The following is a 72,089-nucleotide window of genomic DNA, read 5'->3' on the forward strand; positions in this document are numbered from 1 at the left end:
GGCGCAAGGTAACTTCGTCGTCGGTTGCATCCTCCTCCACCGCCTCTGTTGACCTCCTCGAGTGCCTGACTGGGGGTTGACAGTAGGTGGGATCTAGAACGTCATCATCAATTGTTGTGTTTGCACTCCCCTCCCCCTCAGACCGAGCCTCTTCTTGCCCTGACCGAATATTTAAGTTGTCATCCCAATCGGGTATCTGCGTCTCATCTTCATCAGTATGTTCCTCCTTGTCTATAACCACAGGTGTTACAGTTTGTGACAAAGGGTCAACATTATGCTCAGAAACTTGTTTCTCACGGCCTGAATCAGAGTCACAAAGGTTCTGGGCATCACTGCAGACCATTTCCTGTTCTGTACTCACTGTAGCTTGGGAGCAGACCTCTGATTCCCAGGCTATAGTGTGACTGAACAGCTCTGCAGACTCAGCCATCTCAGTTCCACCATACTGTGCAGGGCTGATGGAGACTTCAGAGCTGGGAGAAATCAAGTGTGATTGGGATGACAACTCAGAGGACTGGTGTTTTTTGGATGCGGTACTTGAAGTGGCTGAGAGGGCACTTGTTGGACCACTTGAGATCCATTCAAGCATTTTCCTTTTTTGCCCATCATCTACCTTTGTTCCTCTTGTTCGTGTCCGTAAAAAAGGGAGCACATCGGATTGTCCACAATAAGTAGTAGACATCTTACTTTTGCTAGTATATGGTCTATCTGCAGCAGATGATAATGGAGCTTTGCCACCTTCCCCACTGACAAAACCTTTTTTGCCTTTTCCACCACGCCTCTTCCCCTTTCCACCAGCATCTGTCATTTTGCCACTCATGTTGATTGCGACAAGATTGTGGACTGAAAATGTGGTAGTAAAAATTGAGAGGTGGTGAAGATTGCAGTGGTGGTCTAGCTTTATTAACAGCAGAATAATAAAGAATAAATATCCCTGACAATGTAACTTAGTTATAATTAGTTGGAGTGTGCAACGCAGGCAGACGTGCTGCAAATGTCTTGGCACTAGTGGGACTAAAGCAAAGTCCAATAGCCACGTATAGGATGCCACTAGGTACACTGAGTGTTTGCTAGTATAATGGCTTAGTTATAATTAGTTGGAGTGTGCAACGCAGGCAGATGCGCTCTGCAAATGTCTTGGCACTAGTGGGACTATAGCAAAGTCCAATAGCCACGTATAGGATGCCACTAGGTACACTAAGTGTTTGCTAGTATAATGGCTTAGTTATAATTAGTTGGAGTGTGCAACGCAGGCAGATGCGCTCTGCAAATGTCTTGGCACTAGTGGGACTATAGCAAAGTCCAATAGCCACGTATAGGATGCCACTAGGTACACTGAGTGTGTGCTAGTATAATGGCTTAGTTATAATTAGTTGGAGTGTGCAACGCAGGCAGATGCGCTCTGCAAATGTCTTGGCACTAGTGGGACTATAGCAAAGTCCAATAGCCACGTATAGGATGCCACTAGGTACACTGAGTGTGTGCTAGTATAATGGCTTAGTTATAATTAGTTGGAGTGTGCAACGCAGGCAGATGCGCTCTGCAAATGTCTTGGCACTAGTGGGACTATAGCAAAGTCCAATAGCCACGTATAGGATGCCACTAGGTACACTGAGTGTGTGCTAGTATAATGGCTTAGTTATAATTAGTTGGAGTGTGCAACGCAGGCAGATGCGTTCTGCAAATGTCTTGGCACTAGTGGGAGTAAAGCAAAGTCCAATAGCCACGTATAGGATGCCACTAGGTACACTAAGTGTTTGCTAGTATAATGGCTTAGTTATAATTAGTTGGAGTGTGCAACGCAGGCAGATGCGCTCTGCAAATGTCTTGGCACTAGTGGGACTATAGCAAAGTCCAATAGCCACGTATAGGATGCCACTAGGTACACTGAGTGTGTGCTAGTATAATGGCTTAGTTATAATTAGTTGGAGTTTGCAACGCAGGCAGATGCGTTCTGCAAATGTCTTGGCACTAGTGGGACAAAAGCAAAGTCCAATAGCCACGTATAGGATGCCACTAGGTACACTAAGTGTTTGCTAGTATAATGGCTTAGTTATAATTAGTTGGAGTGTGCAACGCAGGCAGATGCGCTCTGCAAATGTCTTGGCACTAGTGGGACTATAGCAAAGTCCAATAGCCACGTATAGGATGCCACTAGGTACACTGAGTGTGTGCTAGTATAATGGCTTAGTTATAATTAGTTGGAGTGTGCAACGCAGGCAGATGCGTTCTGCAAATGTCTTGGCACTAGTGGGACTAAAGCAAAGTCCAATAGCCACGTATAGGATGCCACTAGGTACACTAAGTGTTTGCTAGTATAATGGCTTAGTTATAATTAGTTGGAGTGTGCAACGCAGGCAGATGCGCTCTGCAAATGTCTTGGCACTAGTGGGACTATAGCAAAGTCCAATAGCCACGTATAGGATGCCACTAGGTACACTGAGTGTTTGCTAGTATAATGGCTTAGTTATAATTAGTTGGAGTGTGCAACGCAGGCAGATGCGCTCTGCAAATGTCTTGGCACTAGTGGGACTATAGCAAAGTCCAATAGCCACGTATAGGATGCCACTAGGTACACTAAGTGTTTGCTAGTATAATGGCTTAGTTATAATTAGTTGGAGTGTGCAACGCAGGCAGATGCGCTCTGCAAATGTCTTGGCACTAGTGGGACTATAGCAAAGTCCAATAGCCACGTATAGGATGCCACTAGGTACACTGAGTGTGTGCTAGTATAATGGCTTAGTTATAATTAGTTGGAGTGTGCAACGCAGGCAGATGCGCTCTGCAAATGTCTTGGCACTAGTGGGACTATAGCAAAGTCCAATAGCCACGTATAGGATGCCACTAGGTACACTGAGTGTGTGCTAGTATAATGGCTTAGTTATAATTAGTTGGAGTGTGCAACGCAGGCAGATGCGTTCTGCAAATGTCTTGGCACTAGTGGGACTAAAGCAAAGTCCAATAGCCACGTATAGGATGCCACTAGGTACACTAAGTGTTTGCTAGTATAATGGCTTAGTTATAATTAGTTGGAGTGTGCAACGCAGGCAGATGCGCTCTGCAAATGTCTTGGCACTAGTGGGACTATAGCAAAGTCCAATAGCCACGTATAGGATGCCACTAGGTACACTGAGTGTGTGCTAGTATAATGGCTTAGTTATAATTAGTTGGAGTGTGCAACGCAGGCAGATGCGTTCTGCAAATGTCTTGGCACTAGTGGGACTAAAGCAAAGTCCAATAGCCACGTATAGGATGCCACTAGGTACACTAAGTGTTTGCTAGTATAATGGCTTAGTTATAATTAGTTGGAGTGTGCAACGCAGGCAGATGCGCTCTGCAAATGTCTTGGCACTAGTGGGACTATAGCAAAGTCCAATAGCCACGTATAGGATGACACTAGGTACACTGAGTGTGTGCTAGTATAATGGCTTAGTTATAATTAGTTGGAGTGTGCAACGCAGGCAGATGCGTTCTGCAAATGTCTTGGCACTAGTGGGAGTAAAGCAAAGTCCAATAGCCACGTATAGGATGCCACTAGGTACACTAAGTGTTTGCTAGTATAATGGCTTAGTTATAATTAGTTGGAGTGTGCAACGCAGGCAGATGCGCTCTGCAAATGTCTTGGCACTAGTGGGACTATAGCAAAGTCCAATAGCCACGTATAGGATGCCACTAGGTACACTGAGTGTGTGCTAGTATAATGGCTTAGTTATAATTAGTTGGAGTTTGCAACGCAGGCAGATGCGTTCTGCAAATGTCTTGGCACTAGTGGGACAAAAGCAAAGTCCAATAGCCACGTATAGGATGCCACTAGGTACACTAAGTGTTTGCTAGTATAATGGCTTAGTTATAATTAGTTGGAGTGTGCAACGCAGGCAGATGCGCTCTGCAAATGTCTTGGCACTAGTGGGACTATAGCAAAGTCCAATAGCCACGTATAGGATGCCACTAGGTACACTGAGTGTGTGCTAGTATAATGGCTTAGTTATAATTAGTTGGAGTGTGCAACGCAGGCAGATGCGTTCTGCAAATGTCTTGGCACTAGTGGGACTAAAGCAAAGTCCAATAGCCACGTATAGGATGCCACTAGGTACACTAAGTGTTTGCTAGTATAATGGCTTAGTTATAATTAGTTGGAGTGTGCAACGCAGGCAGATGCGCTCTGCAAATGTCTTGGCACTAGTGGGACTATAGCAAAGTCCAATAGCCACGTATAGGATGCCACTAGGTACACTGAGTGTTTGCTAGTATAATGGCTTAGTTATAATTAGTTGGAGTGTGCAACGCAGGCAGATGCGCTCTGCAAATGTCTTGGCACTAGTGGGACTATAGCAAAGTCCAATAGCCACGTATAGGATGCCACTAGGTACACTAAGTGTTTGCTAGTATAATGGCTTAGTTATAATTAGTTGGAGTGTGCAACGCAGGCAGATGCGCTCTGCAAATGTCTTGGCACTAGTGGGACTATAGCAAAGTCCAATAGCCACGTATAGGATGCCACTAGGTACACTGAGTGTGTGCTAGTATAATGGCTTAGTTATAATTAGTTGGAGTGTGCAACGCAGGCAGATGCGCTCTGCAAATGTCTTGGCACTAGTGGGACTATAGCAAAGTCCAATAGCCACGTATAGGATGCCACTAGGTACACTGAGTGTGTGCTAGTATAATGGCTTAGTTATAATTAGTTGGAGTGTGCAACGCAGGCAGATGCGTTCTGCAAATGTCTTGGCACTAGTGGGACTAAAGCAAAGTCCAATAGCCACGTATAGGATGCCACTAGGTACACTAAGTGTTTGCTAGTATAATGGCTTAGTTATAATTAGTTGGAGTGTGCAACGCAGGCAGATGCGCTCTGCAAATGTCTTGGCACTAGTGGGACTATAGCAAAGTCCAATAGCCACGTATAGGATGACACTAGGTACACTGAGTGTGTGCTAGTATAATGGCTTAGTTATAATTAGTTGGAGTGTGCAACGCAGGCAGATGCGTTCTGCAAATGTCTTGGCACTAGTGGGACTAAAGCAAAGTCCAATAGCCACGTATAGGATGCCACTAGGTACACTAAGTGTTTGCTAGTATAATGGCTTAGTTATAATTAGTTGGAGTGTGCAACGCAGGCAGATGCGCTCTGCAAATGTCTTGGCACTAGTGGGACTATAGCAAAGTCCAATAGCCACGTATAGGATGCCACTAGGTACACTGAGTGTTTGCTAGTATAATGGCTTAGTTATAATTAGTTGGAGTGTGCAACGCAGGCAGATGCGCTCTGCAAATGTCTTGGCACTAGTGGGACTATAGCAAAGTCCAATAGCCACGTATAGGATGCCACTAGGTACACTAAGTGTTTGCTAGTATAATGGCTTAGTTATAATTAGTTGGAGTGTGCAACGCAGGCAGATGCGCTCTGCAAATGTCTTGGCACTAGTGGGACTATAGCAAAGTCCAATAGCCACGTATAGGATGCCACTAGGTACACTGAGTGTGTGCTAGTATAATGGCTTAGTTATAATTAGTTGGAGTGTGCAACGCAGGCAGATGCGCTCTGCAAATGTCTTGGCACTAGTGGGACTATAGCAAAGTCCAATAGCCACGTATAGGATGCCACTAGGTACACTGAGTGTGTGCTAGTATAATGGCTTAGTTATAATTAGTTGGAGTGTGCAACGCAGGCAGATGCGCTCTGCAAATGTCTTGGCACTAGTGGGACTATAGCAAAGTCCAATAGCCATGTATAGGATGCCACTAGGTACACTGAGTGTGTGCTAGTATAATGGCTTAGTTATAATTAGTTGGAGTGTGCAACGCAGGCAGATGCGTTCTGCAAATGTCTTGGCACTAGTGGGACTAAAGCAAAGTCCAATAGCCACGTATAGGATGCCACTAGGTACACTAAGTGTTTGCTAGTATAATGGCTTAGTTATAATTAGTTGGAGTGTGCAACGCAGGCAGATGCGCTCTGCAAATGTCTTGGCACTAGTGGGACTATAGCAAAGTCCAATAGCCACGTATAGGATGCCACTAGGTACACTGAGTGTTTGCTAGTATAATGGCTTAGTTATAATTAGTTGGAGTGTGCAACGCAGGCAGATGCGCTCTGCAAATGTCTTGGCACTAGTGGGACTATAGCATAGTCCAATAGCCACGTATAGGATGCCACTAGGTACACTGAGTGTTTGCTAGAATAATGGCTTAGTTATAATTAGTTGGAGTGTGCAACGCAGGCAGATGCGCTCTGCAAATGTCTTGGCACTAGTGGGACTATAGCAAAGTCCAATAGCCACGTATAGGATGCCACTAGGTACACTGAGTGTTTGCTAGTATAATGGCTTAGTTATAATTAGTTGGAGTGTGCAACGCAGGCAGATGCGCTCTGCAAATGTCTTTGCACTAGTGGGACTATAGCAAAGTCCAATAGCCACAGATAGGATGCCACTAGGTACACTGAGTGTTTGCTAGTATAATGGCTTAGTTATGAGTTGGAGTGTGCAGAGGACAAGAGGGTACAGTGGCAGGATTGTGGTGCTCTGGGTAGAGGAATGGAAGCCTGCCTTTCTATTCCCTCCTAATGGTGAAATGCAGGGAGGAAATCCCTGACCTTGGCTGCACAGACGCTGGCGCTGTTTTCAGGACCTGTCACCTTAACTCTGACCCTGCCGGTTTGAGCCCTTAAAAGGACTGCTATAAAGTGCTCTCCCTATGCTGTCTAACGCTGTGTATGCAGCGCATACAGCTGTATCAGCGATAGGACTTAAGACGGAGCTGCGACAGTGATGTCTGACACCAAAGACGCAGAAGGCAGATAATGGCGTCCGTGAAGAAAATGTCCGGTTTTATAATGCAGGGACATGTGACATGCAGATCCTATCACACATGCCGTTGCTTCTCTGGCTCAAAGTCCACTTAGCTGTGTGTGTGTCTGTGATTGGCTGACATGCTGGCCCGCCCCACAAGACGCGCGCGCTTAGGGAAGGAAGACAAGAAAAAAAAAAAAAAATGGCGATCGCCATTATAGAAACAGCAGTGATCTGAAGGCGCTGTTCACGCACACTATACACTGAAATGTGATAATAGTTTGATTCACAGAGTGACTTACACTATTACAGCAGAAACCAAGCTATGATTTAGCTGTTTTTTGGCTGCTAGAACCGTTCTCGAACGTTTCTAGAACTATCGAGCTTTTGCAAAAAGCTCGAGTTCTAGTTCGATCTAGAACATGCCCCAAAATCACTCGAGCCTAGAACTGGAGAACCACGAACCACGAACCGCGCTCAACTCTACTCAAGACGTCGGAACAGAATAAGTACCCTGTTTTTCCGACGTCTTGAGACGTTAGGCCGTCGCTATGGGGATATATACATAGATTGCAATGTTGGTGTATGGCAATACATTATATCAGTGATCAGAACCATAAAAGTTAGATGTCCCATCTAGGGACTAAGTAAAAAAGTAAAAAAAAGTTTAAAAAAATTGTAAAAATATTTTTAAAAAATCTGAAAAAAAAAAAGAAGTCAAATGGTGCTCCTTCCCTTTCGGGTCCTATCATGTTGCCAAACGGTACTGTACAATCACATGTGGGGTAATGCTATGTTCACGAGAAATTGTGCTACACATTATGCAGCATTTTATACCTAATCCCATTGTAAAAATTGGAAATCTAAGGTTAAAACAACATTTTAGTGGTAAAAATATAATTATTTTTTCTTGACTGCCCAATAGGATAACATTTTGTGACACACCTTATAGTGTAAATATGCTCACTGCACTCCTAGATAAATTCAGTGAGGGATGCAATTTGTAAACTGGGTCACCTGTTGGGTATTTCTGCTGTTCTAGCACATCAGGGCTCTGCAAATGTGACATAGCACCCGCAAGTCATTCCAACTGAAACAATAATATGGCTCTCCTTCCCTTCTTCACATTGTACTGTGCCTTAAAAGTAGTTGCAACTACATATGGGGTATACAGTAGGTGAACTCAGGAGAAATAAGAAAGATGATGAGATTTTTGTAGCAAAAAGTTAATGCATGAAATAAGATAAATGTTGGTTAATAAAGTTGCAGTTTTTCCCCAAACCTGGCAGGGACAGCTTTTTGGGTACAATAAGTAATGGTAGACTATGTAAAACTAGGTATCATCCGTTGAGCTTGAGCACACGCAATTCTTTTTCAATAGGCAATACAGTTCTGGGCTGGGCTGTTAATTTATGACTGGGCTGTTAATTTACAGGGTTATAGCCTATTCAGGAATGACCGTACAAATAAGCGAGGGGGAGGTGTGTGTCTATATGTAAAATCATCCTTAAAACCCATCCTGCGTGACAACATATGTGAGGGTACTGAGAATGTAGAGTCCCTATGGGTGGAGATAAGGGGGGGGAGAATGAATAATAAAATACTGATAGGGGTGTGTTATAAGACGCCGAATATTAAGGAAGAGGTAGAGAATCTCCTCATAAAGCAAATTGATAAAGCAGCGAGTCTCGGAGAGGTAATTATTATGGGGGACTTTAACTATCCTGATATAAATTGGGGAACAGAAACTTGCAGTTCCAGCAAAGGAAATAGATTTTTGATAACAATGAAAGATAATTACCTTTCACAAATGGTACAGGACCCCACAAGAGGGGGAGCACTACTAGACCTTGTACTAACCAATAGGCCAGACCGCATATCAAATATACAAGTTGGGGGTTACTTGGGGAATAGTGATCACAAAATAATAAGTTTTCATGTATTCTTTAGTAAGATGTCTAGTAGAGGGGCTACAAGGACACTAAACTTCAGGAAAGCAAATTTCAAACGGTTGAGAGATGATCTTAGTGCAATAAACTGGGATGATGTACTAAGTAATAAAAGTACACAAAGCAAATGGGAGACTTTTATGAGCATCCTGAATAGGGCTTGTGCAGAAAATATACCCTATGGGAACAAACATGCTAGAAATAGGAGGAAACCCCTATGGCTAAATAGAGCTGTAAGGGAAGCAATAAAAGAAAAACAGAAAGCCTTAAAAGAATTAAAGAGGGTAGGTAGTGATGAGGCATTATATAATTATAGAAAATTAAATAAAATATGTAAAAAGCAAATTAAGTTAGCTAAGTTTGAGACAGAGAGACTCATTGCGAGAGAAAGTAAAAATAATCCTAAAATATTCTTTAACTACATAAACAGTAAAAAACTGAAAAGCGATAGTGTTGGCCCCCTTAAAAATAGTCTTGGTGAAATGGTGGAAGGGGATGAGGGTAAAGCCAACCTGCTGAATGACTTTTTTTCTACGGTTTTTATACAAGAAAATGCCATGGCAGATGACATGACCAGTGATACCATAAATTCATCCTTGAATATTACCTGTTTAACCCAGCAGGAAGTACGCCGCCGCCTCGAAATCACTAAGGTTGACAAATCTCCGGGCCCGGATGGCATACACCCCAGAGTACTACAGGAATTGAGTTCTGTGATAGATAGACCATTATTTTTAATCTTCCCAGATTCCTTAATAACAGGGTCAGTACCGCAGGACTGGCGCATAGCAAATGTGGTGCCAATATTCAAAAAGGGGACAAAAACTGAGCCGGGAAATTATAGGCCGGTAAGTTTAACCTCTACGGTTGGTAAAATCCTTGAGGGTTTCTTGAGAGATGCTATACTGGAGTATCTCAAGAAAAATAACCTTATGACAGAGTATCAACATGGGTTTATGAGGGATCAATCCTGTCAAACTAATTTGATCAGCTTCTATGAAGAGGTAAGTTCAAGCCTGGACCAGGGAAATGCAGTGGATGTTGTGTATATGGACTTTTCAAAAGCTTTTGATACGGTGCCACACAAAAGGTTGGTACATAAAATGAGAATAATGGGGATAGGGGAAAATATCTGTAACTGGGTTAAAAACTGGCTCAGTGATAGGAAACAAAGGGTGGTTATTAATGGTACGTACTCGGACTGGGTCTCAGTTCATAGTGGGGTACCACAGGGGTCAGTATTGGGCCCGCTTCTTTTCAACATATTTATAAATGACCTTGTTGGGGGCATGCAGAGTAGAATTTCAATATTTGCAGATGATACTAAACTCTGCAGGGTAATCAATACAGAGGAGGATAATTTTATATTACAGGGAGATTTATGTAAATTGGAGGATTGGGCTGAGAAGTGGCAATTGAAGTTTAATGTAGATAAATGTAAGGTCATGCACTTGGGTAGAGGAAATAACATTTATGATTATGTACTTAATTGTAGAACACTGGGTAAAACAGACACAGAAAAAGACTTGGGTGTATGGGTGGATGGTAAACTTCACTTTAGTGGACAGTGTCAGGCAACTGCTGCCAGGGCTAATAAAATAATGGGATGTATTAAAAGAGGTATAAGTGTTCATGAAAAAAATATAGTTCTACTTCTGTACAAGTCACTAGTGCGACCGCACTTAGAATACTGTGTACAATTCTGGTCACCGATATATAAGAAGGACATAGCTGAACTGGAGAGGGTGCAGAGAAGAGCCACCAAGATTATTAGAGGAATGGGTGGGCTGCAATACCAAGACAGGTTATTAAACTTGGGGTTATTTAGTTTGGAAAAACGAAGGCTTAGGGGGGATCTAATCACAATGTATAAATATATGAGGGGACAGTACAGAGACCTTTCCAAAGATCTTTTTACACCTAGGCCTGCGACTGGAACATGGGGGCATCCGCTACGTCTTGAGGAAAGAAGGTTTAATCATAATCACAGACGAGGATTCTTTACTGTACGAGCAGTGAGACTATGGAACTCTCTGCCGCATGATGTTGTAATGAGTGATTCACTACTAACATTTAAGCAGAGCCTGGATGCCTTTCTTGAAAAATTTAATATTACCAGTTATGTATATTAGATTTTATGACAGGGTATTGATCCAGGGAACTAGTCTGATTGCCGGATGTGGAGTCAGGAAGGAAATTTTTTCCCCATTGGAACTTGTTTGCCACATTGGGGTTTTTTTTGCCTTCCTCTGGATCAACATGTTAGGCTACGGGTTGAACTAGATGGACTTAGAGTCTCCCTTCAACCTTAAAAACTATGATACTATGATACTATGAGTTCAGGTGGTCTGGCATCAATTGTAGTAAATTTGGATACAATGGAGTACAATTTGCAAAATTGAATACATGTTACATGGCAACACAAAATGAAAACTGAAAATGCTATGGAGGTAGAGAAGGAAGTATGGAAAAAGAGTGAGGATGATGATAACAAGAATGCACTACTTGCAGGTGCAAATTGGTTACCAGGAAAATGATCACAAGAGGATAGCTTCAGTGTTGTACATCTTGATGAGCAGTAAAACATATATCCATTACGCACCCTGCTTCCTTGCTGCTAATATGATTGCCAGTGAATGCCAGGGAGGCAAATTGTTACTTGCATTTGGCACTAGCAAGCCAGGACAGTTTCTGCCACAACTACTTGAAGTATTGCAGCTGCTAGCAGCAACCTGTTATGATGAGAGATGAGCGAGTACCGTAATATTCGTAATCGCTACACTCATAATGAGTACTTTGTAATATGGATTCGTTACAAATGGCAAGTACAATGCAAGTCAATGGGAAAGCAATTTTCTGCTGGACCCCATAGAGAGGTCTGGGGGCCTGAGGAAAATGCTGACATGGATAGGAAAGTGATGAAACTGAATGGGAAGAGCCTGGAGAATATGACTACATGCATTTAAGAGCTCACATATGGTTTCTGGGAATAAGAATGTCACAGTATTATGCCACTTATTCTCTCTCTCTCTCTCTGTCTCTCTGTCAAGTTCATACTCACCGATCATGGCACGGCGCGGCTGTCACACTGCTCCCAAGGCCTATCTTCTTCCCTACCTGCTCATTAGCCTCATCACATATTCATTGAACCCTCTCATTAGCCTCATTACATATTCACTTCTTCTTCCTGTGATTGGTTACAGTCAGATCCGACCCAAGCTGAGTGACATCTCTCTCACTGCAACCAATCACAGGCACCGGTGGGGGAGTCTATATTGTACAGTAAAATAAATAATTAAAAAAAACGTTGTGCGGCTGTTTCACCCCAGGGCTATGGGGTGCTTGGGGTCTTGGGCGATGTATTGCTTGGGAGATGTTACTGGGTTGCCATTGCCTGGTTCCGTGAACCTGGAGTCGCTTTTAAAAGAGGGAATATTTACAGGGGAGATGAAATAAAAGTTTTTGTCGTGACGCCAATTGCGGGTTGCGGCTATTTAGTGGAGCCGCTGCTGCACAGTTCTTACTACTGGGGCTGGTGTTAGTGGCAGCCTGGATGCTGGATCCTCTGCCAGTAGAGCCAGGCCCCAGGGGATAGATTATGTTGTTATGCACGGAAAGAAGGTAGGCCACTCAAGGGATTGCAGTGTAACTGGTTCCTTTGGTCACAGTATGCTGGTAGCTGGTAACCTGAGGAAGGCTGGTTTTGACCGCTGTTCCCCTTAGTCCCAGTGCCAGTGTGGTGACCTGGTGACTTCTTTCCCCTGCACCTGTCTCTGGTTGGTGGGTCCCCATTATTATCATTATTATTATTATTATTATTATTTATTATTATAGCGGCATCAATTCCATGGCGCTTTACATGTGAAAGGGGTATACATAATAGGGACAAGTACAATAATCATAAACAATACAAGACACAGACAGGTACAGGAGGATAGAGGTACCTGCCCACGAAGGCTCACAGTCTACATGGCTTGGAGCGTCAGGGGGTCCCCTCCTGGTAATCCCTCAGTCTCAGTTCGTATGACAGGTAGCTTGAACCCTGTGGGGTTGGTTTCTCTGATCCTGTTACCTGGTTCTCCCATTGTTACTGTGTCCCGAACTTTACGGTCAGTGAGGTCCTGGATGGTCCCCTCAATGTGCAGATTTTATCATGTCTGCCTGGAGCATTTGCCTGACCTAGGCTTCTGTACCCCGTTGGTGCTATGATTCCGGGAGTACTCCACCATACTCCACTGGAAACCACACGCCTGGGCCCTGTTACACTCTCCTTTCAGTGCTCACGTCCAACTTCTCTCTGTAATGCCTGCCTGGATCAACAGACTCAGGGGGGATGTAATGGACAGACTAGAGGAAAGCCACTCACCAAGCAGGACCCCCAGAACCCTGAAACCCTTTAACCCCTAGACAGGGATTTGGAATTACACAGGGTCCTGGCGATCACTACCTGTGAAGGCTGCAGTCCGATGAGAGTAGTCGTCAGGCAGGGTCAAACCAGGAATAGCAGAACATGGACAGAATCGGCAGGCAAGGAAATAATCAGAAAACGGAGCAGAGGTCAAATCCAGATCGGGCAGCGAGGTACAAAAACAGCAGGCAGAAGGGTAGTCAGCAAACATGCAGAAGTCAGCACACAGGAATCACAAAACAGAATAGGGCGGACCAGGAGCCAGGAAATCAGAACTATCTCTGGCAGTGGTCATGTGACAGGAGGGGGAATAAGAAGGGTGTGGTGTCTTCCCATTGGTTGTAGCTGAACGCTGGCAACTTCAGCTGGAAGACACATGCCACCCACAGTCAGTCAGCGGTACTGCAGATCCCAAGATAACCCAGCCCAGTGAATGATCGGAGCCTGCACCCACTGGTGCCGCTTGCATCAACTCCTCTCTCATTACCAGCACCATCCATGGCAGGAACACGGCGTCGCCTGGTGATCGGAGCAGAAGTCGCTGGAGCAGACTCCGGCGGTGACGTAACACTCTCTCTCTGACTTACTAACTCTAACTGACTGACTGTATTACCCCTCCCACCAGGTTGTCATCTAGTGGACTGGATCGACTCCACCCCTAGGTGGCCATCCACTGGGTCCAACCCTAACCCGTCACCAGTCTTTGGGAATGGGGGGAAAAAAGCAGGGATTATAATGTGTTTTGCTGTTACTGGCACTGGTCTTCTGGGAACCTGGGGGTATGACCTGCATCCTGGAAAAGATGCAGTACCTTGTAGCTCCTGGTGGCTTAAGGGGCGCTACATGGTCCCTCCCAATTTTGATACCCAGCCAAGATAAATCCTCACAGGTGCGGGCTGGTATTCTCAGGCTGGGGAGACTCACATTTTTGGGAGCCCCCCAGCCTAAAAATATCAGCTAGCAGCTGCCGGGAATTGCCGCATCCATTAGATATCCGACTTAACCCGATTGCAAACAGGGTAATAAGGAGTTAATGGCAGCCATAGCAGCCACTAAGTTCTAGATTAATCATGGCAGGCATCTCTGAGACACCTCTCATTATTAATCTGTAAGTGAAAGAAAATAAATGCAAACACCAAAAAATCCCCAAACACTTGTAACTGGCATCTATATTCAGGTGTTATGTGAACTTCTCTAATGTTGGAATATTTGAGTCATGAAGAGGACTCAAACATTTTAAACAAAGTGCTCTCGTTGGTGAGTGAACACTTTATTTAAAGGGAACCAGTCAGGTCCAATATGCACCCAGAGCCATGAGCTGTTCTGGGTGCATATTACTAATCCCTGCCTAACCGTCTCTGCATCTGGTAGCATAGATAAATAGATCTTTAGAAAAAGCTTGGGAACTAGTCCCAAGGGCTTTTCTTCCCTTGCTAGTCAGCCCCATTAGCATGTTAGTACATCACTGTGGGCGTGCTAACATTCTAATGAATGAGCAGTGTCAGAGGATGATCTCACTCTCCTCTCCGCAACCATTTCCGCCCGACGCTGTATTTCAGCTTACACCCAGCTTCATAGTGCGCATGACCAAAACTTCGGGGTCATGCGCACTATGAAGCTGGGTGTACGCGTCCTGGCTTCAAACTGATGTAGTTCGCACCGAAAGTCCAGGATCACTCACTGAGCCGAAATCTAGCGTTTGGTGTCGATGGCAGCAGAGAGGTAAGTGAGATCATCCTCTGACTTTGCGCATTCATTAGCATGTTCGTACATATACAGGGGCATGCTAATGTGACGCCCCAGGGCTGTGGAGTACTCGGTTTCGGGCTTGTAGTGTGCAGTGGGGTCAGTAGTGGTCGCAGACCGGTACTACGGCCCTTGGGGTGCCGTCCCTCAGAAAAGAAAGGGTTTTTTTGGTAAAATAAAAGAGACTGGGAAAAATAAAAGAAAATAATAATCGTTCTCGACTACGCCACTTGCGGTGTGCAGCCAGTTATTTGGGGCCACCGCTGAAGGTTTCTTCTGGGGCTGGTGGAGGGATGCAGCCTGGATGTTTGGGGCCCTCCGCAAACAGGGACAGGCCCCACCAGTGAATGATGGGGGTAGTAGTGGGGAACCATCTGTGTAAGTGGATGGCCATTAAGGAAAAAGTCCCCACCAGTATTGCAGTTTCAACTTGCCTTGTTTACTTTGGTACTTGAACCAGCGGGTGCCGGTTCCAGGTGTACCCGCTCCCCTTGTTCTCCGTGCCAGCTGTGACTTGGGTTGGCTGTCCTCCATGCAAACTCATTGTGGTTGGACTCCCATGGCCTGGAGCTACTTGGAAGTCCCCTTTCTTTAGCCTAGACCCTAATGCAGGTAGCCTGGACTATTTAAGGGGTTCAGTCACTGGTCCCCTCTTTGCTGCTTGTGCTTTGGGCTTGTTTGGTTGGCGATGGACCCTGGAGATCTTCTCACCCCGCAGAGTTAACAGCTGACCATAAAGTGTCCCACTGTTCTAGGGTCTGTCCCCCACCTTGTGCTGAGTCCTGTGAGCCTTGGTTCCAGACTTCCACAAACCTCCCTTGGTTCCTGAAGATTTGCACTTCTACAGGTAACCCACAGGAGTCCTGGTTCCATTCTCCACAGTCCCTCACTCCTTTTACAGCACTCCGGTGGTTCTTCAGGTCAGTTTTTGTACTTTCCACTCTTTTCTCTTCACAACTTCTGTACTTCACTTCTCTCTCATTCACTTCCTCACTAGACTGACTACTACCCCCGACTACTCACTACTTCCTGCCAGCTTCCCAACTGACCACTCACCCCTCCCCCTTGTTGGGTCTCTCCCTACAGGTTGGGTGGCTGCTATCCAGTCAGTGCTTTCCCCTTTTCCTGTTACTAGGCAGTCTCCCAGCATGGTGTTGGGGTTGTGTATGTGGCCTGAAGATGCTGTTGCACCAGCTGGCATGGGTATTCCGGGTTTTCCACTTGTTACATTTGTGGCACCTGGTACCGCAGGGGTGCTACACTAACATGCTAATGGCGCCGACTAGCAAGGGAAGCAACACCCAGGGCACTAATCTGCTCGCTCATTTGCATACGATAAAAAATCTTTAGAAATACTTTTTCTAAAGATCTCTTTATCTATGCTACTATCGCCTGGGACAGTTAGGCAGGGATTAACAATATGCACCCAGAATTGCACGTGCTTCTGGGTGCATATTGGACCTGACAGGTTTCATTTAAGTTTAACGATTGGGACATCTCCCTTTCTAAAAAATAATTGCTGCTTTCAAAACTAATGGATCGCATTTTCACTTACAAACAGAAGCAACTCTTGAATTCAGAATGTAACAGGCTGCTTTCACACTACGTTTTTTTAACATGCCTCATGAACGTTTTTTTGCTGCAAAAGCGGATCTTGTTTTTGCAAAGAGAAACGCATGCAAACGCATGTGTTATTTTACAGGTTCCTGTCACTTGAAGTCTATGGGCGGGCATTAGAGTCATGCGATCGGGAGTGAGGGGAACTGAACATGATAGACTGGAAATTCAGACGCAGCTGGGGGCAAAAGAGAGAGGAGAGACAATAAGAGAGAATAAGAGAGAGAAGAGGAGGAGAGAAGAGGAGACTGCAGGGAGTGAGACTGCAGGGAGTGAGACTGCAGAGAGTGAGACTGCAGAGAGCAGAGAAAGAGACTGCAGAGAGTGAGACTGCAGAGAGCAGAGAAAGAGACTGCAGAGAGTGAGACTGCAGTGAGTGAGACTGCAGAGAGCAGAGAGTGAGACTGTGATCACGCCAGGCTGGTTTCTGGCCAAACAGGATCCTGTTTATCAGCATACCACTGTTCACATGCGTTTGCATGCTGTTTAGTCAGGATCCAGCGACTTGCAGTATTTGGATGCAGCTCAAAAACGCTACAAATAGTGTTTTGAAAAATGTTAAAAAACTGCAAGTTGCTGGATCCTCTGTATACCGCACGCAAACGCAGGTGAACGCATGTTGATGCAAGTCCATTGCAAATGCATTGAAATGAAAACGCATTTGCACTGGATCCGTTTTTTGCATTAAAAAAACGTTCAGGACGCATGTTAAAAAAAGTAGTGTGAAAGCAGCCTAATTCTGTAGTTGAACACTACCATTGCTTGCTATCGCTGTGGGAAAAAAAATTGTGCAAAAGTAGCTAATAAGGCATTATTGCAGCTTTGTATCACAGATATATGCATTTACAGCCCCACCCTGAGTGGTGATGATGCGACATTACAAGAGTTCTCTTTTTATTTATGGAATCTTGGATTTGTATTCACAGACTGAGACTATTGCTCCCTTTTACAATATGGCACATCAGCACTGAAGTAGTACACCATAATTGCAGTAGGCCTTTATCTATTCCTACACTTCTATCCTTATACAGGACATGCATAAAATGACGGCCGGCCTCTAATATTTAAACTGACTGTAAGGGGCACTTTGCACACTGCGACATCGCAGGTGCGATGTCGGTGGGGTCAAATTGAAAATGACGCACTTCCGGCATCGCATGCGACATCGCAGTGTGTAAAGGCTGGATGATACGATTAACGAGCGCAAAAGCGTCGTAATCGTATCATCGGTGCAGCGTCGGCGTAATCCATGATTACGCTGACGCGACGGTCCGATGTTGTTCCTCGCTCCTGCGGCTGCACACATCGCTGTGTGTGAAGTCGCAGGAGCGAGGAACGTCTCCTACCGGCCTCACTGCGGCTTCCGTAGGATATGCGGAAGGAAGGAGGTGGGCAGGATGTTGACATCCTGCTCATCTCCGCCCCTCCGCTCTGATTGGCCGCCTGCCGTGTGACGTCGCAGTGACGCCGCACGACCCGCCCCCTTAACAAGGAGGCGGGTCGCCGGCCACAGGGACGTCGCACGGCAGGTGAGTGTGTGTGTGAAGCTGGCGTAGCGATAACTTTCTCTACGCCAGCTATCACCACATATCGCTGCTGCGACGGGGGCGGGCACTATCGCACTCGGCATCGCAGCATCGGCCTGCGATGTCGCAGTGTGCAAAGTGCCCCTAAGCCTCCTGATTAGATGTGCTACATCGGATTGCTGCAGGGCATTATGGCAAAGCCATGCTCGATGCCATTGGCAAGCTCAATAAGTTTGCAGCATGTGTGAAATTGCACTGAGATTTTTTTTTTCCCCTGCGAAAAGCACAAAACATTTTGCAAATTGAATTTGCGTTAAACTGTGGCTTTCAGAAAATTCTATTTAAACTCGAACTCTGTGAATTTATCTTCTCAGCCCTAGTCATGAGTAGAGTTGAGCGCGGTTCGTGGTTCGAGGTTCTCCAGTTCGGGGCTCGAGTGATTTTTGGGGCTGTTCGAGATCGAACTAGAACTCGAGCTTTTTGCAAAAGCTCGATAGTTCTAGATACGTTCGAGAATGGTTCTAGCAGCAAAAAGCAGGGCTTTTTACAGCTACAGTGAGCAGGAGCCATCGCTGGCAGCAAAGCGCTTTGGTTAGTAACCCGATGTTTATCTTAGTTACGTGCAGGAAGCCCACACTCTCCCGCTCAGCTCGCTCTGCCCCCTCCTGCCCGCGGCATGTACACATACATACACACACACACACACACAAACCCCCCCCCGCTCGGCTTACCTGCGGTGATGAAGTCCCGCCATCCCGACCTCAGCGCTGTCACTTTCCTCCATGGTCCATGGACGCCGCCCGCTTGTCACATCACCTCTCGCTTCCGACCCGAGACTGACTAGCGGTGACGTCACGGACCTCTCGCGATACTTGAGGGGAAGGCGCCGGTCATTGAACTCAGTGACAGGGGCTGTCGGCAGTGCTGGAGATCAGCGCAGGTAATGTACCTCGCTGACAGCAGCACTTGTCACCCCCCTGCAGTGACCTGGGCTGACCCATTGATGTTAGCTCAGGTCACTGCACTGCTCTCCCAGCCAATGGGGAACATCCTGCTCTTCATTGACTGGGACAGTGTGGATCGTCATGGCAACCCCTTGGATTACAGCAGACCTGGATTTGTTTTTCAATCTAATAAATTGGTTAAAGAGGGAATGTTTTGGGGAGTGTTTTTTCAAATAAAAATGTGTTTGTCGTCTATTTTTTTTTATTACTGACTGGGTTGGTGATGTCGGGTATCTGATAGACGCCTGACCTCACCAACCCCAGGGCTTGATGCCAGGTGACATTACACATCTGGTATTAACCCCATATATTACCCCGTTTGCTACCGCACCAGGGCGCGGGATGAGCTGGGGCGAAGCACCAGGATTGGCGCATCTAATGGATGCGCCACTTCTGGGGCGGCTGCGGCCTGCTATTTTTAGGCTGGGGAGAGTCCAATAACCATGGACCTCCCTAGTCTGAGAATATCAGGCCCCAGCTGTCTGCTTTACCTTGGCTGGTGATCCAGTTTTGGGGGACCCCTACGTGTTTTTTTTTTTTAAATTATTTATTTAATTTAAAATAACAGCGTGGGGTGCCCTCAGTTTTGGATTACCATCCAAGGTGAGGTTGCCAGCTGTGGTCTGCAGGCTGCAGCCGTCTGCTTTACCCTAGCTGGCTACAAAACTAGGGGGAACCCTACGTCATTTTTTTTTTCCATTTTTTTGGCTAAATACAAAGCTAAGCACCCCTTAGTGCCACATGAAAGGCACCAAAGGATGCTCCACTTTTTCTCCACTTTTTCTCCACTTTTTCTCCACTTTTTCTCCACTTTTTTCTCCACTTTTTCTCCACTTTTTCTCCACTTTTTCTCCATTTTTTTTCTCCACTTTTTCTCCACTTTTTCTCCACTTTTTCTCCATTTTTTTTCTCCAATTTTTCTCCACTTTTTCTCTGTTCTTTTTCTATGGTCGGTCTACCCATTAGCTCTGCCATGCATACTGTAGCTCTACACCTACTGCACATGTTACTTTATGATTGACATCTCTTTCGTACCAGAGCTGTCTAAGTCTACTCTGACCCCATATTTGTCATTACTATATTGTCCTTGTACTGTATTATGACATTTGTATCATGTGTTTAATTTCTTGCTGTGTTGCAATTTTTTTGCTGCATCCCAATTGTACCTCTACATTGTTCTAGTTTACGTTATTGTTCTCTCACTCTTATGTGATACTGATTATTGTCATTTTTCATGATTACATGCAGATAAGTCCAATCTGACGAAGGCTCAGGCCGAAACGTCATTTGTAACTTGTTTTGGACAAAAACATATATGCTTATGAAAAAAATGTTTTTCTTAATACGGACCAATAAAGAGTGATTTTGCATTACTATCCGTTGTGACTTACTGACTTAGTCTGGGAGATTTAGAGTGCCGAGGTTACTCACTAATTTTATCTATTATTACCTCTGAGCACCTATATACCAGTGAGCAGAGCTTCCTCTACGGTAGTTCTCCTGATTAGGCATGCCCTTACCTCATGAGCAGGGCATTGCAGCTTTGGTAGCAACCATTACGACATGGACTCTGCTGCTGTGGACCCGGGGAGAGTGAGTGCAGATTCATTGCACCCACACTCCTCACATGAAGGGTCCGCACTCCTAGAAAATGGGGGATACGTTCCCTGAGTGTCTCCCCCCATATTCTAGACAGTCCAGAGTCGTCGTGGGACCCCTTTATTTTTTTTCTTACAATAAATTGGTGAAAGAGGAAATGTTTTGGGGACTGTTTTTTCAAATAAATTTCTTTTGTCGATTTTTTGTTTTTGTTAGTACTGACAGTTTATGATGTTGGGTATCTAATAGACGCCATGACATCACAAACTGCTGGGCTTGATCTCAGGTGACTTTACAGCTAGTATCAACCCGATTTATTACCCCGTTTGCCACTGCACCAGGGCACGGGATGAGCTGGGGTGAAGCGCCAGGATTGGCGCATCTAGTGGATGCGCCACGTCTGGGGTGCCTGCGGCCTGCTATTTTTAGGCTGTGAAGGCCCAATAACTATGGACCTTTCCACCCTGAGAATACCAGACCACAGCTGTCCGCTTTACCTTGGTTGGTGATCCAATTTGGGGGGACCCTACTTTTATTGTGTAATTATTAATATTTATAAAATAATTATAAAAAAGAGCCTGAGGGGACCTCCACATTGGATCCCCAACCACGGTAAAGCTGCCAGCTGTGGTTTTCAGGCTACAGCCGTCTGCTTTACCCTAGCTGGCTATCAAAAATGGGGGGACCCAACGTCATTTTTTTTTTAACTATTTTTTAAATAGAAAAAATTAATGGGCTTCCCTGTATTTTGATTGCCAACCAAGGTAACGGCAGGCAGATGGGGGTGGCAACCCATAGCTGTCTGCTTTATCTGCGCTGAGAATCAAAAATACCGCGGAGCGCTATGTCATTTTTTTAAAGATTTATTTTTACAGCACTGTGATGTCCAGCAATCAAAATACAGGGAAGCCCATTTTATTTTTAGTTATTTAAATAAATAATTAAAAAAAATATATATGGGCTCCCGCTGCATTTTTTGTATTGCTAGCTAAGGGTAATCCAAGCAGCTACTGGCTGCTAACCCCCACTGCTTGGTGTTACCTTCACTGGCAATGGAAAATCCAGGGAAGCATTTTTTATTTTTTTTGCCAAAAAACTACAAAAAAAGGACGTGAGCTTCGCCATATTTTTGTATGCTAGCCAGGTACAGCAGGCAGCCACGGGCTACCTCCAACCCCCAGTTGCCTATTTGTACCCGGCTGGGAACCAAAAATATAGGGAAGCCCGTTTTTTTTTAATTATTTCACTTATTTCATGAATTAATTAAAAAACAAATGACGTTGGCTTCGCCCCATTTTTGTGTCCAGCCGGGTACAACTAGGCAGCTGGGGATTGGAATCCGCAGCACAGGTTAGCCCGAGGTTTCTGGGTGCCTCTGCTGCGGATTTCAGTCCGCAGCCGTCCCAGAAAATGGCGCTCTCATAGAAGCGCCATCATCTGGCGCTGTATCCAACTCTTCCAACAGCCCTGGAGCCGGGTGGCTTGTTGGGTAATCATGAGTTAATACTGGCTTTGTTTTACTAGCCAGTATTAAGCCAGAGATTCTTAATGTCAGGCACGTTTGACCCGGCCATTAAGAATCTCCAATAAAGGGTTAAAAAAAAACACCACACAGAGAAAAAATACTTTAATAGAAATAAATACACAGACACATTAGAGACTCCATGTTTATTACCCCCTGTCAGCCCTCCACGATCCTGCTCTTCTGTCTTCTTTCTTTCTAGTGTAGTAGTAGTGACGATTGTAGTGAGGATGAGATTCACCAGCTCATCACTTGGGGCTGGGGAACCTCCATCCTCACTACAATCCTCACTAGTGTAGTAGTAGTGACGATTGTAGTGAGGAAGGATTAGATTCACCAGCTCATCACTTGGGGCTGGGGAACCTCCATCCTCACTACAATCATCACTACAATCGGGAAGCAGCGTGCAGCCTTCACTCCGTGAGTGATCAGTGCTGGCTGTCAGCGATAACAGCGGTAACGCTGACAGACGCGTTACCATAGCAACGGTGCTCTCGGAGCCGCGGTTAGCGGTGACATCACCGCTAACTGCGTTGCTATGGCAACGGTGATCTCCGTTAATGACCGGCTGTGTCAGCCGGTCCCTAACGGAACGGGGAGTCGACCGTGTGCTAGAGCATGTCGCCGGTACACGGCGATACACATATGTGCACCGTGTACCGGAGAGATGCACTCGCAGGTCCTACATGATGTGTCATAGTCATGTGACCAGTCTGTAGCCAATGAGATAATAGCCACGTGACTGGTCACATGGCTATTTTGACGTCACGATAGGTCCTGCATCTCTGCTGGCAGTGCAGGTCACCGGGAGGATTCAGCGATCATCGGATGGAATAGCGGCAGGAGACAGAGTGCAGAAGGGATCGTGAGGACCGGTAAGTGTTATGGCAATGTTTATTAACTGTTTGTGTACATTTATAATGCATTTTTATGTGTTTGTGATTGCCTCCCATTATAGCCTATACGTTCGAGTTCGGTTCGTCGAACGTTCGACGAGCCGAACTCGAACGGGACCCCCGTTCGGCGAACCGGCCTCGAGCCGAACCGGGACCGGTTCGCTCATCTCTAGTCATGAGCACCTGTAATGCTACGCCAGCTTTAGTTATATACTGTAAATGAGCCTCTTTATGTCATCTCTGCACAGCTGAGAATGAAAATGAATGCACTGATATTCTTTTACCACTAGATGGTGCTTTGAAATATAAAGCTTACAATTACCTGCATTTACAGATGAGGTGACACTTCTGGTAGGATACATAAATATCTTTGAGTGATTTTTATCACTAATGTCCCCTCCAAATAAATAAAACAATCCCTGTAAGTTAAAATGAAGAGCATTAACACGTGCTGTGAGTGTATCTACATAGAGATGACCATTCCCACGATCAGGCCTTGCTACATTTTTGATGCTGCAGATTTTCTACAGTATTCTGCACCAATAAGCAGTTTAAGCTGATTGCGTTTTTTGTTTTGTTTTTAAGTAACTTTTTTAATGTGTTTATCACTTTTTTCTGCTCTCCTTTAGGTATGAGGATTTATAAATATAAAATAAAAACTTCGATATAAAACCTCCTGTTTACTGAGTAAGGCCCCCTTTACAAGTCCGTGTCTCCGGTACGTGTTTGGTCCATTTCCTCATGTGCCGGAGACACAGGCACACGTAGACCCATTAAAATCAATGGGTCTGCGCACACGTGCGTGTTTTGCTATGGATCGTGTGTCTGTGTGAAGCATACGTGTGCCCATGTGCTCCACACGTAGACATGCACATTTTTCTCCAGCATCACGGGTGTCACACGGCCCCTACACGGACTGCACAGATGTGATCCGTGTGACACACACCGGAGAAAACACACGTGTTGGTAAAAAAAAAATTTCTGTACTCCCCTTCTCCCGTGCTACTGTCTCTGCCGCTGCTGTCACTTGCTTCCCACCCCCGCTCATTATGCCCATTGCATATACACTCCACTGTTGGCGGAAGCAGCAGCAGCGGGGAGTCGCCAGGACCGGAGACCGAAGATCAGCACCACGGACAGCGAAGCCAGGGACAGGTGAGCAGAAAATTCACAATCTCCATGTGTTATCACGGATAACATACAAAGACCACACGTAGTGCCATAAACACGGCACAAGGAAGGCAAAACGCACCTTTAACACGTCTGTGAAAAACGTGCATGATTTTCTCGGACGTGTGAAGGGGGCCTTGGCTAGCTTTGATCAACCTTTATTGATAAAGTCATGCACGTATTACATTCTTTTTTAAATATGTTTCTGCTGTGGAAACACACTGAAAAGGAATTTTTGTTTTTTTATCTGTGGATTTTCTCTATCTCATTAAAGTCTAAAGCCTGTTTTACATCTTACGATATCCCATGCGATATCGTATGCGATCGTACCCACCCCTATCATATGTGCGGCACGTTCAATTTGTTGACCGTGTCGCACAAACGATTATTTGCCGTCACACATACTTACCTTCCATACGACCTCGATGTGGGTGGCGAACATCCACTTCCTGGAGTGGGAGGGACGTTCGGCTTCACAGCGATGTCAGGCAGCAGCCGGCCAATAGAAGCGGAGGGGCGGAGATGAGCAGGACGTAAACATCCCGCCCACCTCCTTCCTTCCGCATTGCCGGCAGGAGCCGTGGGACGCAGGTAAGATCTGTTCATCGTTCCTGGGGTGTCACACAATGCGATGTGTGGTACCTCGGGAACATTGAACAACCCGACGTGCAATTTTAAGGAAATGAATGACGTGTATGCGATGAATGGTTTTATGTTCAATCGCAATCGCACGTAGCTGTCACATGCTACAAAAACACTAACGATGCCGGATGTGCATCACTTACGACGTGACCCCGCCGACACATCATTAGATTTGTTGTAGTGTGTAAAGCCCGCTTAATACACATTTACTCCAAGAGAAATAGACATCTTACTAAATTAGAAAACACCACGGATCAATTTTCTGTACCTTTGTATTGTCACATGGCCTCTATTTGAGTCCATTTACTGAAGCATACAGATATGTTGGATTCCCCAAAGAGAGAAAAAGTGAGACTTTTCTGCTCCGTTAGACCCCCAAGGCAGCCTACCCCCCATATTTGCCTAGATTTCATTAATAGTACATGTGAATAACATTTTTCCAAACCAGAAATTGTAATTTCTTTAAATGGGTTGTCTCAGATTTACATTGGAGAACAGCTTTACTTCACAATACTGGGTACAGTTTCTAGACCCATTGACTGATTTTCAGCTGCCATCTGCAGTCCACAAAATGACAAACAACTATAGATGAGTGAACCTGAGGTTCGGTGTTCGTACCAAACACAGACTTTACAAAAAAAAAGTGTTTGTGTTCAGAGTTCGGGTGCTTTACGTATGCAAACCACTTGAGTAAGTATCACTGTACTTGGGTAAAGGGTATGCTCAGTGCTTGGCCCAGTGTGAGACACTTGCAGTGTTTGATGGGCTCTCACTGGAGGTAACAACAGCGTGATTGGATGTTGTGTGTATAAAAAAAAAAGCAAAAAGCCTGACCACCCACCTCCAGAAGTGTCCTATATATGGTTGACTGTATGTGGGCAGAGAGCTGAACTGTCCAATCAGTGACTTTCCTTGGGGTTCAGGTCAAGTCCGGATACTAAAGTGAACTTTATCTAAACTCCAGATGAAACCGCTGAACCGAACTTCAACGGATCCACTCATCTGTACATACAACTGAGAATGTGCAGATACAAAGTGTAGACAGCTACTATATAAAAACTGTATATGGCCCCTCTAATCCAATTATTTCTGAAAATCCGTTATGCTCGCAGGGTGTGCACTGTATTAGTGGATCCACTGGATAAAAGGCACAGCTCACTTGCCTGGGGGAGCAAACTGGACCGGCCACCGAGTCTTCACTACCGCCACAGAAGGTGGCTGAGGCACACAAACTGGCAAGCAGCCAGCAGAGGATAGCCCTCAGGGGATATGTGGTACCCCAGCAGCTGGCGCTATAGACACAGTACAGTCATAGTTAGAAGGGCATTAGTAGCAGACAGAATAGTGGATCCATCCATAATGGATGGGTAGATATGGAAGCAGTGACCGGCGTGGATACTTGCAATGATAGGTATCGTGGTAGGTGGTAGGTAGCTGGTGTGCATGCTAGTGGCAGCAGCAGATCAGCAAACTGGCACAGCACTAAAGTATAGATAAATGTCAGCAGCAGCACTCAGCACAATGACGACAGCAGCAGCTCTTAGGGATCTGAGAACTAGCAACATAATTAACTCATTGCTCAGGCACCTCGCTTAAAGGAAAAGTGCCTTAAATACCTGCAACCTCACAACTGACCTGAGAGGCACTTCTGAATAAGGGTACACTGGCCCTTTAAGAAAAGGTGCATGGCTACATGCACACCCTTTAGGCAGAACCAGGAAGCCTGTAAAGTGTACACAGGCTCTGGAAGATGGCAACATTGCTTGGAGATGGGGCAGCCACCACAAGTTGTACACACAGGTGAGAGAACTGAAGTCCCCACCAGGAGGGGGGGCAAGACAACACAGGGATATCGGTATGAGTGTTACAAAAACATTCATAGGCCGGATTAAAAAAGCTTCTCCTATACTTTGTAATGTTAAATACATACAGCAAACAGACTGTGCACTGATGTCATCTATGTGCTGTGCGTGTTTTCATGAATCCATAACTTGTACTGGTCCTTGTCATCCATGCTGCCAGAAAAAATACAGCTCACCATGTGTTTTTCATTTAAAACATGGACATATGAATAGCCCCATAGATTATAATGTGCATATGCTATATCTGTAAAACAAAAAGGATATAAGACATCTGTGCAACATGGATGCCTGAATGAGGCCTACTTGAAAGTAGGAAACTGCTTTGACAGCTTACTGACATGGGACGTACAGGGTACGCCCTGCCTAATGTTGGTATACTCACTGCTGGCTGCAGCAGGCAGCTGGCAGTGAGTTCCACACGTGTCAGCTGATATGAACAGCTGACATGTGCAGCTATCAGGCACGAGTGGATCTGCTCTCCACTCGTGCCTGTTAACTCCTTGCACTGCACTGTCAAAATGTGACAGTGTGGTGTAAATCCCAACCGCGGTAAACACTCACCTGGCTCCATCGGAAGTCACGTGACTTGATTTTGCCGCCCCGTGCCAGCAGCCGGGCTGCTCGGATCCCGATCTGCAGTGTGGCTCGAGAGATTCTACCGAACCCGGGGGTCGCGCCGACACTTCAAATAAAAGGGGACGTATTTGTGCAGGATTTGCCATTTACAGTCTGTGACACCACCCACGGTGTGTGGTGAAGTGTGGCACCACTGCTGCTGTTGTGGGGCACCCAGGGGCAATGGGATGACAGCTGGATGTTAATCCCTCCGTGGGTAGGGATGGATGCCCCGGGGCCCAGTGTCTCTGTGCTGAGGGTGGTGATTGCAAGGGCCGGCGCGCCCAGTCAGACCGGGGGATGTTAGTTTACTTACGATTGAATGAATCACACAAGTCCAATGGTAAACCAAGGTGCTGGTGGCCGGTCGCCGCGGCCGGGTGTATTCTGGTCCCACACCCGGGCTGATGGTCTGTGTCGCTTTCCTCTGCACTGTGTTTTTGATGTGGTGGACTTCCCAATGTGAAACACGGGAGTCCGCTCCCGGTAGTTTGGTTGGGAGCCGTGCCTGCTGACACTGGCCCTTGGGATCTATCGGGCCCTGGTGGATTCCCTATTTCCTGAGGTGGGCTGTTGTCTGCTTTTGGGACTTTGGTTGGGACAGTACCTATAATCCTGCCCTCAATTGGTTAATTAGCTAGGCCGTTGGTTCCAGTCCTGGCTTCAAGGTCAAAGTACCCCCTCTGTGCACGGTTTCCGGGTCGGTTTTCTGGTGTCGGTACCGGCAGGCTCCAACCCTGTTCCGGTCCACCAATGATCTCCAGCAGCCGTCTTCCCGTCTCCTGACAGACACAGACCACCGTCTGCCACCTAGCCAGTACGCTGGGGCTCCAACCCCGACTCTTTTCCTTTCTGACTCAGTACGTCACTTTCTCCTCTCAACTGCTCCACTCCACTCCAACTACTCTCAACTCAACTTCTCAACTCACTCTTTTCCTGCCCTGGGTTCTCCAGACCCCTTGGTGGGCATTTTCCATCCACCTGGTCCCGCCCACTGGTGTTCCTTTCCTACCCTGGGGGGGTGACTAGAGTTTTGTTGGCTGAGTGTAACCCTGTGTGGGAAGGTGTTATGCGGGGGCCTATTCTGTGTGACCACCTGGCGGTGCCAGGGCGTCACATGATCGCATGGAGCCAATTGTTGCCATGGTAGCACATGGTCATGTGATGACTCCAGTAGCTATCAGGAGTCAGTTCCTCTTACAGCCGGCAGAGCGCCATCTCTAAGAGGGAAGCAGTTTTTCTGAAGATCAGAGCAATGCTACTCTGATCTACAGAAATGAACCAGCGATCAGACTGCTGATCCTTATAGTCCCCTAGGGGGACTAGTAAAATAAAAAAAAAAAAAAAAAGCCTAAAAGGTCAAATCACCCCCCATTATCCCCATTGAAAATTAAAAGGTTAAAAAATTAATATACATACACATATTTGGTATTGCCGCATTCAGAAAACGCCCAATCTATCAAATATAATATCAATTAAACTGATCGATAAACGGCGTAGTGTCAAAAAAATTCCAAACGCCAAAATTACTTTTTTTGGCACCGAAAGTTTTTCACAAAATGCAATATCAGGCGATCAAATTGTAGCATCTGCGCAAAAATTGGACCATTGAAAATGTCAGCTCGAGATGCATAAAATAAGCAATCACTGAGCTTTAGATCCCGAAAAATGAGAACGCTACAGTTTTCGGAAAATGGCTCAAAAAGTGTGCAACTTTTTTTTTAATAAATGTCTGAATTTTTTTACCCCTTATATAACCGTAAGCCTATATGTTTGGTATCCACAAACTTGTACTGACTTAAGGCATCACACCGACACATCAGTTTTACCATATAGTGAACAGAGTGCATAAATATCCCAAACATAATCGTCCAATTGCACTTTTTTGCAATTTTTCTGCACTTGGAATTTTTTTGCCATTCTCCAGTACACTATATGGTAAAACTTATGATTTCATTTAAAACTACATCTTGTCCCGCAAAAAAATAAGCCCTTATATGGCAAGATTGACAGAAGCAGGGGAGCAAGAAACAAAAACGGAAAATTGCTGTGGGGGGAAGGAGTTATAGACACCCGAGGCTGTGTTCACACAAGGCGGATGAAACGTGACTGCTGTATTATAGTATGACCATTCATAGTGAAAGTGCTTTTTGATATAGTAAATTAAAATTTTCCCAGATCTGCATATTGGCACAATTTTTGGCCATATCATTGGGTCAGCATGGCCACGATGCAGCTGCCATTTGCAAATACAAATTCAGGGTACCTTTCTTGTGTCACCATATTCTAAGACCCATACATTTTTGTTTTGTGTCTATGGACATGTGGGCGCTTGTTTTTGCAGCTCAAGCTGTAGTTTTTAATAATACCATTGAGGTACATACCATGTTTCCATGGGTTCTTGATTATATTTTTTGTGGTAGGTGCAGTGACAAAAGCTGTGATAATTGCTGTGAGGGTACGCTCACACGAGCGTATGATTTGGACAAGTGCAATGCGAGAAAATCTCGCATTGCACTTGGACAAATGTTGGTCAATGAGGGAGAGCCGATGGTCCACTTTTTGCTCATCCAGTTTCTGGATGAGCAAAAAGTTACAGCATGCTGCGATTGTCAGAGAGAGACGTATCACTTGCACCCATACAAGTCTATTGGCGCGAGTCAAAGATCGGACTGCACTCGGATGACATCCAAGTACAGTGCCATAATCACATCAGCTGACAATGGAGGAGATAGGGAGATTAACCCGTCCCACTCCTCTGCAGCACCTGCCCTCTCCTCCGCAGCTGTGATCCAATCGCAAAAAATGACACTCTGCTCACGCTGACAGCAGAGCGGGAGCCAAGGGTCATTAGCATAACTCGCATTGGATGCCATAACATCATGTGAATCCAGCCTTAGATGAATATGCCAGCTGTGTAACACATCGGGCTGAACTCTTGTGTCCATACCCCACATCCTGACCAGCTCTATGATAGATGCATGGAGCGTTAAGGGGTTAATGCTGTCATAAATATTCAGTATTTGTATATTTACAGTGTAATCTTATTGAACTGACCACAAAAAATTGCAATAAATTGCTCTAGGGGAGTTAAACGTGTGTGTGTGTGTGTGCGTGCATGCGTGCGTGCGTGTGTGTGTGTATAAAGAAAATCTGCCCTGAAGGAAAGGTCTTCTAAAAAAAGGTGGGTCTTATATAGTTTTCTTTACATTGGTATTATTATTATTATTATTATTTTGTGCATTAATATAAATATTGTAAGTTTCAATTAATATTTCTTGTTTTATAAACTGGACTATCCCTCATGCATTAGCATTTAAATAGTTAACTCAGCTGCCACAGCTGCCTGCTGCCCAGATTCCACTTACAAGCCAGCACACATAGTCGAAAATGTGATAAATCTGGTCTCATGTCTGAACTGAACATTTCAAGTAACAGCATCCGGGGGATGGCAATCCTTTCTTTCAAGCCAAAGCAATTGCAGAGAAAGAAAGGAATTAAAACATGGAATGACCACACAAGCCGCATACTGTGAGTAGGAGGGAGGTCTGTGCTGAGCAGCAACTCCAGCACCATACTCAGTCTGTGATGCACAGCAGATACCAGCAGGTGAGACAATAGTTATCCATATGTAGTCAGCTATTTGTACTTCATATAGGGATCCAGCAGAGCCTAATTTGTTATGTAACTATCTCATTGCTGCAAAGTGGCAATTTCTCACATTAAGATATTGTATTAGGACTACCTGCAGCACTATAGGAAAGCAATGACTACCACATAAGGTCTGCTGGATATTAACACGTGTCACCCTTATTTTATATATATATATATATATATATATATATATATATATATATATATATATACTATATATGTACATATTTGTATATATATAAAATTATACACTACATATACATACTACATATACATACATACAAGCTGTATATATATATATATATATATATATATATATATAATCGTACTGCTCAAAAAAATAAAGGGGATACTAAAATACCATTCTGTTGTTTAAGTGCTCCCATTATTTTTTTGAGCAGTATATAATGTGTATATATACACACATTTCTGTGTATATATATATATATCTCTCTCTATATATATATATATATATATATATATATAGAGATATATATATATATATATACACATACACACATGCACACACACACACACACACACACACACGCACACCTGCTCCTTGGCATTTGAGGTTATTGTTTATAAGTTTATGCTACAGGTTAACGTATAATCTTACAAGATTTAGGGATTTATCAGTGTACACTGGAAACAGTTAAATGATCCTGACTTTGCTACGTCTGCATGTCATGTATGTCCTTTCTCTCTATATTGCATTTAATCTATAATTTAGAAGCATGTGCATCTTGTTCCATCTAAGTTTTGTATACATCTTTGCCCACTTTCTTCTTAAAGCCAAATATTGCTTTTCATGGTCCGGTCAGAGGTAGTCCATCCCTTTTCATTGCTTTGTTAATTGATGCATCTGTGGCCATTGGCTGAGGCTGCCCAGAGATTTGCATGAGCAGAGAGGGAGTGTCTGTGTCTTTAACACCAGGAACTAAATGACTGCAGTTTCATTGGGATTAAACTACCAAGGGAATGAAAGGATCACACAGCACACAGGAGTACTGAGCCGGCTTCTAAAGCCTTCAACCTGGATATGGGGCAGCAAGCCAGTCCAGCCAGGACCAGTCTAAGCCATGTACAGGTAGGAGATACTGTGCAACTAGTAGTTTTAGCAATGTTTGGATAGCTCTTCGTAATCTGTATCAATGATGTGTGAAATGTGAAGGATGTTGTGTAATAGTGCAATGAATGGCATTTATAAAGCCCATACGGTGATGACACAATAGTGAACAGATTGTTAGCTTTACTACAGACATAAATGATCAGATTTAGCTGTAATTATTGAAAATATTAATGATTGTATCCTAGCTATTATTATAATATAGCATCATAAAACAAACATGTTTGGTAATAGAATTAAATTTTTTTTTATTATTATTATTATTATTATTGATCCTCATTGTCATGTCTGTATTTCTAAACATATGCCTCTTTCATTTCAGCACTTTTTGTTCCTCTGCCTGATTGTTCCCTTGACTGGACCCACAATTAGTTCAGCAAGTTACAGCACAGCTTCTGAATTGCTTTACATGCTCCACGAAGGATTACCCAAGGGGATTCTCATTGGAAACATTGTGCGTGATCTGCAGCTGGGTCTGGTAACTGACCCCCCTCTTTCATTCAGCCTGGCATCTAAAGGGCTAAGTGGGAAGTATGTGACACTAGATAACAGCACGGGGGAGCTGTACACATCAGCAGAGGAGCTGGACAGAGAAGCTCTTTGCCCACAGAACCCTGGTGTTCAAGAATGTGTCCTCCTTCTTGATATAATCATTTTGCCACAGGAATATTTTAAGCTCATCAAAGTAAAGATTGCCGTCATTGATGTGAATGATAATGCTCCTGTGTTTCCAGTAGTACAGATTTATATTACTGTCCCAGAGAATGCTCCTGTTAACACCAGACTGGTTATAGAGCATCCTGCTTATGACCCCGATGGAGGACTGAATGGGGTCCAGACCTACAGGTTAGTGGACTACTATGGTGTTTTTACATTAGATGTGGAAGAGAATGAGAGTGGGGAAAGGACACCTTACCTAATAATAATGGGGACCTTGGACAGAGAGGTCAAGTCTGAATACAAAACTATAATTATTGCTGAAGATGGCGGCAACCCACCCCTTGTAGGATCTGCTACACTTTCTATTCTCATTAGTGATGTCAATGATAATTGTCCACAGTTCAGTGAATCTACTGTTAATGTGACTATTCCTGGAAATTCAAGCGTTGGTATGAAAGTAACCAAGGTACAAGCTGTGGACATTGATCTTGGTAGCAATGCAATAATCACGTATGCCTTCAGCGAACGTGTTCCACAGTCCTCAAAAGAACTTTTCTCTTTGGATGAAAATACAGGAGTGATAAAACTTTTCAAAAAGGTAGATGGCAACACCATTCAACAACATAAACTAACTATACTTGGCAATGGCCCAGGCTGCATCCCAGCTGTCATAAACGTGTTTATTTCCATTACTAAAGTGGCACTCCGACCACCAGAGGTTGTACCCCGCTATATCGCAAATGAAGAAAATGGAATTGTCTATTTAAAGGAGTTGGAACCTGTTAATTCTCCCATTGCATTTTTTACAATCAAAGATCCTGATGGCAAGTATAAGGTGAATTGTTATTTAGAAGGAGGAGGACCTTTTCGACTTTCTGCATACAAAACCTACACAAATGAATATTTGCTTGAGACTGCAAATACTTTAGATTATGAAACAAAACGAATATATAACATTTCCGTGGTTGCACTTAGTTTGGATGGGTCTAAAGTTAGGAAACCAATTCAAGTGCATATTCTTGATGAGAATGACAATTCACCTGTTTTCACACAACCCACAATAGAAGTTACAATTGAAGAAAACAACCGACCTAATGCTTTTTTAGCCAAGCTACATGCCACTGATGCTGACAGTGGAGAAAGGGGTGAAGTCTCCTACTTTTTGGGATCTGATGCACCTGCATATTTTCTTCTTGATAAGCAAACTGGGATTCTTACAGTTACAACTATGCTAGATCGAGAGGAAAAGGAGAAATACAGGTTCACTGTTAAAGCAAGAGATTCTGGCCATCCTCCAAGAGAATCCATAGCCACTGTTCATATTACAATTCTAGACAAAAACGACAATAGCCCTCGTTTCATCAGCAAAGATTTCAGTTTTTTTGTTCCTGAGAACTTTCCGGGCTTTGGTGAAATTGGAGTAATTAGCGTCACAGATGCTGACTCTGGACAGAATGGCTGGGTAGCACTTTCTATAGTGAATGGCAGTGACATTTTTGTCATCGACACTGGCAAAGGACTTATGAGAGCAAAGGTTTCACTGGATAGAGAACAACAGAGTTCTTATACTCTTTGGGTCGAAGCTACTGATGGAGGTGACCCTACTTTGTCTTCTACAGCTAAAATAACCATATTACTTTTGGATGTTAATGACAACCCCCCAATGGTTTTATTCCCACAATCCAATATGTCATATCTCCTAGTCCTTCCTTCAACTTTGCCTGGTTCTCCTGTTACTGAAGTCTATGCTGTTGATAAAGACACAGGGATGAATGCAGTCATAGCATACAGTATTATAGGAAGGAGGGGACCTAGACCGGAATCTTTTAGGATAGATTCCAAAACAGGAAACATAACCTTAGAGGAGGCCTTAATGAGGGATGACTATGGCTTATATAGATTATTAGTTAAAGTAACAGACCATGGTTATCCAGAACCGCTTTTCTCCACAGTTATGGTCAATTTGTTTGTCAATGATACTGTAAGCAATGAGAGCTACATTGAGAATTTGTTAAGGAAAGATCCTGATATCAATGTAGAAGAGAAGGAACCACAAATAGCAATTGAGCCTACTCATAGAAAGATTGAAGCAGATTCCTGCGTCCCTACACTGGTCACTCTTTCAATATTCTGTTTGGGATCTGTTATTCTTGTCACCCTGATGGCAATGTATATTTGCTTGAGAAAAGGAAAGAAAGATCATAGAATAAATGAAAACTTGGAAGTTCAAATTCCACTAAATGGCAAAATGGACTTCCATTTACTCGATAAAAAGCCAATTGAGATTTCTAACATTTGAAACAATTTTTTTTTCCTGATCAATACATGTTGGAGGATGGAAAAATACAAATAACACAATGTGTTGGTAATGGTTATCATGAAGGACCACTAATTTATACCATATAGTAATATATATGTAAATATCTCTTTACAGCTTTTTTACTTAAAGCAACAAAACTTGTAAAGTTTTTTTATATACATAATGCATATAGCACTACTACTTACTGAAGTCATTATCTGTTTGGTACACATGTCTCTCACCTGCGGAAGCCAAACACATCAAAGTAAGATGTTGGTTACGTGTTACCCAGCAGGGGGCCCAGAACTATTGTGAAAAAATGGTATATATTCTATATTTTTAATGTTTTATTGTCATATACCATTTGCATAAAATAAATGTAACCTTTCTATATTTCTATTGAAATGCAAAAAAAAAAGTCAAATTTGATACACTGAATGTATGTTATCGTACCTCAAGCTGTAAGGGAGAGATTTAAAAAGGGATTAACAAGAAGTGCAATTCATTTCCAAGGGAAGATTCATTAGTATTACACATGATGCAAGGTGTTATGTAACGATGACTGGAGGTTTCTTATTATTCCGTGTGTGTGAGTGATATATCATCCACAGTATTTGATTTTTTATTTTATTTTTTATGGACGGTATATGCACTTACTTGACAATCATAACACACAATACTTGTCTCTGTGAATTTTCACTTTTATATTAACAAAGGATTGCTTGGTTTATATGTCTTTCTCAATGTCTAAAGAAGCCAGATTGATCTCCCACTGTTTAGCTTGCATCTAGCTTAATATACGATTTAGGTTTCTAGACGTAGCACAGTGATATATTCTTTATTTGCTCATTCTCTTTAGCTTTTTTCTTTTTTTTTGGGGGGGGGGGTGATGGAATTACAACATAACTTTTAAGCATAGTGACAGATTTTCCACAGCAGCAATTTTAGCAATACCTTTTATGATGTGGTATAATATTTATTTGCTAGGCATTATTAAACATTATGATCCCTAGACTCTCCTAGGATCCTTAGACTCATATTTCCATCAATTTCATTTCTGATTATTGAGTTGTGTAGTTAACATATAACCAGCCTCAGTCTGCTTCTCGAGACGTCAACTGTAAAGCACTGAATGTCCATGTGATATTTCATTGTATATAGCAAGCAAAATGCAAATGATTTATTTGGGGGGGAAAAAAACAACATTATAAGAAAAAAAAAAATAGATCAATGGATTTACAGCATCATGTCTGTTCTGTACCAAAACTGTTTATATGTCTTTAAATTAAAGCTATATTTTCCTAACATGTTACTTGTATGTATTGTTATGTGAACGTTGTGAGTTTACCATCATTGTATATCAAAGTACCTGGTAACTCAGCAACGGTGATGGTAACAACTTAATCCGACTTATTTGACAAAGAAGTGAAATAATGATTGTTCTTCCCACTGCAGATGAGAAAATGGCACTACATGTAGGCGCATTAGACTAATTGTATAAAGAAAAATCATGGCAATTATACAAAATAATAATAATGATAATTAAGAAAAATCTTGGCATTTTAAAGTTCAGACATTTTTATTGTGCAAGATTCATACATTGGATGATGTCCTATGTATAAGGCCATTCTGAAAAAAATGAATGGGGCTTAATTACTGATATGTCAAACAGTGCACCAGTATTATTCCCTTATGGAACATGCACAATACATTAAACATTATGCACAGCTTTGGTTTTCAGGGTTTTAGTTGTTATAGGTTACCTCATGGATGTGTTGTACATATCTTAGGGTCAGTCTATGCCAGGGGTCGGGAACCTATGGCTCGCGAGCTAGATGTGGCTCTTTAGATGGCTGCATCTGGCTCGCAGACAAATCTTTAATGACAAAATACTGTTTTTTCTTGTTTGTAAGAACCACTTTTTTCCCCCCAAATCTTATCAACCGCATATGCATTACTGTGGCGATAGTGGTGGCGCAGGGTCGGCGATACTGCGGGCTTGTGGGGTGTCGCGGGAGCTATTGATCTGTGGGCTCCTTTGAATCTCCTGCAGTTGACGAGATCAACTTCAAGAAAATGGCTGTGGAGGTGGCACGTGCGCAGATAGGACACCAAGGCCATTTTATGTAAGTCCATCATGTCAATCTGAACATGCGCCGCAGCCATTTTCTTGAAGTCGATCTCGCCAACTGTGGGAGATTAAATGCAGCTTGTAGGTAAATCAATGGCGTCTGCTGCCGTGACACCCCATGAGCCCACAGCAGTATCACCGACCCTCTGCACACTGACCCTCTTGAGCCACAACACCCCCTCCGTGTCCGCAGCATCTCCTACCCTGCTTCCTGGGACCTTCTGAGCTGCTCCACCACCGCCGCTCTCCCCTGGTGAGTGTGGCTCTGATGGAATTACATTTTAAAATATGTGGAACTCATGGCGCTCTCAGCAAAAAAGGTTCCCGACCCCTGGTCTATGCAAATGCTAGTAGGTGTTTGGTAGATGCAGGCCTGGCTATGATTGATCTTTATTTTCTTCCCTTCAGCAAACAAACTTCCTGTCCGCAGGCTGCTGTAAAAAAAAACAAACCCGTGTAAACAAAAATAGTAAATTTTTAAATGGCACATTTATTGCACAAATGCATTTGCATGGAATGGTTTCTGCAGCAAGCACATGTTAAGTCTGTTGCCCCTAATGAGGGATCCATTTTGAACTATGTTATTTGGTCCTCATCTTTTTTGTATACCACTGGCTCATCATCAGTTTTACTTTTGAATAAGTAGCAGATTGGCATGTGTTTGGGAGTTATCTTACAGGACTTGATAAATCTGGTGTCCCTCCATTTTGGTATTTTTGTCTTGTAAAGAAAACCTATACGGCAATTCATGCCTAAACCACAGGCAGCATGAATTTCAGCTAAGTATATTATTCTTTGAAAAGCTCTGGCTCTTTAGAGAACATATACTTTGAAGTTTCAGCCGGGAACTATAGCCAAAAACTAGACTAGTCCTGTGCTGCCTCCAGATGGCTCTTTCCATTGCTGCTGCAGGTAAATGATAGGTCTCTCTCTTGCTTTTAAATAGGAAGAGACCTTTCAATCACCTGCAGTGACTTTGGGAGGAGATAGCCAGGGGTGGAGTTCCAGAGAATAATATGTCTGGCTATGGCCATGCAGTCTGGCTGCGATTCATGCTACCCACAGTTTGAGCAGCATGCATCACATGACTTGTTTCCTTTAAGGCTATGTGCCCATGGGGGAAAGTGTCCTGCTGTTATATCCGCAGGGCATTCCGCAGGAGCTTCCAGAAAACCGCAGCACAACTTTGTCTGTTTCAATGCTGCGGTTTTATTGCTTAATGTCCTGTGAATATGGTGCAGGCATTCTGCATTGAGGATACAGTACCATGGCTTCAGCACTGCATCATCAATGCACAACAAGTGCTGGAGTGATCGGGGAGCTCATACTTACCTCCATCACGCAGCACTTCTCTCCGGTGTCACTTTGTCAGTGCCGCACTGTGCAGGAGAAGGTGGGCGGGCCTGAACTAGCTCCGGCTGTCACACGACCAGAGCTCGTGCAGGCCCCGCCCGCCTTCTGCTTCCTGCTCCTAGCTCCACTGCCATTCTCTACAGCGAGGGAAAGTGACCGGGTGTCTGCTATCAAGGCAGGTAAGTATGGGACCAAGGCAGATTTCCACAGGTAAATCCGCAGGAATAATTGACATGCAGTTATGTGCAGCTGCAGGATATCCGCAGCATATTCCGCAGCCTCACATACCGCAGCGTGGACACAGCACTCCCCATGTCCCATAGGATAACATCGGGAGTGTCTGTACTTGCTGAAACCTGCGGATTTATCTGAAAAATCCCGATAAATCCGCAGGTTTTCCGCAGCAAAATCCGCAGGGACAAGCTCCCGTGGGCACATAGCCTAACTATTCTGATGCCTTTTTTACCCACTCCTGGTTTTGGCTTAAAATACAGGTAAAAAACACACCAAATACTCAACGTGTTCCCATGGACTTATACATTTTTTTTAATATAATGTAGTCACTGAAATGTCCTGGGGTCCGGCTCCACACACAGAGCTCATTTCCTGCATGAGTGTTTGCAGATTGATGTATGGGTTTAATAAAAAGTCTATGGGTGTCTACACCACAGTAAGGGGTACTTTGCACACTACGACATCGCAGCTGCGATGTCGGTGGGGTCAAATCGAAAGTGACGCACATCCGGCGTCGCTGTCGACATCGGAGTGTGTAAATCGTTTTTGATATGATTAACGAGCGCAAAAGCATCGAAATCGTATCATCGGTGTAGCGTCAGTCATTTCCATAATTTTGGAAGGACCGATGTTACGATGTTGTTCCTCGTTCCTGCGGCAGCACACATCGCTGTGTGTAAAGCCGCAGGAGCGAGGAACATTGCCTTACCTGCGTCCCGGCTGCAATGAGGAAGGAAGGAGGTGGGCGGGATGTTTACGTCCCGCTCATCTCCGCCCCCCTGCTTCTATTGGCCACCTGCCGTGTGACGTCACTGTGACTCCACACGACCCGCCCCCTTAGGAAGGAGGCGGTTCGCCGGCCAGAGCGAAGTAACAGGGCAGGTGAGTGCATGTGAAGCTGGCGTGGCGATAATGTTCCCTACGGCAGCTATCACAAGATATCGCAGCTGCGACGGGGGCGGGGACTATCGCGCTCGGCATCGCTACCATCGGCTTGCGATGTCGTAGTATGCAAAGTACCCCTAAGTCTGTCTGCTTACTAATTTGAGCCATTGATGGATGTTTTGGCACCCAGGCTACCACCAATCTACAGGATATTTAAAGGGCTGCATTATTTAAAAAAGATAAAAGTTGATTTACACTTAAACTGTGCTTTTAACTCAGCATTTTTTCAGACTTGTTTGAGATTAAAAACAAAGTTCAAACATTCATTTTTTCATGATTTTGTTATTCAGATTTATATAGAGATTTTTTTTGCGAATTAACATTTTTAGTTCTTTTTTTTTTTAAACCACATGGTCTAGGTATGACTTTTTTCAGTTATTTTTCTATAGATCCCTGAATGGGGAAAAAAAAGGGACTGAAAGAAATGCCTAAATAGAAAAACTTCAAAAGTGTATGGCAAAAAAAATGCAGAAAACCTGAATTTTATGGGGCTTTATTCCTCATAAAACGTCAAATGGAAGGTATACTGTGTTTTTTTTTTGTGTTTTCTTCATGGTGTTTTTATTTGCCTTATTTTTTTTTCAAAAGGTTGTGATGGTTTAATTGAATTATTGTACTTGAAAAGCAAAAAAAAAAAACACTCCGTACCAATTTGCCCTTTAAAATAATAAAAGAATAACTGCTAAGATAAAACTATTCCAGTTCAGTCTCTAGTTCCTCATTAACCAAGCAATAGCTGGAGTCCTAATGAATTTTTTCAGCTGTAGCGCCTTATTCACGTGTGTAATTTTTGTGTGCATGTTCAATTGTGGATAGAGCATGTGCCTATCATAGTTCATGGGCTTATTGACAAGCCAGTCCTTTTTTGGCAAATAAAATCTAATCAGGCACTCCAATAAAGTGCAATCGTGATTTATTAAAATAGCAGCAGATCCAGTGCATGAAAAGACGTTTTGGCCATTTAGTTGATCTTCATCAGTTCAAATGCTGCTGAGGGAAACTTGTCTAATGATGCGCTCACATGACTCGCACGAGTATCGGATCGCATCAGCCAGTGCAGCCGGCTTCTTTCCTGACAGCAGCGGGTCGGCTGCATGTATTTCTATGTAGCTGACACGCTCCTGTCCAGAGAGTGTGCGGTCGTGCCGGGTAATATGATGTGAGACTCGTGCAAGTCATACGGCTCATGTGAGCGCACCCTAAAGAAGATGGAGTGCAGGGCTATGCAAGTGTTGTCCGCCACTATTTAACAAGAGCCGCTTGTATATCCCTGCATGTTATCTTCCTATACTCGTATATTATCTACATTACAGTTTTTGATTCTACCAGAGCATCCCCACCTTTCCAGAAGTGCCATGCTTTTGAATTACTCAGTCTTTTTTTAAGGCAGACCAATGGTTTAATAAAATGGGATGCATGTTCACTTGTAATGAAATTTGGAGATCAAAAAGCCCATTCAAGTAAATTGTTCAGAAAATGCCATTACATCTGGGATGCATCCATTTTCTATTCGTTTTTAATGACTGGTTACTTCGAACTTAGAAAACCACAATAATTTATTTTCTCATAAAAAATTCTAATACTAAGCGGATGGTAAAAATGTCCACAAAGTGCAAAAATTAATAACAAATGGATCCAGAACACTGAATTTAAACTGGTTCATTAGTAGGGAAAAACTTGTGAATTCAGGCTAACTGGGTGCACTCCTGTGTACTTAGAGCTGGAAGAAGTCTACAAAAGTTACAGTAGAGCTCTAGCTTTATTATACATTATTCATGAACACGATCATGAAAGGTTTATTATTTCTTAACTGTCCTCTGCGCTTTAACCAAGAGATCATAAAAGGACTCTTCAGTTACATTTAACAGGCTTCAAACAAACAAGTTCTTTAAGGCTAGATTCCATGTGCGTGTTATCATCCTACAGAAACGGACCAATTTTTTTCTCTAGTGTCATTGTAATTGTATCCTAGTTACATCATTTTTTTTATCCTTTTTTTCCGATGAAGCAGGTACAGTGTCTGATCTTTTGTTTTATCTATTGACTCTTAACAATATAGCAGATGAAACTGAAGCTCTCTAAAGTACAGTGTTTTTTTAGTCTCTTCCATGTCTCATGGATCCCTATAGACTTTAGTGGCCTAGTTTGATCCGAAAAACTAATGAGCATAAGACATGCTCTGAGTCTCTTAGACCAGAGACACCGATCTGTTTTTAAATCTGATGTGTGTACAGTTCAATGAAACTCTATGGATCAGTGTCCTGTCCGAGAAAACAGCGGACAGCACTAGGATGTGTCCCACACGTGTGAATGTAGCGGTAGGCTTTATTTACGAATTTTTGTTGTGTTTTTCTGCTGCTTATTGTTGTGCACAAAAGAACAGTGTATTACAGTTCCAGTAGTGTGTGAGATTTATATAAATTTCATGCCCACTTTTTTTTTTTTTTTTTTTTTTTTTACAGTGCCGAAACTGAGGTGCGACTGTAAAATCTGCCACTTTTTAATTTTTCATCCTGTAATTATTTGTTTTCTTTGCTTTTTTTCCCAATGGACTTTAAAAAGATATGGAAAATCTGCAGATAATAAAAACTTGTGCATTTTTTTTTTGCGTTTCCAGCACAATAAAAATGCATATAGTCTATAAATGACTATATCAATAAAGTTTAATCAAAGCGAAGTAACAGGAAGATTCCAAACAAAACAGTTTAACTAAATATGACAATGACATACCAAAATAAGACAAAACGCAATAGCTGAACACACATGATAAAATACATACTGCATCAAAAATGCACCAAATACTCATTGTGGGAACTAAGGGCTCGTGCACACATTGCATAATTGCATGCATTTACGCTGCGTATTATTATTATTATTATTATTATTTATTATTATAGCGCCATCAATTCCATGGCACTTTACATGTGAAAAGGGTAAACATAATAGGGACAACTACAATAATCATAAACAATACAAGGCACAGACTGGTACATGAGGATAGAGGTCCCTGCCTGTGAGGGCTCAGTCTACAATAGCACTGCAGCGTAAATGCATGTGTCCTGCGTCCCCTGCACAAGCTATGAAGATTGTACATGACACGTGCATACAATTATTTTTTGAACGCAGCAATTTGGGTGCTAAAATTTTTACCCAAATCTGTGCGTTCATAAAAGCAGCATGTCAATTATTTGTGCGTTCTGGATGCATCTCCCACTCTGTCTATGGTGGGGGCAGCATCCCGAGCGCGTGAAATCAGCTTTTTTTTTACAAAAATACTGAATTCATTATGTAGTGTTTCTGCACATATGCTGTCAAATCGCTGCAGAATATTCAGCAGTTACGTGCGCATGAGCCCTAAGGTTGAATACTCACAAGGGTTTTTTTTTCCATTTTTTTCTAAAACTAAACAACTATTTATCTTAGAACTGAATTTCATCCATTTTCTGTCCATGAGTCTGTTTTTACCTGTCTGTATGTCTTCCTTTTTTCTTTTTTTTTTTTTCGAGAAAAAAACTCATGTCACTTTTCCAAGTTTCTCATAGCAACACAGACAGTATCATTTAACCCCTTCACGACCCTGGACGGATCTATCCGTCCAGGATCGTGTCCCGTTAAGCCCCGCCCCCTGCCGCGGGCAGGCGGCGTGGATCGGCACACATATCAGCTGTTTTCAACAGCTGACATGTGTGCCTGCTAGCTGCGGGTGGAATCGCTTCCACCCGCGGCCATTAACCCCTTAAATCTTGCTGCCAAAGTCTGGCAGCAAGATTTAAATGCGCGCGGCCATGTTTGTTACTCACCGCCGCCCCCACCGGAAGTCACGTGTGTTATCACGTGACTATCGGTGGTTGCCATCGTAGCACAGGGTCATGTGATGACGCCTGCTGCTACGATGTTTCACTTTCATTTTCCCTCGGCCGAGAGCAGAGGGAAAACCAAAGTGACTGAATCTGCTGATTACAGAGGTATAGCTGTGATCAGCAGATAGCGATCAGCAATCGGATTGCTGATCGCTATAGCCCCCTAGGGGGACTAGTAAAATAAAAAAAAAAAAAAAAAAAAAGTTTTAAAAAATAAAAAAAAAAACAAAAAACCTAAAAGTTCAAATCACCCCCCTTTCCCCCCATTGAAAATTAAAGGGTTAAAAAATAAATAAATATACAGATATTTGGTATCGCCGCGTTCAGAAATGCCCGATCTATCAAAATATAAAATCAATTAATCTGATTGGTAAACGGCGTAGTCGCAAAAAAATTCCAAACGCCAAAATTACGTTTTTTGGTCGCCGCAAGTTTTACGCAAAATGCAATAACAGGCGATCAAAACGTAGCATCTGCGCAAAAATGGTACCATTATAAACGTCAGCTCGAGACGCAAAAAATAAGCCATCACTGAGCCATAGATCCTTAAAAATAAGAACGCTACGTGTTTCGGAAAATGGCGCAAAACGTGCGCCACTTTTATTGGACAAACTTGTGAATTTTTTTTAACCCCTTAGATACAAGTAAACCTATACATGTTTGGTGTCTACAAACTCGCACCGACCTGAGGCATCACATAGATACCTCAGTTTTACCATATAGTGAACACAGTGAATAAAATATCCCAAAAACTATTGTACGATCACACTTTTTTTGCAATTTTTCCGCACTTGGAATTTTTTTGCCGTTTTCCAGTACACTATATGGTAAAACTTATGATTTCATTTAAAAGTACAACTCGTCCTGCAAAAAACAAGCCCTCATATGGCAAGATTGATGGAAAAATAAAAATATTACGCCTCTCAGAAGAAGGGGAGCAAAAAACAAAAACGCAAAAACGGAAAGTGCCCGGGGGCTGAAGGGGTTAAATACACGAGTTTGGTCCCTAAATTGGACTACACTTGGATATGTTTTATGTGGTCTAACAGTTTGCAGAAATATTTATACAAGAAATGTGCATAGACTAGAATATGTCCATGTATTTAAACAGGTACCACATGTACAGTGAGGAAGATAAGTATTTGATACACTTCCGATTTTGCAAATCTTCCTCCTTACAAAGAATCAAGAGGTCTGTAGTTTTTATAGTAGGAACACCAACTATGACAGACAAATTCCCCCAAAAATCCAGAAAATCATATTGTATAATTTTTAAATAATTAAATGCATTTTATTGTATAAAATAAGTATTTGATACAATAGAAAAAAACAAAACCTTAATATTTGGTACAGAAACCTTTGTTTGCAATTATAGAGGACAGACATTTACTGTAGTTTATGACCAAGTTTACACGCACTGCAGCATTTAATTTAACCAACTTCTTCATACGGATCTTCTCCAGATTTTTCAGATTTCAGAGCTGTTGCTGCTGAGCAACATTGAGTTCCAGCTTCCTCCAAAGATTTTGTATTGTGTTCAGGTTTGAAGACTAGCTAAGCCACTCCAAGACCTTGAAATGCTTCTTACGGAGTCACTCTTTAGTTGTCCTGACTGTGTATTTGGGTCACTGTCATGCTGGAAGACCAGCCGCAACACATATTCAATGCTCTTTCTGAGGAAAGGAAATTGTTGGCCAAAATCTCGCAATACATGACCCCATACATCCACCCTTCAATACTGTACAGTCATCCTGCCCTCTTTGCAGAAAAACATCTCCATCCACCCTTCAATACTGTACAGTCATCCTGCCCTCTTTGCAGAAAAACATCCCCAAAGTATGATGTTTCCACCCCCATGCTTCACGATTGGGATGGTTTTCTTGAGGCTGTACTCATCTTTCTCCCTCTAACATGGCAAGTAAAGTTGAAACCAAAACATTCTATTTTGGTCCCATCTGACCACATGTCTCCTCTGGATCATCCGGATGGTCATTGCCGAACTCCAAACTGGCCTGGACATCTACTGGCGTGAGCAGGGGGTCTTTGTGTGACCTGCAGGATTTTAATCCATGACACCGCAGTGTGTTACTAACTGTAATCTTTGAAACTGTAATCCCATCTCTGTTCAGGTCATTGACCAGGCCCTCCCATGTAGTTCTGGGCTGATTCCTGACCTTTCTCAGAATTATCTTTACTCCACGAGTTGAGATGTTGCAAGGAATGCCAGAACAAACAAGAATGACAGTCGTTCTTGTGTTTCTTGCATTTTCTCATAAGTATGCCAACAGTTGTCTTCTCACCAAGCTGCTTGTCTATTGTCCTGTAGCTCAGCCCAGCTTATGGAGGTCTACAATTTTTCCCTAGTGTCCTTAGACAGCTCTTTGGTCTTGGCCATGTCGAGAGGTTGGAGTGTGATTGATTGTGTGGACAGGTGTCTTTTATACAGGTAACGAGTTCAAACAGTTGCAATTAATACAGTTAATCAATACAAAGTAGGAGGGTTTCTTAAAGAAAAGATAACAGGTCTGTGTAAGCCAAATTTCTTGCTGGTTGGTCAGGGATTAAATACTTATTTCATGCAATAAAATGCAAATTAATTATTTAAAAATCATGCAATGTGATTTTCTGGATTTTTTTCTGGATTCTGTCTGTCACAGTTAAAGTGTACCAAGGATAAAAAATACAGCCCTCTCCATTCTTTGGAAGTGGGAAAACCTTCAAAATTGGCAATGTATCAAATACTTATTTTCCTCATGGTATGTTAAACTTAGACTTGTTAATGGGCCCTTAGATTGGTTTCATAAAGTAAGTACTTTGTAGTTCATTTCTCAAACAGTCAATATGCGGAAATTGTGCTGCTTTGGAAAATACAAACCCTAGAAATGCATGTCATATGTTAAAAAAAGAAATCCTAATATACTCACCTTGGCAGCCATTGTCTGGTTTTCTTCGCGCTCTGTATCTCCAATCTCTTTAGATCAGGACTCCTGTAAGTTTCCAATAACGAATAACGTTTGGAACACCATTCTAAGTCTGAACTGGGTGCAAAAAACCTAAAAAAAAAAAAAAACAAAAAAAAAAAAAAAAAACATCACTATGGGGAGATAAGGTATGCACCACACCAGTGACTATGTAAGGGGAATACATGGAATAGCAGAAACTGCTGTGTGAATACTGACTTGAAAAATCCAATAGCTATGTGTAAGAGTGAAAATGTGAAAAATGGAATCTGCATTACTGCCATGAACATATGAATCAAGAGAAATTTAGCTACTGAATTGATCAATGCAATAGAGCCCCAACACTACGCCAAAGTATTTCTCTACGTTGGGGTCCCTAGCTTGTGTGTGTCCTCTCATGCAGTTAAAAAACTTACCGTGTATGGGAAGCTGAGACCCAGGCTATTTATGCGTATTATATGGATTGGCAATAGGTGTGTATGGGGAGGGTTCACAAACGAAAAACTACTAACAATAACGAATAACGTTTGGAACACCATTCTAAGTCTGAACTGGGTGCAAAAAACCTAAAAAAACCCATCACTATGGGGAGATAAGGTATGCACTCCAGTGACTATGTAAGGGGAATACATGGAATAGCAGAAACTGCTGTGTGAATACTGACTTGAAAAATCCAATAGCTATGTGTAAGAGTGAAAATGTGAAAAATGGAATCTGCATTACTGCCATGAACATATGAATCAAGAGAAATTTAGCTACTGAATTGATCAATGCAATAGAGCCCCAACACTACGCCAAAGTATTTCTCTACGTTGGGGTCCCTAACTTGTGTGTGTCCTCTCATGCAGTTAAAAAACTTACCGTGTATGGGAAGCTGAGACCCAGGCTATTTATGCGTATTATATGGATTGGCAATAGGTGTGGTGGGGAGGGTTCACAAACGAAAAACTACTAACAATAACGAATAACGTTTGGAACACCATTCTAAGTCTGAACTGGGTGCAAAAAACCTAAAAAAAAACAAAAAAAAAACATCACTATGGGGAGATAAGGTATGCACACCAGTGACTATGTAAGGGGAATACATGGAATAGCAGAAACTGCTGTGTGAATACTGACTTGAAAAATCCAATAGCTATGTGTAAGAGTGAAAATGTGAAAAATGGAATCTGCATTACTGCCATGAACATATGAATCAAGAGAAATTTAGCTACTGAATTGATCAATGCAATAGAGCCCCAACACTACGCCAAAGTATTTCTCTACGTTGGGGTCCCTAGCTTGTGTGTGTCCTCTCATGCAGTTAAAAAACTTACCGTGTATGGGAAGCTGAGACCCAGGCTATTTATGCGTATTATATGGATTGGCAATAGGTGTGTATGGGGAGGGTTCACAAACGAAAAACTACTAACAATAACGAATAACGTTTGGAACACCATTCTAAGTCTGAACTGGGTGCAAAAAACCTAAAAAAAAAAAAAACATCACTATGGGGAGATAAGGTATGCACACCAGTGACTATGTAAGGGGAATACATGGAATAGCAGAAACTGCTGTGTGAATACTGACTTGAAAAATCCAATAGCTATGTGTAAGAGTGAAAATGTGAAAAATGGAATCTGCATTACTGCCATGAACATATGAATCAAGAGAAATTTAGCTACTGAATTGATCAATGCAATAGAGCCCCAACACTACGCCAAAGTATTTCTCTACGTTGGGGTCCCTAGCTTGTGTGTGTCCTCTCATGCAGTTAAAAAACTTACCGTGTATGGGAAGCTGAGACCCAGGCTATTTATGCGTATTATATGGATTGGCAATAGGTGCATACCTTATCTCCCCATAGTGATGTTTTTTTTTTTTTAGGTTTTTTGCACCCAGTTCAGACTTAGAATGGTGTTCCAAACGTTATTCGTTATTGTTAGTAGTTTTTCGTTTGTGAACCCTCCCCACCACACCTATTGCCAATCCATATAATACGCATAAATAGCCTGGGTCTCAGCTTCCCATACACGGTAAGTTTTTTAACTGCATGAGAGGACACACACAAGCTAGGGACCCCAACGTAGAGAAATACTTTGGCGTAGTGTTGGGGCTCTATTGCATTGATCAATTCAGTAGCTAAATTTCTCTTGATTCATATGTTCATGGCAGTAATGCAGATTCCATTTTTCACATTTTCACTCTTACACATAGCTATTGGATTTTTCAAGTCAGTATTCACACAGCAGTTTCTGCTATTCCATGTATTCCCCTTACATAGTCACTGGTGTGCATACCTTATCTCCCCATAGTCCTGTAAGTTTCCAGGCCGGAAATCACTGTGCATCATAAGCTCACGTCATCATTGCAACCTTATAATGCTCATTAAACTCAGGCCTGTTTACAGATGAAAGTCCTGGTCTACAGTGAAGAGGCTGTAGATGTAGTGTGCCCAATGACATAGAGAAGAGGGCTGGACAGTGAGATGAGTATTGGTTAAAAAAAACCTCTCCAGCTCGCCATCTGGTTTATTCCTTTCTACCGCTGTGTGCCAAGACCTCTAGCTGTGTCCAGTGAATCAGGCTGGAAGGCATGGTCTACAGTGAAAGTGCTGGAGATTTGATGCGATCCTCGGCAGTGAATGAAGAGAACTGGTTGTCAGGTGGTGTGTGATGAGCATGGGGGCGGCTATAGTGGTCCTGACTAGTTTTGTCTTGAATATAGGTCTCAGCCAGATCTTTTAACGATATATTCTCAGAAATACCCTAGTGTTTCAGAAAAAATGTATGGAAGCAATCACGCCAGTTTCTTATAATGTTACCTGTGGTTTGAACATCATCAATATACTTTTTGTCCCTAAATGTCTTGTTTATTAATATTATATTTTAAAAAATACCAGGAGATCCTTTTCAAGGGCCATAAAAAGTAAAATGTCTTGTCTTTTATCTCAATTTCTGATGTTTAGACTTACAACCTTCATTGACTTCTTTGAAATAGTTGATAATAACGCTGAGCGACATTATACAGCATCTCTATCTGCAAGGTAGTTTACTAGTAGAAAGCCTATCATTGCTTGTCTTTATGCTATTCTGCCTGGTCTTTCAATTCCTTCATGCATTATTTATGTGCATTTTATATATTTAATTATTTACAGGGTATCTAAAAATGTCATAAAACTACTAGGCCCAACATGCTGTAACAACACTTTTCATTGTATGCTTGGACTCGTAGCTTCATAACAATCGGAGAACAGCAGGTAGTATACCATTTAGGAATATAAACACCTCATATGTTTAGTGTAGTATATACTCTTACCCATATTTCCAATACCTCATGTTTGTAGTGATAAACAGTCATTATAAGTAAACCTTAGACAGGACAGGTATACATTATTTTAGGCATTTCTGTTAACAGTGACAACAGAAAGTTGTGACCGATGAGTTGCTTGGGAGATTTTGTCTCTAATGACCGGGCCAATTTTTGCAATTCTGAGACTGTTTGTTTTTTCATGACATATTGTACTTCATTATAGTGGTAAATTTAGGACAATATTTTTTTCTTTTATTTGTAAAAAAAAATTGGAAATTTGATGAAAATTTTACAATTTTCAAATTTTAAATTTTTATGCCCTTAAACCAGAGAGTTATGTCACACAAAATAGTTAATAAATAACATTTCCAAAATTACTTTACATCATTTTTTAAACACATTTTTTGGGTTTCGGAAGTTAGAAGCGTTCAAAGTTAACCAGAAATTTCTCATTTGTTCAATAAAATTTACAAAACCATTTTTTCAGGGACCTCATCACATTTTAAGTGACTTTGAGAGGCGTAGATGACACAAAACATCCAACAGTGATGCCATTCTAAAAACTTCCTCAAAGTACTCAAAACCACAACCACAAAGTTTAACTCTTCAGGTGCTTCACAGGAACTAAAGCAATGTGGAATGAAAAAAAATAGCATTTTACCTAAAAATATTGCTCTAGACACAATGTATTCACCTTTAGCAGAAATAACACATCAAAATGGACCCCAAAACTTGTTCCCCAGTTTCTCCTGAGTGCCCTGATACCCCACATGTGGTCAGAAATCTCTGTACAAATGGGAGGGCTCATAACGGAAGAAGCAATATTTGAATTTTGGAACTGAAATAGATTGCGGGCACTATGTTGCATTTGCCTGGCCCCTAAGGTCCTTAAACATCAGAAACCTCCCACAAGTGATGCCATTCTCTAAACTAGACCCCTCAAGGAGTACAATGAGCATTTAAAACCCACAGGTACTTCACAGAATTTGGTAATCTTAGGTTGTCATATTGAAAATTTTCATTATTTTTCACAAAAATGTTGCTTTAGTACCAAATTTCTCACTTTTTCAACAGGTAACGCCAAAATGTGGACCAAACAGTTTGTTACCCACTTTCTTATGAGTACAGTGATACTCCACATGTGGCCAAATACCTCTGTTTGGACAAACAAGAGTGCTTGGAATGGAAGGAGCACCATTTGAATTTTGGAAAAGTTGAAATAAATTGCGGGTATCATGTCGCATTTGCAGGGCCCCTAGGGTACCTATACATCAGAAATCCCCCACAAGTGACCCCAATTTGGAAACTAGACCCCCTCAAGAATTTTATTTAAGGGTATAGTAAGCATTTTTAATCCACAGGTACTTCACAAAAATGATGCTGTAGCAGCAAATTTCTCACTTTTAGGCTATGTGCCCACAATCCGGCGACACGAAGTCTAGGATGCAGTGCCAGCCCTCCTGTAGAGATGTGATTGTTGTCCACAGGAGAACACAGCTACCCGTGTTCAGGGTTCAGGCTGCTGTGGACTTTAGCGCTATTCTCCCTGTAGAGAATACTCTCATCTCTGCATCATAAATTGACATGCTGAGGCTCAGGAAGCCACGCCGCAGGTCAGTTTATGCTGCAGAAAAAAGAAGCACAGTGGGCAGGGGAGATCTAAAAATCCTTCCACTGCGCTTCTACTGCACAATGCAGTACATTAAATGGAGCGAAAACACTTTGCGTTCTAAACACTGCAAACCCTAATCATGGGCACATAGCCTAAAAAAACTAGGCTGGATGGATAGATAGTTAAAACACATATACAGTATGATGTCCTACCTCCTGCATATTCTAAGCTGGCACCCTTTAGTGACTTTGACGTGGCACTAAAAGGTGTTTAGCCTTGTATTTTAAAAAATAAATAAATAATTAAAACGATGTGGGATCCCCCCATTTTTGATAGCAAGCTAGGGTAAAGAAGATGGCTGCAGCCTGCAGACCACAGCTCACACCTTCACCTTGGCTGGTAATCCAAAATGGAGGGCACCCCAGGCTGTTTAATTATTTATAAATAAATAATTAAAAACATCAGAAGCGATATGCTAATGACTTTCTGCTGCGGTTGTCAGCCAAGGGTCATGCGACTGTAATGCGATGTTACGATCGCATCACAGAAGCGGAGAAGATGGAGGGAGCACTGTCTCCCCATCTCCTCCGTTGTCTGTCTCTGCATGCACCGCATGCGAGTGCAGTGCGATTTTTCAAACACGTGAGCCGAGACTCGCTGCAAAATGCAGCAGGCTGCGATTGCACTGAGAGCCCGATTCGTGTGGAGAAAAAACAGGACAGAGGAAACAGTCTCATTGATTTACACTGGTGCGAGTGCAATCCGATTTTTTTATCGCATTGCAACTCGCACCAGGAAATTTCGAGTGGAAAAAGGCCCTAAAGCAGCATATCTGCAGATCTCAGCTCTGTAGCTGTGATCTGGAGATATGGAAGAGCGATCATACAGCTGAGCCATATAGCCCCCTAAGGGAACCAGTAAAATAAAAAAAAAAGTTTAAAAAATGAAAAAAAAATAAAAAACCCCAAGGCTATGTTCCCACGCTGCGGAAAATGCGCGGATTTTGCCGCGGATTTCTCGCGGAAAAGCCGCGGATTTTCCAGAAATCTGCAGCACAGCTACTCCCCAGCCATTTCTATGGCATTTGGGAAATGCTGTGCCCACTCTGCGGATTTTTCTGCAGCGGAAATCGTGCAGATTTTCGTGCGGAAAAATCTGCAGCATGTCAATTATTGTTGCGGATTTCTCCGCAGGGTCCCATATACTTACCTGCCTTGATAGAGACCCGAGTCACTTTCTCCGTCCGGTGTACAGCAGCGCGGTGGATCCAGCGAGGTACAGGAAGGAAGAGGTGGGCGGGGCCTGCACGAGCTCCGGTCATATGACAGCCGGAGCTCGTTCAGGCCCGCCCACTTCCAGCACAGTGCACCAGACGCTGACAGTGACCCGGCCGCCGGAAAGCGAGGTGCTGCATGATGGAGGTAAGTATGAGCACCCCGATCACTGCAGCACTTGTTCTGATGCAGTGCCGAAGCCATGGTACTGTATCCTCAATGCAGAATGTCTGCACCATATCCGCACGATATTCCGCTGTATATCCGCAGCATTGAAACAGAGAAAGTTCTGTTGCAGATTTATGGGAGCACCTGCGGAATGTCTTGCGGATATATCCGCAGGAAAATGTCCCCGTGGGCACATAGCCTAAAAGTTCAAATCATTCCCCTTGTGCCCCATTGAAAATTAAAGGTTTAAAAAAATAAAAAACATACACATTTTTGGTATCCCCGCAAACAGAAATGCCCGATCTATCAAAATATAAAATCAAATAATCTGATCCATAAATGGCATAAATGGCATATCGGCAAAAACATTCCAAACACCAAAATTACGTTTTTTGGTTGCCGCAAATTTTGCGCAAAATGCAATAATAGTCGATCAAAACGTAGCATTTGTGCAAAAATAGTACAGTTAAAACGTCAGCTTGAGATGCAAAAAAGAAGCCATCACTGAGCCATAGATCCCAAAAAATGGGAACACTATGGGTTTCGGAAAATGGCGCAAAACGTGCGCCACTTCTTTTAACAATCTTGTGAATTTTTTTTAACCCCTTAGATACAAGTAAACCTATTCATGTTTGGTGTCTCCAAACTCACACTGACTTCAGGCATCACAGCGTCACATCAGTTTTACCATATAGTGAACATGGTGAATAAAACATCCTAAAAACTATTGTGCGATCACACTTTTTTCGCAGTTTTTCCACACTTGAAATTTTTTTGCTATTTTCCCATACACTATATGGTAAAACCTATGATTTCATTTAAAACTACTACTCGTCCGGCAAAAAACAAGCCCTTATATGGCAAGATTGACGGAAAAATAAAAAAGTTATGGCTCTCGGAAGAGAGAGGAGAAAAAAAAAACAAAACTGAAAAATGCAAATCCCCCAGGGGCTGAAGGGCATGCCTAATGCACACCTGAAACACATTACTTCTTTGTTTAGCATTATGGGAAAGTTAAAATAAATCAGCCAAAATCTCAGGTTCAGAATTGTGGACTTTAACAAGTCTGGTTCATATTTGGGTGCAATTTCCAGATACCTGAAGATGCCTCGGTCATCTGTACAAACAATTATATGCAAGTACAAATAAAATGGGAATGTGCAGCCATCATATCACTCAGGAAGGAGATAGGTTCTGTGTATCAGAGATGAACGTGCTTAAGTCAGACATATGTATATCAACCCAAGAACAAAAGTAAAAGCCCTTGTGAAGATGCTGGTGGAAGTTGGTAAGATTGTATCAACATGGGCTTCCTCTGCCAGGAAGAAACCATTACTCTAAAAGAAACATAAAGAAGTCAGATGTTTGCAAATGCACACAGGAACACAGACCTTAAAATTTAGCAATCTCCGGGACTTTCCAAACTAAAATAAAGCCAGTGCTTTACTGGCACTGTCAGGCTAATTCTATACAAATCTTTAGGTGTCAGCTAGGATGTATAGTTTTTGAAACACAAGCAATTAAAGCTTACAAAATGAACAGGTTTTTGATTGACAGTAGCTATAGCAGCCAATAGCTGGGAAGGGGTTTGATAGTGATTCCAGCCCCCTGCCTGTTGTTCCTCCCCTATCTATTATTTATATTAATTCCATTACAGAGGTGTCTTACTAATGGTTGTGGCTATAAATCATGGTGGCTAAAAGGACTTTGCTGACATCATACCCATGTGACCAGAAGGGGCGTGGCCTCATCCAACATAGTTGATACAAGGAAGCAACAATATTGTTCTATTGGCTGAGGCCCCGCCCCTTCTGGTCACATGGGTATGACATCAGCAAGGTCCTTCTAGCCACCATGATTTATAGCCACAACCTTTTATAATGGAAATAGCATAAATAATAGTAGGTGGGGATGGACAGGCAGGGGGGCAGGAATCACTATCAAACCCCACCCCAGCTATTAGCTGATCGGCTCTTCTGCTAATCAAAAAACTGTTCATTTTACAAAGTTTACTTGCTTGTGTTTCAAAAACTATACATCCGAACTGACAACTAAAGGTTTGTATAGAATCAGCCTGATAGTGCCAGTATAGCACTGGCTTTAGGTTATAAAGGAAAATCCTGGTGATTGGTGAGCTGTAAGTTTTGGAGACATGTTTTGTGGTCTGACCAAACTAAAATTGAACTGTTTGGCCAGAATGACCATCGTTAATTTTGGAGAAAAAAGGGAGAAGCTTTGAAGCCTAAGAAGACCATCCTAAGTGTGAAACACGGGGGAGGCAGCATCATACTGTGGGGTTGTTTTGTTGCAGGAGGGACTGGTGCACTTCACAAAATAGATGGCATCATGAGGAAAGAAAATTATGTGGCAATACTAAAGCAACATCTCCAGACATCAACCAGGAACTTAAAGCTTGGGTGGAAATGTATCTTCTAAATGGACAATGACCTGATACATACTGCCAAACTGGTTACCAAGTAGCTTAAAGGATGGGTGTCGTATTTTTTTATTTTTGTATTAATAATAGTGATTATGAAATCATGTATCTTTAATACAAAATTAAAATCACTGCTTATTTAGTTTTTATTTAATTCTAATTTTACTGAAGGCACCGGGGGCTGCCATCTTGGATTTGGTGTTTGTAACGACAGTTACTCACCTCCTTTATGGCAGCTCCCTGGGCATAGACTCTGATAGTCAGGCTCCGACCCCATTTAGTAACATTAGAGAAGGCGTCTGCTGTGACCTGGACACGCCCCCTGGACTGTCCAGATCATAGCAGAGGAAGGAGATCAGCTCCATCATTGTGGAGCTCACAGCATATGTTATGCTGTTTGCTCCACTTTACCCCTGTCAACCACCGGAATGTGTGAGTATGGGGCGCCGGGCCGCCTCCCCTCCACCCGCTGTTACCATCTCCAATTACACCCCCTTCCCCCGCCCTACCCAGCCCCGTTCTCCCCCCCACCACTGCCGGCGTGCATGAAGCAGAGCTGTGTGTGTTTGTGTGCGTGTGCATGCAGAGTATGTGAATACCAGCACCCCTCCCTCCACCACCACCGCTGCTGTCACAAATGACACCCCCTCCACACTCCTTGCTGCAGCCGCTGTGGGCATGCATGCAGAGCAGTGTGTGAGTATTGGCACCCCTCCCCTGCCGCCACTGCTACCGTCTCCAATGACATCCCCCGCTTCCACCCATGCCGTGTATCTAATCTTTGTGATATTGCCTGCTGAGCTGTATCTAATCCTATCCTGTGTGATACTATCTGCTGAGCTGTGTATCTAATTCTATCCTGTGTGATACTGTCTGTTGAGCTGTGTATCTAATCCTCTCCTGTATGATACTGCCTGCTGAGCTATGTATCTAATCCTCTCCTGTGTAATACTGCCTGCTGAGCCGTGTATCTAATCCTATCCTGTGTGATACTGTCTGCTGAGCTGTGTATCTAATCCTGTCCTGTGTGGTACCGTCTGCTGAGCTGTGTATATAATCCTATCCTGTGTGATACTACTGCTGTCCTTGGTGACACTTTAGAGATTTCTGGTCAACAGCAAAATGGCTCCGCACTGTGATCCTAAACTTCATTCTCTGTTATCCCTTGGAAACACCCAGATTGGGAGGGAGACGTGACATCACACACAGGAGAGCAGATTCTGCCCACTTTTACTGCATCTGTAATCCAGGCTATTTCTACAGTAGGATTTCTGTACGATTTCAGAAGCTGCTCCCCCTAATGTTTAAGAGTGGAAAATAACAAACTTTTTATTTTTTTTATATTTTGCTCAATTAAAAACAAATAATATCTAAACAAAACATTACAACATTAATACTTTAAATTTTTTTCAGTTATTGAATTTTTTTTTGGAACGACACCTTCCCTTTAAGGATAACATAGTCCCAACCCTTTCCTAGGATGGGGGAGAGGGGGTGTTAGTTCAGGGTTTGGACAGGAGTAAGGATCACTCTGGCGATCCAGACCTGGCTACCATCAAGCCTATCTCTGGGATAAGGGACAGTGCAGGGTCCCTAGTCTGAAGTCCAGTTAGATGATCCCTGCTCCAGTTACCACTACACACCCATGACAATCCTATTGAAAATTTATGGGAAAAGCTAAAAAGGCAGGTGCGTGCAATGCAACCTAAAAAACATGGCTCAGTTACACCAGTTCTGTCAGGAGGAATAGACCCAAATTCCTGCCAACTATTGTGAAAAGCTTGTGGACAGATATCCAAAATATTTGACTTAAGTCATATAGTTTAAAGCCAATACTATTGAAATCTATGTAAACTTTTGACTTTACAGAACGTAATAAAAATGCCTTAAAACATTCTCTCTCATTATTCTGTCATATGGCAAATATAAATAATTTTGATTCCTAATTAAATTAAATGGGAAACGTTTATTCTGATTTCATGTCAGATAGTGAGAAAAGAATGCATATGTGTGTTTTTAGCTAGTGGATGTAAACTTTTGGTGTTAATTGTACATATACTGTACTTATTTTATTCCACTTTTTTTGTCAGCTATACGAGGAAAATGCTTAGAAAGTATGGGCACCTCAACATAAAAGTGACATTAATATTTTGTAGATCCTCCTTTTGCAAAAATAACAGCCTCTAGTCGCTTCCTGTAGCTTTTAATGAGTTCCTGGATCCTGGATGAAGGTATATTTGACCCTTCCTGTTTACAAAACAATTCCAGTTCAGTTAAGTTTGGTGGTTGCCGAGCATGGACAGCACGCTTCAAATCATCCCACAGATTTTCAATGATATTCAGGCCTGGGGACTGGGATGGCCATTCCAGAACATTGTAATTGTTCCTTTGCATAAATGCCTGAGTAGGTTTGGAGCAGTGTTTTGGATCATCGTCTTGCTGAAATATCCATCCCCTGCGTAACTGCAACTTCGTCACTGATTCTTGCACATTATTGTCAAGAATCTGCTGATACGGAGTTGAATCCATGCGACCCTCAATTTTAACAAGATTCCCGGTGCCGGATTTGGCTACACAGCCCCAAAACATGATGGAACCTCCACCGAATTTTACTGTGGGTAGCAAGTGCTTTCCTTGGAATGCCGTGTTTTTTTGCCTCCATGCATAACGCCTTTTTGTATGACCAAACAACTCAATCTTTGTTTCATCAGTCCACAGGACCTTCTTCCAAACTGTAACTGGCTTGTCCAAATGTGCTTTTGCATACCTCAGGCGACACTGTTTGTTGCGTGCTTGCAGAAACGGCTTCTTTCGTATCACTCTCCCATACAGCTTCTCCTTGTGCAACGTGCGCTGTATTGTTGACCGATGCACATTGACACCATCTGCAGCAAGATGATACTGCAGGTCTTTGGAGGTGGTCTGTGGATTGTACCTGACTGTTCTCACCATTCTTCTTCTCTGCCTTTCTGATATTTTTCTTGGCCTGCCACTTCTGGGCTTAACTAAAACTGTACCTGTGTTCTTCCATTTCCTTGCTATGTTCCTCACAGTGGAAACTGACAACTTTTTGTATCCTTCCCCTGAACAACTATGTTGAATAATCTTTGTTTTCAGATCATTTGAGAGTTGTATTGAGGAGCCCATGATGCCACTCTTCATAGGAGATTCAAATAGGAGAACAACTTAAAAAGTGGCCACCTTAAATACCTTTTCCTATGATTGGATACACTTGCCTATGAAGTTCAAAGCTCAATGAGGTTAGAAAACCAATTTAGTGCTTTAATAAGTCAGTAAAAAGTAGTTAGGAGTAGAGATGAGCGAACCGGTCGTGGTTCGGCTCGAGTTCGGTTCGTCGAACGGAGGTCTCGTTCGAGTTCAGTTTGGCGAACGTTCGACGAACCGAACTCGAACCGCATAGGAAACAATGGCACGCAATCACAAACACATAAAAACACATAGAAAACACCCTCAAAGGTGTCGAAAAGGTGACAAACAACTCACAACACAACATAAACACATGGGAAAGTGACAAGGACATATACTCATGCGAAAACAAAACAGCTGAACAAGGAAAAAGAGGAGGAGACACAGATATAGGCATGGCACGCCCTTCTAAAATCATGTAAAACACCGCAAGGTGACTCCAAGCGGAGTCTCCCTTTTTTCCAAAAATTGGGCCACACACATACCCCTTCAGTGGCAGCAGTTGGGCCCCAGTTGTACACTTCACAGGTAGATTTGCATCAAGCAAAAATACGCCATAATTAACCGTCCCCAGCATGACACCGGGGTAGGTAGCAAAGTCTTTCCTGATCCCAGTGCTGTGCATCTTGGATCATTTTTAAAAACAATGTAAGCAAGGGTTACTCCAAGCGGAGTCTCCCTTTTTTCCAAAAATTGGGCCAAACACACACCCACCCCTTCAGTGGCAGCACTTGTGCCCCAGTTGTACACTTCACAGCTAGATTTGCATCAAGCAAAAATACGCCATAATTAACCGTCCCCAGCATGACACCGGGGTAGGTAGCAAAGTCTTTCCTGATCCCAGCGCTGTGCATCTTGGATCATTTTTAAAAACAATGTAAGCAAGGGTTACTCCAAGCGGAGTCTCCCTTTTTTCCAAAAATTGGGCCAAACACACACCCACCCCTTCAGTGGCAGCACTTGTGCCCCAGTTGTACACTTTACAGCTAGATTTGCATCAAGCACATTCAAAAATACGCCATACTTAACCATCCCCAGGATGACACCGGGGTAGGTAGCAAAGTCTTTGCTGAACCATGACTTGTTCATCTTGGCTCCTTTTTAAAAACACGGCAAGCAAGGGTTACTCCAAGTGAAGTCTCCCTTTTTTCCAAAAATTGGGCCACACAGACACCCCATCAGTGGAAGCACTTGTGCCCTAGTTGCAAACAGGATGTTTTGATTTGCATCAAGCACATTCCAAATCCACAAGAATTTACTCTCCCCAGGATGACACAGGGGTAGTAAATTCCTTGTGGATCCATGACTTGTTCATTTTGATGAACGTTAGTCTTTCCACATTGTCACTGGAAGACGCGTGTGCTTATCTGTCAGCACACACCCAGCAGCACTGACGACACGTTCAGAGACAACGCTGGCAGCTGGACACGACAAAATCTCCAAGGCGTAAGTTGAGAGCTCTGGCCATTTTTCAAGATTTGAAGCCCAAAATGAGCAAGGCTCCATTTGCAAAGTCACGGCATCAATGTTCATTTGGAGATACTCCTCTCTGAGTCTTCCATGTTCATGGACAGTTCGTCCTCCATTTCTTCATGTTCTCCTGCACCTTCCTCAACATTTCTACCATATGCCCTTGTTGATCCCTGTCCCCCATGGTCCCATGCCTGCCGCGTTGGTGATGATGAACGTCTGGACCTTGGTGATGTTGTTGTGTCTTGCGCATATGAATCCTCCTGTAGTTCCTCCCCTTCCTGTTGTCTCACCCCTTGACTCCGAATAGTGTTTAGCCTGTGCTCCAGCAAGTAAATGACTGGAATTGTCATGCTGATAATGGCATTGTCAGCGCTAAACATATTCGTCACCATGTCGAAACTGTGCAGAAGGGTGCATAGGTCCTTGATCTGAGAACACTCCATTAGGGTGATCTGCCCCACCTCTGCATCTCGTTGGCCCAGGATATACATCATGACGTATTGCACCAGGGTTCGGCGGTGCTGCCACAGTCGCTGTAAGATGTGGAGAGTCGAATTTCAGCGTGTCGGCACATCACATTTCAGGAGATGAACCGGCAGGCCGAAAGACTTCTGGAGCGATGCAAGTCGCTCAACTGCGGCGGTTGAATTGCGGAAGTGAGCAGACAGTTTTAGTGCCCTGTTCAGAAGGCCATCTAGGCCTAGATAGTGTGTTAAAAATTGCTGGACAACAAGGTTCAACACGTGAGCCATACAAGGCACATGTGTCACCTTGCCCAGGCGAAGGGCCGCACCCAGGTTTGCAGCATTGTCGCACATGGCCTTACCATGCTGCAGGGTGAGTGGAGACAACCATTTATTAAACTCAGTCTCCAGAGCTGCCCACAACTCAGCCGCTGTGTGACTCCTATTTCTAAGACATGTCAAGCTAAAGACCGCCTGATGCCGTTGCGCTCTTCTGCCAGCATAGTAATGACGGGTGCATGATTCCTTCTGCGCAGTGAGAACGCTGGTGGCCTGACCAGGCAGGCTTGGGGTGGAGGTGGAGGACCCAGATGAGGTGGAGGAGGCAGAAGCAGTGGCGGAACTTGGACAGACAGAGGATTGACACACAAGTCGTGGGGACGGCAAGACTTGTGCAGCAGACCCTTCACCATCTATCACCATAGTTACCCAGTTCCCAGTCAGCGACATGTAATGTCCCTGTCCATGCTTACTAGTCCAAGTATCGGTGGTAAAATGCACCAGTTGACACACAGAGTTTCTCAAGGAAGCGGTGATGTTGTGTGCGACATGCTGGTGTAGCGCGGGCACACCTTTCTTAGAGAAGTAGTGGCGACTGGGCATCTGGTACTGGGGCACAGCGACATACATAAGGTCTCTAAAATCCTGTGTGTCCACCAGGCGGAAAGGCAGCATTTCGGTAGCCAAGAGCTTACAGAGGGATAAAGTCAATCTCTTAGCTTTGTCATAGGTCGCAGGAAATGGCCTTTTATTTGTCCACATCTGAGGGAAAGAGATCTGGCTGCTGTGTATAGACGGTGTTGAGTAGGGTGTCCCTGGAAAAATGCAGGTTTGTGAGGAAAGTGCAGGCATAGTCATGTTGTCGCCTTCATCCAACGTTGGTGCTATCGATGTCTGATAGAGCTGTACACACGTACATGTTTCCACTTCCAAACCAAGTGACGACCTACCAAGCAAACTGTCTGTTGTGGTTACAGTGGTGGAAGTTGTGCGTGGAAAACCAGGTGTGACAGCTGTTCCCACAGTCCTAGAAGATGAAGAGCGCGCGGATGCACTGGAAGGGGCAGGCGGTGGATGGTTCGCTCCGCTAGGCTGCATTGCAGCACGGTGAGCTTCCCACTGGGATATATGGTATTTATTCATGTGACGATTCATGGAAGAAGTTGTCAAACTGCTGAGGTTTTGCCCTCTACTAACATAATCATGACAAATTTTACAGATCACATAATTTGGGCGATCTTTTGCTATGTCAAAAAAGGACCAGGCTAGGCAAGGCTTAGAGGGCATGCGACCTGCTGATCCACCCCGACTAGTGCTCAGAGGCACAGTGATGGCTGAGGATTCAGTTGTAGACGTGCTACCAGTACTCCGACTCTGTCCAGGAAGGCGCAAGGTAACTTCGTCGTCAGTTGCATCCTCCTCCGCCGTCTCTGTTGACCTCCTCGAGGGCCTGACTGTGGGTTGACAGTAGGTGGGATCTAGAACTTCCTCATCAATTGTTGTGTTTGCACTCCCCTCACCCTCAGACCGAGCCTCTTCTTGCCCTGACCGAATATTTAAGTTGTCATCCCAATCTGGTATGTGCGTCTCATCGTCATCAGTATGTTTCTCATTGTCTATTACCACAGGTGTTTCAGTTTGTGAATAAGGGTCAACATTATGCTCAGAAACTTGGTCCTCACGGCCTGAATCAGAGTCACAAAGGTTCTGGGCATCACTGCAGACCATTTCCTGGTCTGTACTCACTGTAGCTTGGGAGCAGACCTCTGATTCCCAGGCTATAGTGTGACTGAACAGCTCTGCAGACTCAGCCATCTCAGTTCCACCATACTGTGCAGGGCGGATGGAGACTTCAGAGCTGTGAGAATGCAAGTGTGATTGGGCTGACAACTCAGAGGACTGGTGTTTTTTGGATGCGGTAGTTGAGGTGGCGGAGAGGGCACTTGTTGGACCACTTGAGATCCATTCAAGCATTTTCCTTTTTTGGCCATCATCTACCTTTGTTCCAGTTGTTCGTGTCCGTAAAAAAGGGAGCACATCGGATTGTCCACGGTAAGTAGTAGACATCTTACTTTTGCTGGAAGATGGTCTATCTTCAGCAGATGTTAATGGAACTTGGCCACCTTCCCCACGGACAAACCCTTTTTTTTCCTTTTCCACCACGCCTCTTCCCCTTTCCACCAGCATCTGTCATTTTGCCACTCATTTTGATTGCAACAAGATTGTGCACTTAAAATGTGGTAGTAAAAATTGAGAGGTGGTGTAGATTTCAGCGGTGGTCTAGCTTTATTAACAGCAGAATAAACAACAATAATTATCCCTGACAATGCAACTACGGCCCTTAAACTGGCAGCAGTGTTTGCTAGTATAATGGCTTAGTAACAATGAGTTTGAGTGTGCAATGCAGGCAGACGTGCTGCAAATATCTTTGCACTAGTGGTACAATACAGAAGTCCAACAGCCACGTTTAGGATGCCACTAAGTTTCCTCAGTGTTTGCTAGTATAATGGCTTAATAACAATGAGTTTAAGTGTGCAATGCAGGCAGACGTGCTGCAAATATCTTTGCACTAGTGGGACAATACAGGAGTCCAACAGCCACTTTTAGGATGCCACTAAGTTTCCTCAGTGTTTGCTAGTATAATGGCTTAGTAACAATGAGTTTGAGTGTGCAAAGGGCAGGAGGGTACAGTGCCAGGGTTGTGGGTCTAGGTAGAGGAAAGGAAGCCTCCCTTTCTATCCCTCCTAATGGGGAAATGCAGCGAGGAAATCCCTGACCTTAGCTACACAGACGCTGTCATCTTGTGTAGCTGTTAAAATCTGTTTTCACTGCCCTGACTGTCACCTATGGCTCTGACCCTGCCGGTATTAGCCCTTAGAAGGACTGAAAGAAACTTCTATCCCTATTCTGTATAGCGCTGTGTATAGAGCGTACACAGCGTTATCGGAGACAGGAGCTACGCCAGCGGTGACTGACACCAAGACGCAGAAGAGATAATGGCGTCCGGACGGGCAGATACTCGTTTTTATAATGCAGGGACATGTGACATGGACATCCTATCACACATGCCATTGCTTCTCTGGCTAAAAGTCCACTTAGCTGTGTGTGTGTCTGGGATTGGCTGACATGCTGGCCCGCCCCACTACATGCGCGCGCTTAGGGAAGGAAGACAAGGAAAAAAAAAATGGCGATCGCCATTATCCAAACAGCAGTGATCTGAATTTGCTGTTCCCGCACACTATACCCTGAAATTTCATAATAGTTTGAGTCACAGAGTGACTTACACTATTACAGTGGAAAGCCAACTAGTAATTAGCTTGTCTTTTTGCTACTAGAACCGTTCTCGAACGTATCTAGAACTATCGAGCTTTAGCAAAAAGCTCGAGTTCTAGTTTGATCTAGAACAGCCTCCAAAATCACTCGAGCCGCGAACTCGAGAACCTCGAACCGCGAACCGCGTTCAACTCTAGTTAGGAGTGTTCAAATCAAAAAAATTGATAAGGGTGCCCATACTTTTGCACCTGTCAAATTTTGTTTGAATGCGGATTGCACATTTTCTGTTAGCACAATAAACCTCATTTCTAGTGCTAAGCGGACCAGGACTGTAAATGTCCGGATCCACGCGGTTTCAGCGCTATCCCCGGGCTGGACCCGGGCGCGGGATTCCGGCTGCATGATCTGGAATCGGCAATTAATAAAAATGTTAACAAAACAATAAATGAGCGTTTCATACTTACCAGACTCTGTCATGGCGGCTCACTTGCTTCCGGGTCGCACTTTCACTTCCTGTGCTGTGTACGCAGTCACACAGTTTTCCGTGCTTTCCCCGCCCACCGGCGGTCCCCTCAGCTGTGATTGATTCCTGGCTGACGTGCCCCCAGCCTGTGACAGCTCTGCCATGCAGTCATCGCAGCTCAGTAATAGGCTGCTAGGCTGCACTCAGAGCTAGCAGCTGTGCTCTATGGCTGCTCACTCTGACATGTAGCAGAGCTGGATGTGTCGCCGCTGGATGTTGTGTGGATTACACCGGAGGGCTGTGTTGGGATAATAAAGTGGTGAAGGAGGAGGCTGCGTTTCCACTTAATTCCAAATAAAGGATTTCTCTGTGTCTTGTTTATTTACTGTAATTTACAGGTTTGTGATGCGGGTATCTCACAGACGCCCGTGCGATCACAAACCTGGGGTTTAGTAACAGCCATGCACTGTTCTTAACCCCTGCTATTACCTTGATTTCCACTGCACTAGGGCAATCAAGATGAGCCGATATTGCACCGGAATGGCCAAATCTAACAGATGCGACCATACTGGGTGGCTGCAGGCTGAGGATATACCAGCCCACGGCCGGCGTTATCATGGCTGGGAATGAAAATCGGGGGGACCGCACGTCGTTTTTTTTTTTTAATTATTTATTTAAATTTAAAAACAAAAAAAATGCATTCGGTTTATCTTAGGCAGCAGTCACAGTGAGGGATTCCCACAAGTGTAACATCGCAGCACAGCCGCACACACATCTGACCGGAGCGTGCATGTTTTTCTAGGTACATGCACGCTCATGTTCAGACAGTGGCAAGCTGTGACGGGTGATGTCAGACCCACACGAGTCTGACATTGCAGCACAGCCGCACACACATCTGACAGGAGCGTGCATGTGTTTCTAGGTACATGCACGCTCATGTTCAGACAGGCGTCAAAACACTGCAATATTTTTGCCAGGAGGTATAGATTGGATGCAGAAATATGGTGTAAAAATGACAGCATCGAATTTGCATCCCTTGGCTACCAAAAATAAAAAAAAATTTAAAAAATTTACCACAGGTGGAAATTTGGTGCTGAAAGCTGGTGCAGACGATTTCAGCACCAAATGTGCACCTCCTGGCAAAAAACCATGTCAAAAATTGCGGAAAAATAACCGCGGCAAAAAACGCGGCATAAAAATTGCATCAAAACACCGCAATTTTTTGCCAGGAGGTGTAGATTGGATGCAGGAATATGGTGTAAAAATCACAGCATCAAATTTGCATCCCTTGGCCACCAAAAATAAAAATAAAATAAAAAAAATTACCACAGGTGGAAATTTGGTGCTGAAAGCTGGTGCAGTCGATTTCAGCACCAAATGTGCACCTCCTGGCAAAAACCCGCGGCAAAAATCACAGCAAAATAACCACGTCAAAAACCGCGGCATAAAAATTGCATTAAAACACCGCGATTTTTTGCCAGGAGGTATAGATTGGATGCAGGAATATGGTATAAAAATTTCAGCACAAAATCTGCATCTCTTAGCCAAAAAAACTGCACTTTTTCTGCTAGGAGATGCAGGTCTGTGAACTCAGTAACCTCCACCTGAGGTCAGGTTACCTGCGATCACAGATGAAGGACCGTGGGAACCTCCAGCTGTGACCGCAAATTACCTGAGTGACGTCACTGCTCAATGCTCAGCTCAATCATTCTTTGGCGCTCACAGAGAGCGGTCGGTCGTGCCGCTCTCTGTGATATTCAGATGTAGCAGAGCTGAAGCCGCGTGGGACTTCTCCTGTGGATTACGTCGGAGCTGCAGGGTATTTGGGGGTTAATAAAGTAGTGAAGGAGGAGTGTTTTGTATTTTATTCCAAATAAAGGATTTTTCTGCGTGTCTGTGTTTATTTACTGTCATTTACAAGTTTGTGTGATGCAGGTATCTGATAGACTCCTGTGCCATCACACAACCTAGGGTTTAGCAGCAGCCGTGCGCCTCTGCAAATCCTGCTATTACCCCGACTGGCACCGCATCATGGCAGCGGGAAGATCCAGTAGCGCACACTGGTATGTCGCATCTAACAGATGCGACATACCGGACGGCTGCAGGCTGAGGATATACCAGCCCCCGGCCGGCGTTATGGCTGGATGTGAAGATTATGGGGGACCACACGTCATTTTTTTTTTTTACTTTCACCGGAGTCACACGTGCGAGGGGCTCATGCGAGTCTGCCATGGCAGCACCCGGCAGCCTCGCACGTGTGACTCCGGGCACTGTATACACCGCACAGACTGCATAATGGCTGAGGCTGCAGCCGAGCGCTATAACTGTGCTGCCGAGTGTTTACTACTGTGAACTGACTGACAGACTGTACTGCTTTTCCCGCCCACCGGCCATCCTGTGATTGGTTGCAGTTAGCTGCCACGCTGCCACTCAGGATGGGGGCGTGTCAAGCTGGAACCAACACGCGCCGGTGGGCGGGGAAAACCATGAATATTGAATTGTCAGCTCCGGAAGGTAACAGCGTGACCCGGAAGGAAGGTGCCGCCATGACATCGCCTCGGTGAGTATGCCACACTCGCTCCTAGCCCCTCCACAAACGTTTTTACCCTCCGGATTCCGGTCCCCATTTACTTATATGGGCACCGAATTCCGGAGTGGATCGGATTCTTTTTTAAATCTTTTAGTGATCCACCGGCCCCGGATTATTGGCCGTTCGATCAGCTCTACTCATTTCAATCCAGAAATATTACTGTGTCCATCAGTTATTAGTTATATGAAACTGAAATAGCTGTTGCAAAAACCCAAATTGTTATAAAGAAAAAAGGTTAACATTAATAGGGGTGCCCAAACGTTTTCATACGACTGTGTGTGTGTAAATATATATATATATATATATATATATATATATATATATATATATATATATAATTTTTGTAAATATCTTTTTGAACCAGATGATGTGTTAACACTTTTCTCTTAATTAATCTGACCTATCTGAAATATATAAAAATAGGTCACTTTAAAAAGCTTTATGTTTCAGATACTATGTAAATGATTTTATAATTGAGCCTTCAGCTGTCATTTTCTTTAATAATGGTATTTAAAATAATTACCTCCTAAAAGCATAACACATGATATCTCTGATACAGATTATCTCGTTATCAGACTTTAATGCTCTAATTATCGATAATGCTTCAATCATTGCTCCACTATTAACAAATATGGGTGTGGTACTTTCAAACATGCTTTCAAATATTCCAGTTCTGAAAATTGCTTTAAATTGTGAACTTTTTAAGAAAATGTAATAATTTTGTTTGTTTGGTTGGAATTACCCACTACAATGAGAGAAATTATTACCTGTTTAATCCAGGGGCATGAAAAGATATAATGCAAGTTTCTTTTGCATTTTCACAGCAGATTTTTTTTTTAAACAATTGTCAAACATACAATTAAAGCCATTAAAGAACATTTTTGCCTACATATGAGTATATGTGTATGTACTGCAGAGTATGTTAGGCCATGTGCGCACGTTGCGTTCTATTTTGCAGCGTGTAAGTCCCTCTCAGACCGCAGCCGAAAAAGCTGCATTCTGAGACGCATTCGGCAGAATGCAACGTGCGCACATTCCTGGAGAATTCATGCATTCTGGATGCTTGCTTTGCCATAGACAGAGTGGGAAAGGCATCCAGAACGTACATTTTTGACATTGCGGTCCCACTCGGTTCTGCAGCATTCCCATAGACTTGCAGCAGAGCCGAGTGGGACCGCACAGTCAAAAAGAGCATGGCTGGCTTCGGAACAGAGCCGCCCGATCAGAATGAACTCGGATGAACTTCACCCGACTTCATTGTGATCGCGCAGCTCTGTGCGTGTGCCGTGGCTTGATTTGCGGTCACACGTGAAGGACTCACCTGTAATCGCAAATCCCCTGAGTGACTGCAGTGAGCTGCGCGATCAGCTGTGCTTTCACTCAGGTTACTCGCGACCACAGCAGCAGGCCTCCACCTGAGAGCGGTGGCTGCGAGTAACCGAAGTGACAGCATAGCTGATCGCGCAACTCACTTCAGTTGCTGCATGGAGCTGACAGGAGTGGCAGTGTTCTACTGCCGCTCCTGTCAGCTTCCGTTGTAGCAGAGCTGAAAGCGTCATGGGACCTTGCGTGGATTACGTCGGACCTGGAGGTGTTTTTGAGGGGTTATTAAAGTGGTGAAAGAGGGTGGTTTTTTGTCTTTCATTACAAATAAAGGATTTTTTGGATGTGTGTGTTTATTTTCTTTAACTTACAGGTTAATCATGGAAAGTATCTCAGAGAGACGCCTGCCATGATTAACCTATGACTTAGTGGCAGCTATGGGCTGCTGCCATTAACTCCTTACCCTGTTTGCCACCGCACCAGGGCAATTCGGGATGAGCCGGGTAAAATCCCGGGACAGTCGCATCAAATGCAAGCGGCAATTCCGGGTGGCTGCTGGCTGTTATTGTTCGGCTTGGGGGCTCCCCATAACTTGGAGCTCCCCATCTTGAGAATATCAGCCTTCAGCCATGTGGCTTTACCCTGGCTGGTATCCAAATTGGGGGGAACACACATCTTTTTTTTTAATCATTTATTTATTTTTTTTACTGCTCGATATAGACATGCCCACTGGTGGCTGTGATTGGTTGCAGTAAGACAGCTGTCACTCAGCGTGGGGGCGTGTCTGACTGCAGCCAATCATAGACGCCGGTGGGTGGGGGAAGCCGGGAATACGAGATAGATTAATGAGCGGCCGGCATTTTCAAAAGAGGAGAAGCCGCCACAGTGTGAATGCCATGCAGCGCCATGACGGTGATCGGTGAGTATGAGAGAGTGGGTGAGAGGGAGAGACCAACATGGACAGAGAGAGAGATAGAAACAGAGAGAGAGACCGACCGACAGAGAGAGAGAGAGACGAAAAACCTGCCTTTGTTATGAAAAAAAAAATGCAGATCACAATAATAATGCAGTGAAAACGCACTGCTTAACATTTATGCAGTGTTTTTCTACAACTCATTGATTTCAATGTGTGTAGAACGTGTGCTGTTTCTATTTGTCTAAAGCGGGCTTTAAACGCTACGACATCGCTAATGCGGAGTCGTTGGGGTCACGGAATTCGTGACGCACATCCGGCCGCATTAGCGATGCCGTTGCGTGTGACATCGATTAGCGATTTTGCATTGTTGCAAAACAGTGAAAAATCGCTAATCGGCGACACGGGGGTCCATTCCCAATTATCGTTACTTCAGCAGTAACGAGGTTGTTCCTCGTTCCTGCGGCATCACACATCGCTGCGTGTGACGCCGCAGGAGCGAGGAACGTCTCCCTACCTGCCTCCCGGCCGCTATGCGGAAGGAAGGAGGTGGGCGGGATGTTACGTCCCGCTCATCTCCACCCCTCCGCTGCGATTGGGCGGCGGTTCAGTGACGTCGCTGTGACGCCGCACGGACCGCCCCCTTAGAAAGGAGGCGGTTCGCCGGTCACAGCGACGTCGCCGGACAGGTAAGTATGTGTGACGGCTCTGGGCGATGTTGTGCGGCACGGGCAGCGATATGCCCGTGTCGCGCAACAGATGGGGGCGGGTACCCACACTAGCGATATCGGGACCGATATCGCAGTGTGTAAAGTAGCCTTTAGTTAAAACTGTTATTTAATGTTTTTCATGCTGGTTTCTGCTGCCATCTACTGGTCAGACCTTTCGGCTCCTCTGTTTCTTTTGTCCAGCCCATGGGAGTGTCTGATGACCCTCTTGCATCACATCCTGGTATGTTCATTCCAGCCAGAGTTTTGTGAGAAACACATCCCTTATTGGAGCTGCTGAAGCAAAGTCTTCTGACCACGTAGTAGCTTCAGAGACAAACATCACTGGAGAATTACAATGCCAAGTACTTGGATTACTGCACTCTGCATGTCCTAACCTTTGGAGAAAATAAGCCACCATTGTTTCATCTCAGCATGTGCATGTTTCACTCTGGAGTGCTCTGGTCCTGTCTGCCTCACCTATAGGAAAAACGAAGGTAAGATTCTCACAACCTCTCACAACTACACACCTTCCATCGCCTTTAAGTGGGGACAGATCAGTCAGAAGACTGCTTAACAGCCCAAAGCAAAAACTTCCTGGAGAGCCCAATCAGTCAGAAGACTGCTTAACAGCTCAATACCCCGGCTACAGATCCCTAAGAGCCCTGTAACTTCCCATGTAATCTGCCTAGCAACAAGCCTTGTGCACTAGTCTGCCTGCACAGTGCTTGCCTGGACAAGCCTAAGAGAAGCTCTCCTATCTGCCATGTCCTGTGTCACCTCTGCTTGCATTGTAAAGGGACAGTTTATGCACCTGCTGTTTCCCTCTTGCTATACTCCTTCTATAGACTTGCAGTACATTATACCTCATTACTGCACATTGCTGGACTGCGAACCCCAAGTTTTGTTAAAGACACCTTGGGAATCTCATCAGGGAGTCCTTGCAGAGCTGCACAACGATTTTCAGACCCCTATTCAAAAGTCAAGTTTCTTAAAGAGACAGTACACCTTAAATCAAAATGGCCAAAAAAGACCTTGGACAGTTCCCCACTGCTGAAACAGAGCAAATACAATCTGATACTGTCCATTATGAAGTCCAGGAGGCAGATCCCACGCTTCCAGCAGACCAAGTTGTCCGACCGAAGCGCTCTTTCAAACCCACGATGAAGGCCACTGAAAACTATCACACTATTAAAGATGAGCTATGTGAACACCTGGAAGAACTGTGGGAACAAGTCACCAATTACATGTCAAGACTTGAATCCTCATCAGGTGATGCCGCATGCTTACAAGCCGCTATGGAACGGCTGAACACAGCTCATGAAAGATACAAGAGACTGTCAACAAGGTACATTACCTTTCTAAAAGACTCTAAAATTGATGAAGCTCTTTCAGACCTGAGCAAGGCAGAAGAGGTGGACAAGGTGCAAGATGCCAAGGTGCAAGATGCCATAAACAAGGCCGAACACCGTATCTCTCACCAGCAAGAAACCAGATCACACCGATCAACCTCATCTAGACGTTCCTCTCGGTCATCATCCTCAAGAAGCTCAGCCCTTAGCGACAGGATACTAGAAGCCCGCATAAGAGCTGAGGAATCCAAGGTGAGGCGTTCCTTCACAGAAAGAGAAGTAGAGGCAGAAGCCAAAAGGGCAGAAGCAGAAGCCCTTGCAAAAGCAGAAGCCGCTAAAGCAGAAGCCAAAAAGGCAGAAGCAGAAGCCCTTGCAAGAGCAGAAGCCGCTAAAGCAGAAGCCCTTGCAAAAGCAGAAGCCGCTAAAGCAGAAGCCAAAAGGGCAGAAGCGGAGGCTCGGATAAAGATTCGTCGGTCACAGATGGAAGAGGAAGTTGTGCTAGCTAAAGTGATATTACTTGAGCAAGCATTGATCCAAGGTCCTGATCCAGCGCACTCCCCACCACTGTAAGCAGACAATCCAGTTGATCGCACAAGAGACTATGTACTGAATCAGTTACCTGTAGCAACCCCGGTTTGCGGTACCGTCCAAGCCGACAACACCGACACCTCCAACTTACCTCTACCAGTGC

General features: G+C 43.7%; 1 protein-coding gene across 1 annotated transcript; it reads left to right on the forward strand.

Moving 5' to 3' along the window:
- Positions 1-31,926: 31,926 nt before the first annotated feature.
- Positions 31,927-36,386, forward strand: PCDH20 (protocadherin 20). The gene is made up of 2 exons (XM_075336835.1): positions 31,927-32,091; positions 32,453-36,386. The coding sequence occupies exons 1-2, from the start codon at positions 32,044-32,046 to the stop codon at positions 35,087-35,089; spliced, it is 2,685 nt and encodes an 894-aa protein (XP_075192950.1). The 5' UTR covers positions 31,927-32,043; the 3' UTR covers positions 35,090-36,386.
- Positions 36,387-72,089: the final 35,703 nt, after the last annotated feature.

Source organism: Anomaloglossus baeobatrachus, chromosome 2 (assembly GCF_048569485.1).
Source record: "Anomaloglossus baeobatrachus isolate aAnoBae1 chromosome 2, aAnoBae1.hap1, whole genome shotgun sequence".
Lineage (NCBI taxonomy): Eukaryota > Metazoa > Chordata > Amphibia > Anura > Aromobatidae > Anomaloglossus > Anomaloglossus baeobatrachus.

Excerpts from the sequence above, each read along its gene's own strand:
- PCDH20 (XM_075336835.1), top strand. The coding sequence starts at position 32,044 with ATGGGGCAGCAAGCCAGTCCAGCCAGGACCAGTCTAAGCCATGTACAG. Across the intron at positions 32,092-32,452 it reads CCAGTCTAAGCCATGTACAG|CACTTTTTGTTCCTCTGCCT; the intron begins GTAGGAGATACT and ends CTTTCATTTCAG.